The sequence below is a fragment of the Saccopteryx leptura genome, chromosome 4 (genome assembly GCF_036850995.1).
Source record: "Saccopteryx leptura isolate mSacLep1 chromosome 4, mSacLep1_pri_phased_curated, whole genome shotgun sequence".
Taxonomy (NCBI): domain Eukaryota; kingdom Metazoa; phylum Chordata; class Mammalia; order Chiroptera; family Emballonuridae; genus Saccopteryx; species Saccopteryx leptura.
In genome coordinates, this window is record NC_089506.1 from 167,465,401 (window position 1) to 167,537,489 (window position 72,089).

The window sequence follows — 72,089 nt, forward strand, 5'->3', positions numbered from 1 at the left end:
TTTGTTATTTTTTTTCCTTCTAATCAGTCATGCAATCCAAGAGTGTGCTAAAATGAGTTTGGATCCAGGAACTTAGGATATTGAGGAATACAATATGGACACAGACACAATAATTGAGAATAATAGAAAGAAGTCTAAATGACTGAAAAATTGTGTGCAACCATTTGAAAAGGTTGAAGGAGGAGCCTGCAGGGCTATGGTAGGTAGCCAAGAAAAGCATTGAAAGTAACTAAAGCTGGTCTTAGAGAACGTGCCCGATTTGAGTGAGGGTTTTGGGGTGAGAGGATGTCCTAAGAGGTAAGAACAAAGGGGAGGCCACAGGAAGTTTTTGTTCAATGTTAAATAGAGGCAGTACAAATCTAAGCCAGGGAAGGACAGGCTGTCAAGGTCTTTAACTGCAGACTAAGTTCCTGAGGGCACCGTTGTTCAAGGCAAATCACTGTGACTCCCTGACATGTCAAAGATCTGCTAGGTGACCCCTCAAGGTCACTGAGCAGCCATGGTGCAAGACTGCTGTGGTGTATATGTGCAGTCATAAGCTCAAAGCACTTCTCTCTTAACCATATGCATTTGCTCCCACTCACAAGCCTTTTGAAGCTTGCTGAAATACAGGTGCGCTTTTGTTTTGATTACGAATTCGGAGAGCTGCTGGAGGGATTTTTTGAATGGTGAGGTTGCTGTTGCTTCTGCATTTGCTCATATTGTTCAAACTGCTGTGGACTGAGAGGTAGGGGGAGGGAAGCCTTTGACTTCAGAGGTTTAGGTGGGAGGTCACTTTCCCACTGTTGCTTCTCCCCAACCTCCCCCCACACCCTTTGGAACCAGAGGGTGCTGGCCTCTTTCAGAAAAGGTTGTGAGCTTCCTCCTTGTCACCCACCCATGCCCCCACAGTGCCAAGTGCTGATGGGAGGTCCTGGCAGCTTTTAGCTGAGCATTAGCCCTAATGGGTTTGGCAGGACTTTGAAATAATCAAAGCAAAGAAGAGTGTTATATTTTGTGTGTATGTGGAGGGATGTGGTGCTCAGAACACAGGACATGCCTCACAGCCATGGCCCTGCCTGGAACAGCTCCACTGCCTGATGCCAATGGTCTGTCCCAGCTGAATAGAAATCTGGAGTGGCTTTATCAGAGAAGTTATTACGTGATTAGAGCTGAATAGGGCCACAAGTCTTAACTTGTATTTAGCACTCCAAGGGTAACGTGTCCCTTGTGTTACTAAATTACTCCCTCTGGCTCAGTCAATCTACAGAATGAATGGGGGACAGGGCTTAGCGAGGAAGTATGTGGAGGGAAGATGGGCAGGTGAGGAATGGGAGGAGCTGTGGGGGACATGGGTGGGCTTTGTCTGGGGGAAGTGAAATTCTTTGGGCACTGAATTCAGTCCAGAAATTAGATACCTGACATGTGTCAGAACTAAGTGCTCACTTTGTTAAAGATGGCGCTGCCCACATGTAAGCTGTTGCCCAGGTGATATAAATGTGTGTCTCTGTGGGCTGTGGGCAGACAGGATAATTGTAGCCTGGGGCTTTGTTTTGGGATTAAGCCTTTCCCACCCCTTCTGATGTGGGGTGGTACAATCCTATTATGCCTCAGAAAGTGACTTTGTATTAGAGACTTCCCTATTTTGTATATTGGATTAAAGGTTTTGATTTCTACACTATAAAATGGGGGCAGAACAGGAGCTTCCTCGCTCTTGGTTCCTGAGATTAGAGGAGAGAGTAGAGAGGAGAGCAGAGAAAGGCCACGTGGAGGAGGCCAGGAGAAGCAGCCAAGATGGCGGAGTGTTGAGTGAGAAGCCAGTTTGTGTAGAGTTTGTGCAGGGAGAAGGAAGGAGATGGGGAACAGAGGTGAATAAGGCTGGTGAGCTAGAAACCTTTGATTCTAGAAAACTTGGATAAGTCAGTAGCTTTGTGAGCACTGAATGTGAGTGGGTTTTGGAGCCCAGTGTGTGTTTTTGCTTGCCCGCTGGGTGCAAGCTAGGATTAAAGACTATGGCCCATCAGCTTTTGGCTCCGTTGTTTCTTTACCGACTGTCCGAATCCAATGTGAACCTGCATGGGCCGGGCTGCTTTGATGGTAGCCCCGGCTTCTAGCTTTACACTAAGGAAAGACAGAACTTTGACCAGGTTGGCTAGTGAGTTTTTAGTTATATTGGCATACTGTGCAAAATACCTTTGAAAGAAAGGACGGGCTTTCAATGGGGTGGAGAGGAAGGGCATTACCACCTGTCTTTCCTCTGGCTTTGTGGCAGGAAGATTGCGTTCCAGCCATAGCCACTCAAGCCTGGGACTTTCAGGTGTGACTAACTGCCCATTTTAGTGAGCTTGCTCCTTTGTCCCCAATCCTGGGGCACAACTCAGGGAGACTTCAGGAGAACCTCAATAGATAACAGTTTGAGAACAGCCAAGGAGTGAGAATTGTCAAAGGCTATCATTTTATCATTCAACGTCACCTCAATAAATTCAATTAAAGTTAAAAAAAAAAAAGCTATGTTCGGTTTTACCCTCATTTCTGCCGAGGCTCCCTCCTTTATCCTTGATGACATTATCTTCTAGCTCCACATGCTAGTGGTCAGGACAGAACTGTTGGAAAATTCTTTCAGAGCCACCAGGAGGATCCGGGTCTGGACTAGGCGAGGCTTTGTCAGACTGGGCAGCACACATACTCCCAGCCCAGCATGGCTTTGCTGAGGACTGGCCCCAAGGCTGGCCCTCAGGATCTTCCTCAGGGTCCTTTTTGATTACATACAAACCAAGCATAATGGAGAACGGATGTGGCCATGGACAGAAACCCAAGGGAAGAACAGGTGACTAGGCGTGGGCCCAGGGTTGGCAGGGCCCACCTGAAAAATGTTCAGAGAACAACACAATGTCTTTCTCTCTCTGTGTCTTGCTCTGGGACTTGCCAGGCTCTGACTCTCCACTTGGGGTCCCGTGTTTGCTTTATTTTTCTGTCACTCCACCAACTTCAGCTGTTTCGTCAAGCACACAGCAAAAGATGACCATCTCTTTGCTCTCAATTTTACAAAGCCCTCAGTTCAGGCACAATCCAGCTGGTACTCTCAGTGACAATTCCAAAGTCACAGATAGGAATCCGATTAGTTAACATTAAGTCAGAGTAGATCAAAGGACTCAGAGGGAGAAACGCAATGATTTACTGCCCTAGTATATGCCTAGCAGCCTGGGTCCGGAGCAACAAGAAGGCCACGGTCAGAGGGTGGCAAGGAAGGGAAGAAGAATGAGCAGTGGAGAAACATCATCAAGTATTAGCATGACTGCCTAAACTGTGTGTAAATGTGTGTTTATGTGCACATACATGTGTATGCGTATAGGTGTGGGCTTATGGTTGGGTGTAAACCTCCAAAACTGTTTACAGAATCAGATAGATAACCAGAGAGAGGAAAGTTGGAATCACTCTTTATCTTAGAATTTTTTTGGCCCTGGCTGGTTGACTTAGTGGTAGAGTGTCAGCCCAGCATGTGGATGTCCTGGGGTCAATTATCGGGACAAGAGAGGCTCCTGTTTATCCACCACTCCCCCTCTTGCTTCTATCTCTTTTCCTCCTGCAGCCATGGCTTGATTGGAGCGAGTTGGCCCTAGACATTGAGGATGGCTCCATGGCCTCCGCCTCAGTTGCTAAGAAGAGCTCCATTGCTGAGCAATGTAGCAATGCCCCAGACAGGCAGAGCATTGCCCCTTAGTGGGCCTACCAGGTGGATCCCCATCAGGGCACATGCAGGGGAGTCTGTCTCTCTGCCTTTCCTCCTTTCACTGAATAAAAATAAACAAATAAATAAATAAATAAAATGAAAATAAAATATAAAAATAAGAAATTTTTTCTTGAAGTCATCTCCCTATTGTTTACTTCAGCAAAATTCCTCATTAACATGGCCCTCATGAATCTGGAGATTTGGTCCCAGATTATCTAATCATCCTCTGGCTTCCCAGGGTGGATAAACTGATATACGCTGTGGAGTATTTTGTGAATTTACATTTCCTTTAATATGCATTGGGCACAGATGGTTACCAGGTTGTCTCCGATCCATTAGTTTCATCAAAGGCTTATCAAAATTTAGTGCAAGTGGGTTTAAAGGGACAAGCTTTTAGGATTGGAAATGTGCATATAAATAAAAATGTTGCTGTAGCAGTCCCATTGTTAACAAAAGAAAAATGATCCACGTCCTCTTCTGGGATAGCAGAGTCTCTGAATATATTTATTTCAAGATTTAGGTGCTGGGGGAGCAGGTCACAAATCACAGAGCAACCATTAATGAGCCTCTGTCCCTACCTGTTAAACTTATTAACTGCTTGTTACCTACAGTTCTATATCCCACCCGGGGAAACAAAATGGATGCTTCGGCAATGCAAAAGCTGAAATATACAGATGTTAATCAAAAGCGCAAGGGATGCCTGGAAATGCAATCAGAAGACATGTGCCGGCTGAGATTATTGGGGGACTGAGAGGCTGCTGGGAGGAAGGATCTGATGCTGTCTGATCTGAGATTTAGCTAATTAAATTCACCAGTCCTTTAGTCAGTGTCTTCCCTCTCTGTCATGCTGAGGACATGAAAGGCACAGTTCCTGCCTTCAAGGAACCTGCATGCTAATTGGGTGGGCAAACAGCATACCTGAATCAAATGGATTCTGATGGAAAGCAAATTCAGGACAGCTGAGCAGGGGCTGTGTGAGTAAGTTCTACAGTATGAAAAATAGGAGGGTGTGTGATAGTGGAAGGAGCCCTGAGCTAGGAGAGAGGGGACCTTGGGTTTCTCTCCAGTTCCCCCATAGGATGGTGGCTGTCCAATTTGTTCTCTCCCAGTCTGTTTCCTCATTGATAAAATAAGAGTTTAAACTTGGCCATTGCTAAAGAGTATTCATGAAATACACTTTCATATATCTGTGAAACGGGACCAGGGACAGAAAATTATTTAAAGGAAGGGAGTCCTGATTTGAGTGTTTGGCAAAGTATAGAATTTAATTCACAGAGCAGAAGGAGGCAGTCCCTCTTGGCAAGGACACTTGCAATGAATCGGGCCTAGAGGGGTGTGTGTGTGTGTGTGTGTGTGTGTGTGTGTGTGTGCAGAGGAGATGGCCTGCTTGTGGGGCTGGCAGCCGAGGAAGGAGGGGAGTGGGTACAGGTTATGGGCAAAGAGATAGAACCAGGCAAGGGGCTAGGCAACGGAGAGTAAAACACTCGAACCTATAGCTTTGTCCTTTAACCCAAATATTTCAGGAATCCTCCCAGTCACTTCTCTACTTTCAGGCAAGCTTCTTTCTACTAAAAGCAGCAGCAGCAGCAGCAGTCTTTTTAAAGTAATTGGAAGGCAGAGATAAATGCTGAAAACTAAAAAGCCTTGGCTCTATGATTAATTAAAGGAATCATCTCAAATTTAGAAAATTGCTTAAATAAAAGGAGATACAAAATTGCATCAATGTGCCTCCATATGTTAATTACGGCTATTCTTCCTTGTTTTTCTGCTGCTGCTGCAGCTCCGTTCCATCTATCACTTGGTTTCAGGTGTCATGATCAATTGACTGTACCATAAACAACATGTTGTACACGTGGCAAATGATAACATCATTTAACTCGACACAGGGGAAAAAAATTATCTTTTCTTTTTTATCCTTCCAGCTTCTCAGAAGAGAGAAAGGACAGCTTTGAATTAATTTCTTACTGAGTCAAGCAGACATTTTTTTGTGGACTCTATGGAAGCAGAAAAGCAGGATCCAGCATAGATCTAGACCCACTCTGAGGCCAGCTCCACCCACAATATGTACCCTGGTGCCCAGAACAGTGCCTGGCACATAGGAGGGGCTCAACTGCTGTATGTTAACCGAACCACCATTCTTAGTTTTAGTTTCTCAGACAGGTGGTCAATTACATAGAGAATTGATGTTTATCACCCAAAGGGATATTTTTTCGTGGGGAGGATAGCAAATCTTTTCTGCCAGCTGAAAATAGGTCAATAGAGAGGATCTCATAATGACCTCTACTTAACAGACACGTAATTCCTCATGGAATGAACTGGCGCTCTTGTATTGCTTCTTTGATACAAGCAGACTGAACCTCATAGCACACTGGATGCAGATAGCCAGTCGGCCACCCAGCCTCATGCCCGTGTTCTCTCCCTGGGTCACCTGTATGTTTGTCCTTAAGATTATAATTATAGAATTAAATTAAATACCACATAAGCTGATAATACATTTAAGAAAGAAGAGGTATTTCCCCCGCCATAGAAACAATATGTTCATTGCTCTGAAGGAACGTAATATAATCAGGTGCTTAAAAAGTATAGGTTAAATTAGTGGGTGAGACACTCGTAAATGATTGTAAAGAAGTAAACACCTAAAAGCAATGCACTTTCAACTTTAAAGAAACTAAATCTGTGAATAATTGGGATGTATGGGTTATATATGTGCTTAATGCAAGAGAGACACTATGCAACTCCAATGGACAAACACCCACTCAGAGAAAGTACACTTAAAGTTTCAAGGGAAAGAAATATTGAAGCTATATATGTATAATTTTTGAAAGTGGTTTGCTGTTTTCATAAACTTTGTACAATTAATCCGTCAACTATTTTTCCTGATTGGTAGGCAGCATAAGAGGAGTTCTACTAAAAACACATTTAGGAAATTCAAAAAGAACTAAGACCACACAGAATCAGCAGTATATTTTTGTAGTGAAAGCATATAATTGGTGGTCAGAACCCTAGAAACTAAGCATTTAAATGAAATGTGACCCAAGCAGTGTGCCTTGTATGGAAGAAATGGTGCCTTCAATAACACATCCATCTTGCAGTCAACTAGCTGTTTGTCTTCCACATAGCTTTTGCTGTCTCTTTTCAGTAATACGTATTTACAAAAAGGTTTATTTAAAAAATTTTCCAACCTTACAGAAAATTACAAGTATAATGTAATGAACTTCCACTTACTCTACCTGGATTCACCAATGTTAATTTTGCAATTGTTGCTTTGTTTCTCTCTTTCTCCCTCTTTTTATACTACACACACTCTCTCTTTGTCTTTCTCTTCTTCTTCTTCCTTTTCTCCTTTTTCCCTTCTCTTCTTCTTCCTTCTGTTTCTTTTTCTCTCCCTCTTCCTTCTTCTCCTCTTCCTTCTTCTTTGTCTTTCTAAATAATTTGAGAGTAAGTTGCAGATGCCATGACTTTTACCACTAAATACTTCTGTGTGCATCTTTTTTAGTTTTTCTTTTTCTTTTTTATTAATTTTTGTTTTATTTTATTTGTGTGTGTGTGTGTGTGTGTGTGTGCATATCTTAAAAACAAGAACATTCTTTTACATACCTGGGCCAGTTAATATTGGTATAATATTTTCTTTTTTTTTTTTTTTTTTTTTTCATTTTTCTGAAGCTGGAAACGGGGAGAGACAGTCAGACAGACTCCCGCATGCGCCCGACCGGGATCCACCCGGCACGCCCACCAGGGGCGACGCTCTGCCCACCAGGGGGCGATGCTCTGCCCATCCTGGGCGTAGCCATATTGCGACCAGAGCCACTCTAGTGCCTGAGGCAGAGGCCAAGGAGCCATCCCCAGCGCCCGGGCCATCTTTGCTCCAATGGAGCCTTGGCTGCGGGAGGGGAAGAGAGAGACAGAGAGGAAAGTGCGGCGGAGGGGTGGAGAAGCAAATGGGCGCTTCTCCAGTGTGCCCTGGCCGGGAATCGAACCCGGGTTCTCCGCACGCTAGGCCGACGCTCTACCACTGAGCCAACCGGCCAGGGCGGTATAATATTTTCTAATTTACACTTCATACTTAGGTATCATTTCAATAATATCATTTATATCATTTTTTTTTTCTTGATCCAGGATCAAATCTGGGATTATGTATTGTGGAGCCAGCTGTGTTAGGCTTGCTCATGGTATTACCACCTGCAAGCACTTTGCCAAATTTGGTATGTGAGTGTGTGGCTGCGCCACATGTGTATGGCCTATATAAACCTACAGGTGGTTGTGCATGAGAGAGATGGGGTATTCCACAATGTATGGATTGCTTACCCGCCACTGTGAGGGGCTGTTTTCCTGTTTGTTTGCCTGAGGGGCAGTTTCCCAGCTTGTATGCTTGTTCGCCATTGTGAGACTTTATTAAATGGAATGGTCCAACCCTTTCTAGCTCTGCAGTTTTTCTACCTGTTGGTCAAGTAAATTTTTAAATATGATATATGTTTGCTCGCTTATAGTTTGCATTGGGTGTGGGGGACAGGCTGTAAGCAGGCAGGGTGGTTATAGCCTAAGGCTTAGTTTTAAGACTAAGCTTTTCCCCACACCATTGACTGTTGCATGATATGGGGTGGTGTACTCTCATGAGGAATCCCATTATGCCTCAGATAAGTGACTTTGTATCAGAGACTTCCTTGTTTGTATATTGGATTAAAGGTTTTGATTTCTACACTAAAAAGTGGGGCAGACTGGAAGCTTGCTCTCTCACCACATGGAGGAAAGGAGAGGCAGCCAAGATGGGGGAGTGCTGAAGGAGAAGCCAGTTAGTGCAGAGTTTGTGTAGGGAGAAGGAGATGGGGAACAGAGATGAATAAGGCTGGTGAGGTAGAAAACTTTGATTCTAGGAAACTCGGGTAAGTCAGTGGCTTTGGGAACCCTGAATGGAAAAGGAAGTGTTTTTCCACTGTGTGTATTTCTTGCCTGCTGGGTGCAAGCTAGGATAAAGATGATGGCCCACCAGTTCTTGGCTCCATTATTTCATTACCGTCTGTCCGAATCAAATGCCAACCTGCACTGGCTAGGTGGCTGTGATGGTTGCTGTGGCTACTGTCTTTACATTTGGCGTAGTCTGTGGCAGGATTCGATACAGTTCGGTTTGGAGCCACCACCACTTTTGAACGGTGGACTAGAGGACTGGCTGCTGTTATGGTTCCCCATGGCTGTCCTTTTGGGGGCTGTAGGCTGGCTGACTTTTACAGCCATGTGTGAGGAAACCGAGAGCTCTGTGGAAGAGGCTGCCCAGGACCTGCAAACTGAGCAGTGGAAGGAACTGGAGCAAACGTGGGAGAGAGAGATGCTGACCCTGGAGCTGGAGCAAGCACCAGAGGAGGCTGACCAGGCTCGTGAGATTCGCTTGGAAATGGAGCAGCCACTGGAGAGGGAATCACAGGTTTGTGAGTAGCAGATTGCCCTGGACTTTGTGGAGAGCCAGCAGCGGCAGGAGGCAGGGGCTGAGGCCGGGCCTGGAGCTCCAAGGCTGGCAGCAAGAGCTGATGTTTTCAGTTCCTCTTTGGAGGATGAGGAGAATCGGGCTGGAGTTGCAATCTGCAGTCTCCAGAAGGTGAGAGCCCAGCAGCAAGGAATACCTACTACACTCCTAGTAGGTCTGTGATTTTGGGACATAGGGGTGGAATCCGTCATGCTCTCTGGAGCAGAGATGGAAATACTGACTGCCATTGCCACATGCTCCTCCTTGGGACAGTATAAGACCTGCCAGGATGGCAGGAATGAAGGGGGTGGCTGAGGCCTCATGTGTATGGACTGATTTCCTGGACTATGACTGGAGTGGGAACTGGCTCCTTTGTTGGATGGACTTAAGGATTTAAGACAATGTGAAATACCCTGATGAGGGTGGGGGACGGCTTAGCTGGAGGACCTCCCCCTGCCCCAGGAAGCTTTTCCCATGGCTAGTTTTGGTCAAATAAGTTTTTTAAATATGATATACATATTTGCTTGCTTATAGTTTGTATTGGGTGTGGGGGACAGGATGTAAGCAGCCGGGTCATTATAGCCTAAGGCTTAGTTTTAAGACTAAGCTTTTTCCCACACCCTTGACTGATTGCATGATGTGAGGTGGTGGACTCTCATGAGGCATCCCATTATGCCTCAGATAAGTGACTTTGTATCAGAGACTTCCTTGTTTGTATATTGGATTAAAGGTTTTGATTTCTACACTATAAATGGGGCAGACTGGAAGCAGAGAAGCCAGTTAGTGCAGAGTTTGTGCAGAGAGAAGGAGATGGGGAACAGAGGTGAGTAAGGCTGGTGAGGTAGAAACCTTTGATTCTAGGAAACTCAGATAAGTCAGTGGCTTTGGGAGCCCTGAATGGAAAGGGAAGTGTTTTCCCTCTGTGTGTATTTCTTGCCCGCCGGGTGCAAGCTAGGATTAAAGCTAATGGCCCACCAGTTCTTGGCTCCGTTGTTTCATTACCGTCTGTCCGAATCAAATGTGAACCTGCACTGGCCAGGCGGCTGTGATGGTGGCCGTGGCTACTGGCTTTACATTGCCGTCTGCCCAAATCCAATGTGCACCTGCCTGGCTTCAGCCACTGGCATTATACTCATTGTACTCTTTTAATCTACAATAGTTCCTCATCCTTTAATTGTCTTTCACAGTATTGACATTTTCAAAGAACACCTGTTCAGTTGTTTTATAAAATGCCTCTCAGTTTGTGTTTTCTCACTCTTACCTCATGAGATCCTTTCAGGTCAGGTATTTTTGGCAGGAATACCATGTAAGTAATACTGTGTCCATCTCAACGCATTATACCAGGTGGCATGTGATGTCAATTTGTCCCATTCCTGGTGATGTTAGCTTAGATTGTGTGGTCATGGGGCATCCACTGTGAAGTTATCACTTTTTTGTTGTTGTTGGTGTTAATATTTGGAAACTCTTTAAGTACTCTGTATCCCATCAAACTGTCACCCAAAAGTTTTATCATCCTTTGACAATCTTTTCTGAATTAGTTATTACTCTGATTGTCAAATTCTGTACCTGTTTCTCTCTACCTCCCTACTTCCAAATGGTGAAATCTGAGCATGTGCTAGAAACTAGATGTGAGGACGGGAGAAAAGAACATGCATTTCCTCCTGTCCCACTTCTTGGTCTCTGAAGCAGAATGAATTCCTGAATATATTCAACCTATTCACAAGTTATATTCTAAATTCTTGGGGCTCCCATACTGGATCTTCTCCCCTCCTCCTCCTACAGTGTCTAAGTGCTTTTAACCCTTTTGCTCTCCACCCCTTGTATTTCTTCTATTTCCTTTGTCCAGCCTTAAAACATGGGAGATCAGTCAATTTCTATCCATTTTTATTTCTCTGACTAGAGTGTTTTGGGGAACGTAATGCTGGTGGTTGAGGCTGGGCAGGTTCCCATTGGATTTAGGCAGACGGTAGAGGAACTGCGGAGCTGGAAAGCATCGGGCTGTACCTGTTTATTGGAGGCTCGCGAAGACAGGTGAGCGAATAAACAAGGAAAGGAAAAGAGCTAATAAACAAAGGAAAATCTATTTTTCACAGTAAGGGCAAGGAAGCAGGGAAACCGTACCTCACCGTGGCGGGAGAGCGATCTGGGAAAATCCCTGCCCAGGGCAAGCACCCGCAGCCTCACACAGACCACACACACATGCACTGCAGGCGCCCACGCAGCAATAAGGCAAAGTGCTTGAAGCCTGTAAACCTGTGAGCAAGCCTAACACAGCTGTTTTCCCCACAGGGAATATACCAAGTCACGAGACTAGAGGGTGGAGAGGAACACACCATCAGATGGCTTGCTTTACAAAGGTTAATCTCCTGATAGCAGGGGATCTCCTTTTATTACCTAATTATACTAAGTGGGTGTCTTTTTACTTCCCAGCCTTGAGATACATCTTTTGCTTTACTTAGGGTACTTGTGCTTTATTTGGTAGAATGCCAGTGGTTGAGGCCAGGCAGGTTTACATTGGATTAGGGCGGATGATAGAAGAACTGCGGAGCCAGAAAATGTTGGGCCATATCCATTTATTGGAGGCTCGCAAAGACAGGCTAACAAATAAACAACAAAAAGGAAAGAGCTAATAAACAAAGAAAAATCTGCTATTCGCAGTAAGGGCAAGGGAGCAAGGAAAACGCACATCACGGGGGCGATGGTGGGAGAGCGATCTGGGAGAATTGCTGCCCAGGGAAAGCACCCGTAGCCTCACAGAGACCACACACACGTGGCGCTGCCACATGCTCACGCACTAATCAAGTGAAGTGCTTGCAGCCAGTAAACCGCGAGTAAGCCTAACACAGCTGCCCCACAGTCTCCCATTGATTTCCTTTTCCAAAAATTTTACTTTTGGCATCTGCTCTTACTATAATAAGACTAGGGTAGGGTGGTTGGAGTGAAGTCACTTCATCTCAGCTGCAAAAGAAGGAAGCAGGATTCAATGATTGCTTAAAGGTCCCCCCCTAGGTTTGTGAATCTAAATGTGAGTTCTTACTATAATCATTTCATTCTAAGAATATCAATAACGTCTTTGTTTGTGTGGTGCATAAACATGACCTACACCGAAGTTAATTCTGATGTTTAAACCCTGGTAAAACTCTTTTAGACATGGCTCTCCTAATTGGTTCTTGGAGTGAACACTTTTGATGAATAAATTCTCCCAAGACAAGGAAGAACAAACTCTGAGATCATTACCATATTTAGAAGACAAATGCATCACCTCATGAAAATGTTAATGAACAGCATTAATTGGAAGCAGAGGTCAGGCTGGGAGTTCCCTGTAGATCCTGGGAGCCCCAGAGGACCCTGGCGTAGACAGAGCACATCTTTCTAGAACTGGGCAGGAAGTGTTAAGCCCCTTAGGCTTCCTGATCCTCTTCCTTCCCTTTTGCTCTGTGTCTGCTTTGTTTTTATCTTTCACCTCCACACTGCCTGCCCCTCTTTAGCCGTATGCTCCTTGTGTCTGCTATACATTTCTGGCATGAGCCTTAAGGATCAGTGATGCAAAGGGAAGAGAACAAAGCAGGGAAGATGTTGACTTCAAAAAAAGAAATAACGAGACATTGACCTGTAAGTTATTTGAGAATGGACTGTGACATCTATAAGGCGTATTATACCTGAGGATTCGCTTTCTCCATGTGTTTTTCTAGCTATTGTTTCTCCTTTTGAGAGGTCAATTCATAATAAAAAAAATATACAAACAATAAACCCCCTGGCTTAATTTTAGCTCCAATGGTCACTTTTATTTCTTTTGCTTTCATACAAAAATTATGCTATCCTACTGTGTTTTATTTTTTGTTACAACTGTATTTTACTTATTCTGTTACTGCTTCACATTCTTTGCAGAACAAGAGGGATCCAAATGACAAGCATGAGCAATTTGTCCAACTGTGAAAAGCAATCAGTGTGTTTCTATTATCCAAATGATAATCTACACATGTACAGTGTGTGCCATTTGCCAGGTGCTGTTCTATCATGTCACATATATTAACTTAATTCTCTAACAACCCCTGTGAGTTAAACATCATTATTACCCCCTCCTTACCTTTTATAGGAGAGAAAATTGAAGCCTTAAGCAATTAAGTAAGGCCTGCAAGTTCACACATTTAAGGAGTGGTGGAGCTGGGACTTGTAATCATGAACTCTGAGTTCAGACTCTAGCCTTTCAGGCGGGATGTTTGATGTTTTCTCCCTCTGGTGTAGTATTACGGGTGTGAGCAGTGAAAGCACGTGAATAAACACGTCAGTGCTGGGGGATCCGGGATCAGCTATTCTGCAGCTGAGACAGAGACTATACACAGCTACTTTTCAGGAACTAGAACACATGTAGATTCAAATACAGTCTAATCGCCTGACCTGTGGTGGCGCAGTGGATAAAGCGTCGACCTGGAAATGCTGAGGTCGCCGGTTCGAAACCCTGGGTTTCCCTGGTCAAGGCACATATGGGAGTTGATGCTTCCAGCTCCTCCCCCCTTCTCTCTCTCTCTGTCTCTCCCTCTCCTCTCTAAAATGAATAAATAAAAATAAAAAAACAAAAAACAAATACAGTCTAATCGATTTCCTAAGCCCCAGGAGACTGTACTAGAGATTTCAGCTTTAACATGGAATATTGGTGTTGATTCTGCAAAGGAACTTTTTGCAAAAGACTGGTAATTTTAAACTCTGATAAGAAATATGCTTACATGAAACTCTCACTTTCTCTTGGCAGTTTGGATGTGTTGTGTTCTTCATCTCCTATGGCTGTCCCTTGTCACAGCTTCAGCTTGTTCCACCCGATAGGCAGTAGTTGGTTTGCCTCTAGAATAGTGCCATCTGCAACTGTTCAAACCTGTAATTTCATTTGACTCTTTTGCCAGAGAGCAAAGCCCACTTGGTTCAGAGGCCGTGGTTGAGGGCAGTTGATGGAGCCAGAGGCGGATTTAACAACGGGCGCACTGGGTGCGCACTCTGGGTCCCGACTTCTGAAAGGCCCTGCAAAACCCCAACTTTACATTTTCTTCTAATGACACCAAATTTGGTTTCGTATGTGCAATTTTAACATTAATAGTACATAATACTTTTTATTTATTTAAAAATATGGTTAACATGTATTTTTATTTTTCCTGTCTCTTTCTAAGGGGCCCAATATTTTCTTCTGCACCCAGGGCCTCAACCAACATTAATCTGCCTCTGGATGGAGCCTACCTTCCTTGAGGACTATGCGTTGAAGTGTTTCCCTGAGATATCCATTTACTTCAAAGCTGGCCTGGGCTGCTTCTGTGCCCGCCCAGATTTACACCAGACTCAGCCTGGGTTAAGGCAACATGGACGGAAACTTTGACTTTTATATTTGTAGATACTGAAGTGGCTTAACTTAAAGTCTTAGTTGATTCCATGTGCTTTGATATGCCGATGAGACTATCTGGGTAGAAGGAAAGAACTGCAAATTTCCCTCTGAGATATAAACATCAGCTTTGGCCTCTCTTCAGCTCCTGCCAATAGAGGAAATAGCGCCAACAGAACCGGCAATCTTTTCGAATTGTTTTTCACTCTAGCCCACAATGCTTTAGCTAGGAATGATGGGAAAGAGAAGGAAGCAAATATAAATGTAGCATTGGTTACATGCCGTTTGTACAAAAGGATTAGTTTGTTAGCACTTAAATCTGAACTAAGAAATAGCTCTAGAAGGCCTTTATGTTTGCTGGAAGCCTGCTCCTCTGCTTGGAAATCATTAAAAGTCCATTTAAAATTTTTCTGTCTTTAATGATATCTCAACAGTGCAATTTCCTTTCAAGCATGATTATTTTGAATGGCTGCACTGGTTCAATTGTGTCTGTCCGTGTTCTCTTAGGAATGATTTCTTGGGACCCCAAGATGGCTCAGTGACTTCTATTAGGCTGACAACCTTTTATCTGTTTTCCAGGTTATGACACATTGCTCATGCACAGGGCTGTGTGTGTGTGTGGTGGGGGGAATGTAGGAGGCCCCTGGACTATATCTTGTACCTTTGCTCCTTAGTTAGGATAACTATTCCCAGTTTTCTCTGACTAGTCCAAATTTATGCCTGTTGTCCCAACATAATTATAAACAATGCTTCTTTCCCTCTAAAAATTGTTTCGATTTGGATGGTAAATTATCTGGTTATATGATTTCTAGAAAACCCAGAACAGATGGCATCCAGTGGGCATCCTCTGGGTGTGGTAGGAAAGCGGGTTTTAGAACTAGACAGTTTCTTCTATGCCTTGGATTGTTCATGGGTGATGGGACAAATAATTAAAAATCTCCTGCAGCTGCAGTTTGCTCATCCAGAGAATAAAAATAACAAGACCTAAGAGTTTTTTTGTTTTTTTTTTTTGTGAGAATTACCTGGGTCAATAGATTGTAAAAACATCCAGAAGTGTGCATAGAACCCAACAGGGAGTTATGACGTTTGTTTAAATACAAAGTCTTTTCACCTGCAGTGAGAATAGGGCTGGATTGTAACTAGCTGCCATTTAAATGAATTTTTGTGATGGCCATGGGGCAGGGAATTGAGAGAAGAGAATTAGAGGCTAAAGGAGGAAATGTGTTAGCAGCAATTGTAGTGCAAGACACAGGAGTGCTCATGGACATCGTTTCCACTCAGGGCTGTGTAATAATTGCGCATGGGTCCTCTGGGGCATATTGGAGGTTTCTCAGTGTATTTCACATCTTTAGTCTTTTGACACTTTTCTATTCTCCAGGCTTTCTGTCATGTTCCTTTGAAGCTGTTGCAGCTTCCTCTGAAAACATGGCATTTCTGAGGACAGGCTTGTGGGTGCCCTGAGACTTGAGTCTCCAATAACAGAAGAAAAGTAATCTGGAAAAAAAAAAAAAGCCAGATCACTAGGCTGGCAAGACCAAGTGAAAAATTAATCCAGATACAACCATTCTCAGCTGGTTAAACATGAATTACAATAAAGTGACAGGTGTCATGTAGCTATAAAATGGAAAGGTCCAGAAACAACCAGATCCTCCTTTTTACTCTATTTATCTATGACCCATGTACTACTTCACCTGGAATAAAAGTAATAACATGAGAAGGTCAAGTCTTTTTTAACATGTTTTTACTTAATAGTCCTCCTCATCAATGTTCTCCTCATTGATGTATTATAGGAAATATTATCCATGTTGCTACCATTCAAATGTAACCACTGTTTTGGCTTTATCTGATTGTATTTTTATAATTTTGTGTCCCCCCTCCCACATTATGTTTTTATTTTACCATGTTGAAATTCCATTGGATGAATTTTTCAAAACCTATGTAATTATTTTCCAAATGTTCAACTTCATTTGTTTTAAATTCATGAAATATCAATTTTTCTGTATAAATCCTTGTCTGCATTGGGATTACAGTTAGCCTTTGAACAATGCGGGGGGTGGGGGGGGGTTCACGGCTTTAAACCCTGTAATGCCGGTGGCCAAGGCCAGGCAGGTTCACACTGGATTCAGGCAGAGGGTAGAGGAACTGTGGAGTGGGAAAGCGGAGGGTTATTGCCATTTAATAGATTCTCGCAGCCACAGACGAGCAAGTGGAAAACAGCTTCTCACAGCAGCAGGTGAACAAATAACAAAACGACCCCTCCACAATCTGCCCTGAGTGATAGCACCCATAGACTTACATAGGCTATACACACGTGGCTCTGCCACGTGCTCACGCACTAATCATGCAAAGTACAAGTGAGCAAGCTTACAAGTTTGCCCAAACCCTCCCCACCATTGAAAATCCTTGCATAACTTTTGACTCTGCAGGTAGTCATTTGCATTCGCTGTTACAACCAACTGCGGATCAAAAACTATATTTCTGGTTTGTGGGTGGGAATGCAAAAACATGGCTTTTGATCCTTGGTTGGTTGAATCTGTGGATGTGAAATCAGCGGATATGAATGGCCAACTGTACTTACTGTAAAGAATTTGCATCTGAGTGTGCCCATGTAGTTCAAATCGGTGTTGTTTGAGAATCAACTGTGCCCTGGCCGGTTGGTTCAGTTCAGTGGTAGAGCATCCGCTTGCATGTGGATGTACAGGATATAATTCTCAGTCAGAACACACAGGAGAAGTGCCCATCTGTTTCTCCACCCCTCCCCCTCTCACCCTTTTTTCTCTTTCTCTTGCTTTCTCTTCCCCTCCTGCAGCCATGGCTCGTTTGGAGCGAGTTGTCCCTGGCATTGAGGATGGCTCCATAGCCTCACTTCAGGTGCTAAGAAGAGCTCAGTTGCTGAGCAACAGAGCAACACTCCAGATGGGCATAGCATCATCCTCTAGTGCAGTGGTCCCCAACCCCTGGGCCGCGGACCGGTACCGGTCCATGGGCCATTTGGTACCAGTCCGCAGAAAAGAATAAATAACTTACATTATTTCTGTTTTATTTATATTTAAGTCTGAATGATGTTTTATTTTTTAAAAAAGACCAGATTCCCTCTGTTACATCTGTCTAAGACTCACTCTTGATGCTTGTCTCGGTCATGTGATACATTTATCCGTCCACCCTAAAGGCCGGTTCATGAAAATATTTTCTGACATTAAACTGGTCTGTGGCCCAAAAAAGGTTGGGGACCACTGCTCTAGTGGGCTTGCCAAGTAGCTCCCCATCAGGGTGCCTGCGGGAGTCAGCCTCTGCCTCCCCTCCTCTCATGGAATTAAAAAAATAGAAAGAGCCAACTGCATTTTTTTAAATAAAAATTAAGGAAGAGGAATCAAAGTCACAAGTATAAACCTTTTAAAGTTTTTTATGCATATTGAAAAGCTGAGAAGCTATTTTAAAATACTGCTGTAACTTCACAACTAATTTAATGTTATTTCTTTTCATAGCCATTTTAATGATATATAGTAGGCACTGTCTAATAATTACTGCAGTTAATACTTACATTGCTCTGTAACATATTCTGGTCAAATTAGCATACACGTTAATCTGAAATTTTCCATAGAAAAAGTCTGATTTCTCCTGCATTCAATACTGATGGTTTCTACTACATTAAATAGGTTGACTCTATTACTTTTGTGGTTTCTAATGGTCCAATATTCTTGGATTTTTTTTTTAAGTGAGACGAAGGGAGATAGTGAGACAGACTCCTGCATGTACCCTGACTAGGATCCTCCTGGCAACCCTGTTTGGAGCCAATGCTCGAATCAACCAAGCTATTTTAGTGCCTGAGGCTGACAGCGCTCAGACCAATAGTGCTATCCTCAGTGCCCAGGTCCACACTAGAACCAATCAAGCCAATGGTCATGAGAGGAGAAAGAAAGAGAGAAGGGGGAGCGGAAGGGGAAGAGAAGCAGATGATCACTTTTCCTGTGTGCTCTGACTGGGAATCGAACCCAGAACATCCATACGCCAGTCGAATGCTTTATCCACTGAGCCACTGGCAAAAGCTCTTCTGGGATTCTTGATGGCCCGTTTTTTCTTGCTCATTATTGTATTCAAATTATTTAAAAAGTTGGGCCAGCAGCAAGAAGGGAGGAGAGGCAGGGCTTCCTTCTTTAGGAGCAGCTTCAGTAGTCTCAGGTGAGCATACGTCTCATAGTTGCAGTGTATTTTGACACAAATTGTGGAGAAGATGTTTTTGCTTTAAAAAGAAGACTTTTTACATTCTGTTAGCTTTAAAATACTTGGATGAGCCCTGGCCGGTTGGCTCAGCGGTAGAGCGTCGGCCTGGCGTGCGGAGGACCCGGGTTCGATTCCCGGCCAAGGCACACAGGAGAAGCGCCCATTTGCTTCTCCACCCCTCCGCCGCGCTTTCCTCTCTGTCTCTCTCTTCCCCTCCCGCAGCCAAGGCTCCATTGGAGCAAAGATGGCCCGGGCGCTGGGGATGGCTCTGTGGCCTCTGCCCCAGGCGCTAGAGTGGCTCTGGTCGCAACATGGCGACGCCCAGGATGGGCAGAGCATCGCCCCCTGGTGGGCAGAGCGTCACCCCCTGGTGGGCGTGCCGGGTGGATCCCGGTCGGGCGCATGTGGGAGTCTGTCTGACTGTCTCTCCCTGTTTCCAGCTTCAGAAAAATGAAAAAAAAAAAAATACTTGGATGAGTATTTTAAAAATTGGGCAGAAATCTTGGAATGGATTTCCATACATAGGGGCTCAGGATCTGTGGTCACTTTGTGTCTCTTTGAGGTAAAAGTTCAGGTCCAAAATAACAGCACCCACCTTTCTGCGGCTCTCTCAGAATTTGCCGTTGGCAGAGAGAACCCTCCTTCCTGCAGAAGAGACTAGCCCTCTGAATTGTCTTTCTCCTTCTCTGGTGAAAAATAAAGCACCTGGCCAAAAGAGAAGGCTCCCCCAGAGGCAGGACCAGGCCTCCACCTCTGATGGTCATGCCAGCCCGGAGAGCAAGGGTCCCTCTGGCCCCGGCCCTGTGCTCTGGTGGTCGTGCCAGCCCGGAGAGCAAGGATCTCTCTGGCCCCGGCCCTGTGCTCTGATGGTCGTGCCAGCCCGGAGAGCAAGGGTCCCTCTGGCCCCGGCCCTGTGCTCTGGTGGTCGTGCCAGCCCGGAGAGCAAGGATCCCTCTGGCCCCGGCCTGTGCTCTGGTGGTCGTGCCAGCCCGGAGAGCAAGGGTCCCTCTGGCCCCGGCCCTGTGCTCTGATGGTCGTGCCAGCCCGGAGAGCAAGGATCCCTCTGGCCCCGGCCTGTGCTCTGGTGGTCGTGCCAGCCCGGAGAGCAAGGGTCCCTCTGGCCCCGGCCCTGTGCTCTGATGGTCGTGCCAGCCCGGAGAGCAAGGGTCCCTCTGGCTCTGGCCTGTGCTCTGATGGTCGTGCCAGCCCGGAGAGCAAGGGTCCCTCTGGCTCTGGCCTGTGCTCTGATGGTTCTGCCAGCCCGGAGAGCAAGGATCCCTCTGGCCCCGGCCTGTGCTCTGGTGGTCGTGCCAGCCCGGAGAGCAAGGGTCCCTCTGGCTCTGGCCTGTGCTCTGATGGTCGTGCCAGCCCGGAGAGCAAGGATCCCTCTGGCCCCGGCCTGTGCTCTGGTGGTCGTGCCAGCCCGGAGAGCAAGGGTCCCTCTGGCCCCGGCCTGTGCTCTGATGGTTGTGCCAGCCCGGAGAGCAAGGGTCCCTCTGGCTCCCGCCCTGCTCTGGCGGAGCAGTGCCTCACTGGTGGGGTGACTGCCAACAGATTTCCTTCGGAAAATACATTCAAATTTCTACTCTGTTGCGCACTAAGAAAACAGTGCTAATTATGAGCTCAGATAAGTTTGGGTCAAGATGGATATATTTATGATTTTAGTGTTTTCTGCAACTTCGATAACATTTTCACCAACATTATAAACTTCCCTCCTTTTGGCTTAAACATCTTTAGTTTCTTCAGTAGTTATTCTGGTAGAGTGGTTTCTAGAACATTTCCTCTGGTCAGCCCCCCACATCTCCACCAAGCCTGTTGATCTCATCTGGAATGTATGTAGTTCACTGACATTTTTCTTGAAATATTTTGTCTGCATTAACATAATACTATATGTGCTGTCTAGTCTGGCTAGCGCACATTCTAATAGTACAATATGTTCATCAGGATGATACTGTTGAGACAGTCCAAATTAAATTGTCTTCCCCTACCCTGCACACCTTACTATTACCTTGTAATAAATCTGTTGTCTGCTATGACCTTGAGAGTTACTGCCAAGACTGTCTCAAAACTCTGTATTCTAAACTTGTAAAAGTACCTTTTATCTTTTCTATTTATTTGGATACAAGATTCTACATCTATTTCATTTTTAAAAAATCTATTTTAAGTCTAAGGTTTTACTATTGTGCTATGTACCTAGAAGGTGCTTAATAAATGCTTGTTAACAAAATTCTTAATATATGTTTTTAAAAAATAATTGGGTGACTATGGAGTCTTTCTGCTATTTATTGTTGGAAGTAGCTATAATTCCTTTCATCCTTTCCTTATCCTTTTCACTGTATTTTAAATGCTTCCTGAAGTTGTCAGTGTAGAAATCTACTTTTCTTTATCTCCCTATTTGCATTAATGGAATACCAGCATTTGACTCTAATGGTCTGAGTGCCACATTGTAAAAGAAAGGAAAAAGAGAGTTAAGCATGCATTGCCCTCCTTAATAATACATGTCTTCTGTTCTCTGGATAGTTTATTATTTGGAAACTGTGGGCTCTGGTATCTGTCCTATAGCAAACAAGAAACAGCATAGGGTAAATCAGAATGATTAGCATGCAAAGGGCTGATTCTGGGATATTCACTATAGCCTGTCCTTTCAATGTGTCTTCTTTTGACATCTTCACCCTGGGTATCCTGGCAACAGAGTACTTCATGAAAACAAAAGTCCCATAGACATTGTTTGCTGAATTCCATCAGAATAATAAAATGACTATTTTATTCAAGCATTTGCTGAAGACAGTAATTTAGAAAAATAGCAAGAAGGCAGCTAAATGTACTTGATTTCAAAATGACTGACACCGAAGGAAACCCCAGGCCAAGGATGGTGTCTTCGGGTCATATAATTTCTCAACTTATTTATTTATTTATTTATTTATTTATTTATTTATTTATTTATTGTGGCAAAGACAGAGAGAGTCAGATAGGGACAGACAGACAGGAAGGGAGAGAGATGAGAAGCATCAATTCTTCGTTGCCGCTCCTTAGTTGTTCATTGATTGATTTCTCATATGTGCCTTGACCCGGGGGGTTACAGCAGATGGAGTGCCCCCTTGCTCGAGCCAGCAACCTTGTACTCAAGCCGGTGAGCCTTGCTCAAACCATATGAGCTCGCGCTCAACCTGGTGACCTCAGGGTCTCGAACCTAGGTCCTCCACATCCCAGTCCGACGCTCTATCCACTGCGCTACCGCTTGGTCAGGCTAATTTCTCAACTTTTATAGGAGGATAGGAGAGTGAAAATGAGATGATTTATGGGCTAAAGTGGGAAGGAGACCAACATGCAAGAGTAAGCAGTCCCGAAAAGGGCCTGTTTATATCTTGTGGGGCAGATGTCTCCATAGAAGCCAGAGATGGGTCTTTGCTGCCTGTGTGTGAATGCCGTTGGAAGAGACCAGCTTCAGCTGCACGCGGAGCCTCCTTCTCCCTAGGGCTCCATTTGCTCTTGAGGAACGCAGCCAGCTGGGTGCTAGGGACGGCACACTGACCCTTTCTAGGCTTTTGAGGGTCCGACAACCTTAGTAAGACATTTGAAACTTCTGATCCACTTAGTGCAGTAATGTCAATGTACCCTCAGGGCCTTACCAGGTTAACTAAGCACCTCCCTTATTCTGTGTTCACCCCGCCCCCACCCCCCCAAAGTCAAGTCTTTACCTGAAGTCGGTATAAATAATTATATTAACCTGTACCATCTCAACAAAATTCAATTTAAAAAAGCACCTCTCTCAGATTCTAGCTATCTACTTGCTTAAGCACTGGGGAGAGGAAGGCACGGTGGATAAAACAGTGGTTAACATGATCTGTTTCCCATTTTTTCAGACTTGTCCTATGATTCCATATCTCCTTTGTCATCAAAGGGCTGACTACATTGGTGCAGGGACTCTCTGCTATCTGCTCTTCCCATTTTCCTACTGCAAGGAATTTCTTTATTTTAGTTTTAGCAAGAGGAGGGGAGATAGAGACAGACTCCCACATACACCTTGACTGGGATCCACCCGGCGACCCTTAAAAATGCCAAGCATTTTTAGCACCCGAGGTGGAGGCTCCATGGAGCCATCCTTAGTGTGTGGGGCCAATGTGCTCAAACCAGTTGAGCCATGGCTGCAAGAGGGGAAGAGAAATAGAGAAAGAGGAGGAGAGGAGAAGCAGATGGTCACTTCTCCTGTGTGCTCTGATGGAAAATAGAACCCAGGACTTACACATGCTGGATCAACACTCTACCACTGAGCTAACCGGCTAGGGCTTGCAAGGATTTATTGAACAGAACTCAAGATTAACAGAGGAGGACTTTAAAGATTAGAAGTTCAAAGCTCCTCAAAGAATTGGAATTCAGGCAGGCTACGTAGTAGAGAAGGTACATTTTGACAGTGTGCCTAGCCCCAAGGTCCCTCCTGATAACCACACTCTCCCTACACTCCTTCCCCAGTTCTCAGAGGCTGCTGCTGACGGCTCCCTTTGTGCTGTGTCCCGACTCCCACCCCAACCCCCTTTCAAGGCTGTAGCTGATTGGAGCAGGCCTCAGGCCCATAGGATTAGTTATAGTCTCACACCTGGGAATTTGGAAATCAAATTCAGTAATACTTGTCAGTTCAGAGGGTTTTTTGAACACAGGACATTTACACTTGGAGGGCCAACTTCTGTGGGCAGACCAAAGCCCAGGCAGAAATGACCTAACCAGATAGCAAACTAGATGAGAGAGAGAGGAGCTGCCCTGATTGTTGGTGGCTTTCTAGTTTCTAGTTCCAGTTTTTTTGGGGGGACCCTATTTGATCTAAGCTAACTTGAGTGGGTTTTTTTTTTTACTTATAATTAAAAAAAATAATAATAAAGCCTTGACCAAGACAAACTGGTTAAAGATAGCTTCAGGACTGTAATGCAAGCCTCCTGTCTCTGCCCAATGTTTTGTCCACATTACTGGGCCTTCTGCCTGTCAGCTCAACTCCAGACTCGGGGGAAGGATCTGTTTCCCGTGGCAGCTCTGCAGTGTTCTGATGGGGCCAGAGGAGCTCGGGTCAGAAGCTATTCCCTGCGGGGTCCTATCCTCCAGTTTTTGGATAATCTGAGGCCCAGTGCTAATCCTCACTTTGGCTAGTACAGAAATCGGTGGTGTGTCTCCCTCCACGTGCCCATCTGAATGCTGGAAAACCCTTGGGTGCTTGCATACTTGACTCCTGCATGACCTCTAATGGCCTCAGGGTCAGTTTCAGCAAGTCCCTACGGGGGAGGCCTCAGGGGATGAAGGTGATGCCTCTGTCCTTTTGCAAGGGTTACTTGAAAATCACTGGAGGAGAAAAACTTTAGCCAGGCTTTCACTTCTGCTCTAAGATGCCAGCTCTGGTTGTTTTGTGATTGTCTGCCATTAGGTAAGGGCGAACTGATGTTCTGAGTGAGGCTATTTGTTGGAGGCAGGTGGGAAAATAGGGCAAAATGGGGATTATAATCATCATGTCAACAGTGTTTCTGTAGCTCCTGCTGTGGGAGGCCCCTCTCACCAGGGCAAGACAGACTGCATGCCTTTGTCATAAATGAAAGCCATGTAATGATCCAGGTTTGATCTCTGAACAGAACTCTCTGTGTAATTTATGGGTTGTTTTTTTTTTTTTTTTTTTTTTAGACAACATATTTATTTCTTTACTTTGTTTAAATTTTCTTTTATTATTATTAATTTTAATGGTGTGACATTGATAAATCAGGGTACATCTGTTCAGAGAAAATATCTCCAGGTTATTTTGACATTTGATTAAATTGCATACCCATCACCCAAAGTCAAATTGTCTTCCGTCACCTTCTATCTGGTTTTTATGTGCCCATCCCCTCCTCCACACCCTCCCTGTTCTACCCCCCACCCCGTAACCCCCACACTCTTGTCCATGTCTCTGAGTCTCATTTTTATGTCCAATCTATGTATGGAATCATAAAGTTCTTAGTTTTTTCTGATTTACTTATTTCGCTCAGTATAATGTTGTCAAGGTCCATCCATGCTGTTTGTTGTAAATGATCCGATGTCATCATTTCTTATGGCTGAGTAGTATTCTATAGTATATATGTACCAAAGCTTTTTAGTTCACTCATCCACTGACGGACACTTGGGCTGTTTCCAGATCTTCGCTACTGTGAACAATGCTGGGATAAACATGGGGGTGCATTTCTCCTTTTGAGTCAGTGCTATGGTGTTCTTGGAGTATATTCCTAAAAGTGGGATAGCTGGGTCAAAAAGCAGTTTGATTTTTAATTTTTTGAGGAATCTCCATACTGTTTTCCATAGTGGCTGCACCAGTCTGCATTTCCACCAGCAGTGCAGGAGGGTTCCCTTTTCTCCACATCCTCGCCAGCACTTAGTCTGTGTTGTTTTGTTGATGAGCTCCATTCTGACTGGTGTGAGGTGGTATCTCACTGGGGTTTTAATTTGCATTTCTCTAATGATTAGTGATGTTGAGCATTTTTTCATATGCCTATTGGCCATCTGTATGTCCTCTTTGGAGAAGTGTCTATACATTTCTTTTGCCTATTTTTTGATTGGATTGTTTGTCTTCCTGGTGTTGAGTTTTACAAGTTATTTATAAATTTTGGTTATTAACCCCTTATCAGACATATTGTCAAATATGTTCTCCCATTGTGTAGTTTGTCTTTTTATTCTGTTCTTACTGTCTTTAGCTGTGCAAACACTTTTTAGTTTGATATAGTTCCATTTGTTTATCCTATCTTTTACTTCCCTTGCCTGTTGAGATAAATCAGCAAATCTATTGCTGTGAGAGATGTGGGAGAGCTTACTGCCTATGTTTTCTTCTAAGATGCTTATGGTTTCATGCCTTACATTTAAGTCTTTTATCCATTTTGAGTTTATTTTTGTGAATGGTGTAAGTTGGTGGTCTAGTTTCATTTTTTTGTAGGTAGATGTCTGACACTATTTGTTGAAGAGGCTATCTTTACTCCATTCTATGCTCTTACCTCCTTTGTCAAATATCAGTTGTCCATAAAGCTGTGGGTTTATTTCTGGGTTCTCTGTTCTGTTCCATTGATCTATATGCCTGATCTTATGCCAGTACCAGGCTGATTTGAATACAATGGCCTTGTAATATAAAATGATATCAGGAAGTGTGATACCTCCCGCTTTATTCTTCCCTTTCAAGATTGCTGAGGCTATTCGTGTTCTTTTTTGGTTCCATATAAATTTTTGAAATATGTGTTCTATATTTTTGAAGTATGTCATTGGTATTTTAATTGATATTGCATTGAATTAATATATTGCTTGTGTAATATAGACATTTTAATGATGTTTATTTTTCTAACCATGAGCACGGTATATGCTTCCACTTATTTGTATCTTCCTTGATTTTTTTTAATCAATGTATTATAATTTTCTGAGTATAAGTCTTTAATCTCCTTGGTTGAATTTACTCCTAGGTACTTTAATTTTTTGGTTGCAATAGTGAAGGGGACTGTTTCCTTAATTTCTCTTTCTGACAGTTCATTGTTGATGTATAAAAATACCTCTGAATTCTGAGTATTAATTTTATATCCTGCCACCTTGCTGAATTCATTTATCAAGTCCAGTAGTTTTTTGACTGAGACTTTCTATATACAATATCATATCATCTGCAAATAATGATAGTTTTACTTCTTTTCCAATTTGAATGCCTTTTATTTCTTCTTCTTGTCTGATTACTGTTGCTAGGACTTCCAGGACTATGTTGAATAAGAGTGGTGAAAGGGGGTACCCCTGCCTTCTTCCTGATCTTAAGGGGATTGCTTTTAATTTTTCCCCATTGAGTATGATGGTGGCTGTGGGTTTGTCATAGATGGCCTTTATCATGTTGAGCTATGTTCCCTGTATTCCCACTTTGCTGAGAGTTTTGATCATGAACGGGTGCTGGATTTTATCAAATGCCTTTTCTGCATCCATCAAAAGTATCATGTGGTTTTTCTCCTTCCTTTTGTTTATGTGATGATTCACATTAATTGATTTGCAAATATTGTACCAGCCTTGCCTCCCCAGAATAAATCCCACCTGATCATGCTATATAATTTTCTTCATATATTGCTGGATCAGGTTGGCTAATATTTTGTTGAGGATTTTAGCATCTAAATTCATCAGGAATATTGGCCTATAATTTTCTGTCTTTGTGTTGTCTTTGCCCGGTTTTGGAATCAGAATTATGCTTGCTTTATAAAAGGAGCTTGGAAGTCTTCCTTCCTCTTGAATTTTTTGAAATAGCTTGAGAAGGATAGGAGTTAGTTCTTCTTTGAATACTATCAGGCCCAGGACTTTTCTTTGTTGGGAGTTTTTTGATAACTGTTTTGATTTCATTTGTTGTAATTGGTCTGTTTAGGTTTTCTGATTCTTCCAGATTGATTTTTGGAAGATTGTACGTTTCAAGGAATTTGTCCATTTCATCTAGGTTGTCTAGTTTTTTGGTTTGCAGTTCTTTATAGTATTTTCTTATAATATTTTGTATTTCTGTTGTGTCAGTTGTTATTTCTCCACTCTCATTACTAATTTTATTTATTTGAGTCCTCTCTCTTTTTTTCTTGGTAGAGTCTAGTTAAAGGTTCATCAATCCTGTTTACCTTTTCAAAGAACCAGCTCCTGGTTTCACTGATTTTCTGTATTGTTTCTTTAGCTTCTATGTCATTTATTTCCACTCTGATTTTTATTATTTTCTTCCTTCTACTACCCCTGGGCTTTACTTGCTGTTCTTCTTCTAGTTCAGTGGTTCTCAACCTATGGGTCGCGACCCCGGTAGGGGTCGAACAACCAAAACACAGGGGTCGCCTAAAACCATCAGAAAATACATATTTATTATACAATACATTTTTGAATAAAATATGTATTTTCCGATGGCTTTATGGCTTTAGGCGACCCCTGTGTTTTGGTCGTTCGACCCCTGCCGGGGTCGCGAACCACAGGTTGAGAACCACTGTTCTAGTTCTTTTAGATGCAGGGTCAAGTTGTTTATTTGAGTTTTTTCTAGCTTCTTGAGGTATGCCTGTAATGCTATGAACTTCCCTCTCAGTACAGCTTTTGCTGTGTCACATTAATTTTGAGTTGATGTATGCTCATTATCATTTGTTTCTAGGAATTTTTTTATTTCTTTTTTATCTCATTGTTAACCCATTCATTATTTAATAACATGCTATTTGAGAATTTTTGAGTTTTTCTGTTGTGTTTGATTTCTAGTTTCATGCCATTGTGATTAGAGAAAATGCTTTATATAATTTCAATCTCCTTAAATTTGTTGAGACTTTTGTGCCCTAACATGTGGTCTATCCTAGAGAATGTACCATGAGCACTTGAAAAGAATGTATATTCTGCTGCTTTAGGGTGAAAGGTTCTGAAGATATCTATTAAATCGAGTTGATCTAGTATGTCCTTTAAGGCTGCTGTTTCTTTGTTAATTTTCTTTCTTGAGGATCTATCTAGTGATGTTAGTGGAGTATTGAAATCCCCTACTATTATAGTACTGTTGTTGATCTCGCCCTTTATGTCCATCAAAGTCTGCTTTTCATATTTAGGTGCTCCTATAATAGGTGCATAGATATTATAATGATTATATCTTCCTGTTGGATTGCTCCCTTTATCATTATGTAGTGTTCTTCTTTATCTCTTACTATATTCTTTGTTTTAAAGTCCATTTTGTCTGATATAAGAATTGCTACTTCAGCTTTTTTTAATTTCTATTTGCATGAAATATTTTTTTTCATCCTTTTACCTTCAGTCTATGTTCATCTTTATTTTTAAAGGTGTGTCTCTTGTAGGCAGCATATGGATCCTGTGTTCATATCCATGCAGCTACCCTATGTCTTTTGATTGAATTATTTAATCCATATACATTTAAGGTTATTATTGATATGTAGTTGTTTATTGCCATTTTATTCTTTAAAGCTGTATTCCTCTTTTGCTATATTCTTTTTCCCCTTTGATCTGTTTACAACAGGCCCCTTAGCATTTCTCACAGCATTGGTTTAGTTGTAGTGAATTACTTGAGTTTTTTTTGTCTGGGAAGCTTTTTATTTCTCCTTCAATTTTTTTTTTTTTTTGTATTTTTCTGAAGTTGGGAATGGGGAGGCAGTCAGACAGACTCCCGCATGCACTCGACCGGGATCCACCCGGGATGCCCACCAGGGGGCGATGCTCTGCCCATCTGGGGCGCTGCTCTGTTGCATCCAGAGCCATTCTAGCACCTGAGGCAGAGGCCATAGAGCCATCCTCAGCATCCAGGCCAACTTTGCTCCAATGGAGCCTTGGCTGTTGGAGGGGAAGAGAGAGACAGAGAGGAAGGAGAGGGGGAGGGGTAGAGAAGCAGATGGGCGCTTCTCCTGTGTGCCCTTGCTGGAAATCGAACCTGAGACTTCTGCACGCCAGGCTGATGCTCTACCACTGAGCCAACCGGCCAGTGCCTCTCCTTCAATTTTAAAAGACAGCCTTGCTGGATAAAGTAGTCTTGGTTGTTGGTTCTTGTTCTGCATTACTTTGAATATTTCTTGCCATTCCCTTCTGGCCTCAAGTTTTTCTGTTGAGAGGTCGGATGTCATCCTTATGGGGGTTCCTTTGTAGGTGATAGCCTTTTTTTCTCTAACAGCTTTTAATATTTTCTCTTTACCACTTAGTTTTGGTATTTTAATTATGATATGTCTTGGTGTAGATTTCTTTGGGTTTCTCTTTAATGGAGTTCTCTGTGATTCTTGAACATGAGACTTTTTCCTGCCTCAATTTAGGGAAGTTTTCAGCTATGATTTGATTGAACAACATTTCTATCCTTTGTTTTTTCTCTTCTCCTTCAGGAACCCCTATGATGTGGATGTCATTTCTCTTTATGTTGTCACAGAGCTCTCTTAGAGTTTCCTCAGACTTTTTGAGTCTCTTTTCTTTTTTCTGCTCTGTTTCCATACCTTCGTTTATCTTGTCCTCTAACTTGATGATTTGATCCTCAGCTTTATCCATCCTGCTTTTAATTCTTTCCATTGTAGTCTTCAATTCTGATATTGTATTTGTCATTTCTGACTAATTCTTTTTTATTATTTCAATGTCCTTTTTTATATTTGCTATCTCTTTATTTAGGTGTTCGTAATGACCATCTATTGTTGTTCTAAGCTCTTTGAACATCCTAACAATCATTATTTTAAGCTCTGCATCCAGTAATTTGGTTATATCTGACTCATTGAGGTACTTCTCTAGGAATTTCTCTTGATTCATTTGGGTTGCATTTCTCTGCCTGCCCATTTTGTCTGTGTATAGAAGGGTTTGGCCACTGGAGTCCAATGGGTGCTGCTTCTGTGTTCCCTAGGTGTGGTCTGTCTGCAGGCCCGCCCCCCTCTCTGCTGCTGCCCAGGGTGTTCTGGTATGGGTGTTGCCTGCACCGGCCTGCTGCTGCTGTTGCTGTGGTTCCTGCCTCTCCTCCACAGGAGGGGCTGTGTTCACATGCCCGGTTCTTAAACCTCAGCTGGTCTCTGCCTTCACCCCATCCCCACAGGTGTGGTTGCATCCAGTGTACAAGCCACAATCTTTGGCACCAACGGCATGGGTGAGCACCTTTGCTCAGCTGCGGGTCTCCACCTGTTCCCGGGCTTTCTCCCTGCCCCCACAGTCAGAGCTGGCTTGCACAGTCTGGCTGCAAGCCTTGGGTCTGCAGGCCAGCGGGGCTGCGGGCAAATGCTCAGCTGCGGATATCTGCCTGTTCTGGGCTTTTGCCTTGCCCCCATGGGCAGAGCTGACTTGCCCTTAGGGTTACAAGCCTTGGCTCCGCAGGTCAGGTGAGGCTGGGCACTCGCCTATGGGCCCTTGCTCAGTGGTGGATCTCTGCCTGTTCTGGGTTTCTGCCCTTTCCCCACAGGCAGGATTGCAGATAGCTGGAAGGACCACTTTTGCGTGTCCCCTCCCCCTGCCAGGCTAGACTGAGCTCATGCTGGGCCTCAGGCATGGCCAATGGAACTGTGCTTCAGCATCCCGCTGCTTCCCACCCTCCAGCAAGCCCTCAGCAGTGTGGGTGGGGGTGTTGTAGGTCAGACCCTAACAGTCCAAACCGTAGTCCCAAAGGCTCCCTCCTTCTAAGCGGCTCTGCTCTGAGTGCCTCGGGAGAGCTTGTTTGGTTGGTGTCCTGCTTCCCTTTGCTGGTATTGCTGGTTCCAGGGGAAATATTCACTTCATATTTGGGGAGTAACTCAGCCCAGCGGTTAGGGTGGCTGTCCCTCAAAGTGTTTCTCCCTGTGCCTCCTAGATTACACTCTCTTCCTGCTACTCCGGTCCTCTCCTGTCTTCCTCATCCCCTGGAGCCCCAGGTGAGTGGTTGTGAGAGAGGTGTTCTGCGCGGTTCCTTTAAGAAGAATCCTGGGTCTGAGAAAACTGTCTCTCTCTCTCATAAACAGTATCCCAACTTGTTTTGCAGCTAAATACTGTCCATACACCTCTTCTAGGCTCTGGGGCTGCAGGCTGGAGCTTTGTTCCTGGGACTCAGGACCCCCCCCTCTCTGCTAAACTCACTTCCCGCCACGTGAGTCTCTCCGGGCTGCCTTTTGCCTGGGGAGCTGGGCAGCCCTCTCCGCATTTCCACTTTTCCTACAAGTTTCATCATGGCTTCTCCAGTGTTCCTTGGTTGAAGAGTTCTCTTAGTTTGGTTCAAAGTTGGTTTTTCCAGGTGATGATTCTTAAAATTAAGTTGTAATCCACTTTCGTTCTGGGAGTTGGAAGTTGGTACGTCTGCCTACTCCATCACCATCTTGCCACTCCCTAATTTATGATCTTGTAATGAGAAGTCATACATTTTTGGGCAGAAAAGGAAACTAACATAATCTTGTGAAGGAAAGATAGAATTAATACAATAATACAGAGGGGGGCAAAAGTAGGTTTACAGTTGTTCCTATGGAAAATAATACAATACTTAATAAACAATAACAGGAAAAATAAAACGTGTTTCGTGTACTCGCAACTGTAAACCTACTTTTGCCAACTCCTTTAGAATTTGGGAAACTCCTCACAATTACTATACTAATCAGAAAAAAAGAAGTCTAAGTGATGCTGACTATGCTTTTAACAATTTCCTTGGGGCCTAATATGGCCTGTCTAAATTCAGGGGCTGGCTGTAGTCTCTCAGAGGGCATGAAACCTGGTTAAAGGGACAGGTCTAGCTCCTTTGTGACCATTGTCATAGCAACATCTTTCTTCTTCTGAAAAATGAGGCAGGTCCTGTTTACAGGAACCAATATGTTGCTAGGAAGATCCAGGACACATCAACATTTTAATGGGCTGGAGTCTTTGAGATTACTTGTTTATTCCTTGTCGATGCATAACTTTCTGTTCTCCCCTGCAAAGCACATGCAGGCACATGCAAACAGACACTCATGCTCACACACATAGGCACATTACATATTCATACCACAATAGTAGTTCCTCTGATAAAATAAATTCTCAAACTCATGCCATATTAGGATGAGATGGGGCTTTAAAGGCAGTGCTAATTGTCTGTTGCTGTGTTACAAATTACCCCAAAACTTGGTGCTCAAAAGACAAACATTTATTATCTCACAGTCTGTGGGTCAAGCTAACTGATAGGGCTTGGGTGTTGCTAGTTCAGGGTGCCTCACAAGTTTTTAATCAAGGTGTCATCTGAGGCCGTCATTATCTCAAAGCTCCACTCAGAGGATCTGCTCCTAATCTCACTAATAAAGCTGTTGGCAGGTCCCAGGTGCTCAAGAGCTGCTGGTCAAAGTCAATTTCTCCCACAAGGATGCCATAGAGACAGTCACGATATGGCATCTGGCTTCCTTCTGAGTAAATGAGCAAGTGAACAAGAAGACAAGAGAGAGAATGGGGGCACCTAAAATGGAAGCCAGGTAATCGTAATGACTTTCCAACATCTCTAATATATCCTGATCTCTGGAAATGAGTTAGTAAATCCAGCCCATGGTCAAGGGGAGGGGATTTATCAGGGCATGAATATTAAGTAGGAGGAGGGAGTCACTGGGGAGTCTTCTAACTCTCTGGCTGATGGCCAGAGAGGCCGTCCAGTTCAACCCTCTAGGCAACGACATCTCTGCTCTGCTTGCATACTTCCAGTACAGGAAGCTTAGTCACTTTTGAAGCAGCTCTTTCCATTTCATTGTTAGAACTTCCTGAGATTGAACCAGGACCTGTGTTTTTGTAGCGGCCATGTTTGGTTGCACTGCCCAGCTTCCCTTTCCTTTCTGGTGTGACATTCCACTTTTCCATGGAAGGCTCACTCCTCCCCTCTCCTTCACCTGGTTTTGAGGTGAGTATAGAACCCAGTCCTGAATAATATGCCAGAATTTTGTCAATCTTCTTGATCACAGTGATTGTTTAAGAAATGTGACATACATCAAGCTGATCCAGTTTGCTACCCTGATATCTCTTTCCACCATTTCTGTGTGCCTCCTCCCTCTCTGTGCCTGCACCTTCAGTGTGACTTCAAGGGCCAGCTGTGGTAATTCTCCTTCTAAGGACCCACTGTGGGACTATCCCAGCCGCTGCCCCAATCACTGGAAATGGAGGTAGCCAGAAATTTATATTCCTCTCCTGCTTTTTTTTTTTTTTAATCTTTAAATTAAAAAAAAAATTGTTTTTTCTTTTTCTAAGTGAGAGGAGGGGAGATAGAGAGACAGATTTCCACATGACCCTGACCAGGATCCACCTGGCAGCCACCATCTGGGGCTGATGTTCTTCCCATCTGGGGCCATGCTTACAACCAAGCTATTTTTAGTGCTGAGGAAGATGCTCCACAGAGCCATCCTCAGCTCCTGGGGCCAATGCACTAGAAACAATTGAGCCATGACTTTAGGAAGAAAACAGAGAGAGAGAGAAAGAGAAGGGGAGGGAGAAGGATGGAGAAGCAGATTGTTACTTCTTCTGTATGACCTGACGGGGAATCAAACCTGGGACACCCACATGCCTGGCCAAAGCTCTACCACTGAGCCAACCGGTCAGGGCCCTCCTGCTTTTTAATAAAACAATTTTGACCAGTATTTTTCTAAAAATAATTTTATTCAGTTGTAATTCACATACCATACACTTTACCCATTTAGATATACAACTCAATGGTTTTTAGTATATTTACACATATGTGCAACCATCATTACAGTCAATTTTAGGATACTTTTATCACCTCAAAAAGAAACCCTATACCCTTTAGTTATCACCCTTCTGTCCCCCACAATCTTTATCTCATCCTAAGAAGTTGCCAGTCAACTTTCTGTCCTATAAATTTGTCTGTTCTAGACATTTTCTATAAATTTGATCACATGTAGTATCTTCTGACTAGATTCTTTCACTTAGCATGTTTTCAGGGTTCATTCAAGTGTGGCATGTACCACTGCTTTATTCCTTTTTGTTGCAAAATAACATTCCATTGTATGGAAATAGTACATTTTGTTTTCTTCATCAGTTGATGGACATATTTGGGTTGTTTCTACCTTTGGCTACTATGAATAATGCTTTTATAAACATCCATGTATGTTTTTTGAGTGGATGTCTGTTTTCACTTCTCTTTAGTATATACATAGGGGTAGGATTGTTTGGGGTATAAGGAAACTCTATTTTCATGGTTTGAGAAACTGCCAGACCATTTTCCAAAGTGGCTGCATCATTTATTTTCCCACCAGTGTTGTATGAGGGTTCTGATTTCTCAACATCCTCACCAACACTTATTACCTGACTTTTTGATTCTAACCATCCTTGTGAGTCTGACATGATATCTCAGTGGAGTTTTAATTTACATTTTCTTCCTTCCTTCCTTCCTTCCTTCCTTCCTTCCTTCCTTCCTTCCTTCCTTCCTTCCTTCCTTCCTCTCTAAAAATAATCTGTATGTTCTTTTATTTTTTTTAAGGATTTTATTTATTAATTTTACAAAAAGAGGAGGAGGGGAAAGAGAAGTTTCAACTCATAGTTGCTTTACTTTAGTTGTTCATTGATTGCTTGTTGTATGTGCCTTGACCAGGCAAGCCCGGGGTTTAGAACCTGTGATCTGAGTGTTCAAGGTCAATGCTCTATCCACTGTGCTACCACAGGTCAGGCTTAATTTACATTTTCTTGATGACTAATAATGTGAAACAATTTTTTTTGGTGCGTGCTTATTGTCCATTTGCATATCATCATTAGAGAAATTTTGGTATTTTGCCTATTTTAAAATGGGGTTTAACTTATCTTGTTGGCTAATAACTATTTAATGTGAAAACATAAAAGTCCAGTTGTTGGGACAACCCCAAGGCATGATTTTCCAGAGTCCCTCTGAAGAATCAGAGAGAAGCCAACATTGTGAAACTTTTGCCTTCTTCCTTTTCTTATCAGACTCCTCTGGGAGTATATGGTAGCTTGTCTTGACAGCTGGCTGCCTTCAGTTTCTTCCCTATGCACATGTATTTCTCTGCTGCACTGACAGGCAGACTCTCTGCCTCCATCTACTTGACTCTGGGCTGACTTGTGACTGCTTTGTCCAGTACAGTACAGCAGAAACTAGATTGCCCGTTTTGGGAGCTAGACCTAAGAGCTTGTTCCCACTTTCTCTTTTGAGTAACTATCCAGGGGATATAATCCAGCTTCTTGGTTTTTAAAGGTTTTTAGACCAACTCAGCTTTATTTAGCATAGACATTTTTTTCTCATTGAAAATTATCATCTCTCTGTAGAAAATCTAGAAAACACACAAAAAATATAAGGGCAGGATGAATAGATGGAGCACAAGGGTTTTTAGGGCAGTGAAATACTGTGTATACCATAATTATGGAAACATGTTATTGTACATTTGTCCAACCCATAGAATTACAGCACCAAGAGTAAACCCTATAGTCGACTATGGACTTTGAATGATTACAACATGTCAGTGCAGGTTCATCAATTATAACAAATAATCACAGATGGGGATGTTGATAATGAGGGAAGGTATGTGCATGTGCACAGAGGATGTATGGGGCATCGTTGTACCTTCCTTTCTACTTTGCTGGAACCTAAAACTGCTCTAAAAAATAAAGTCTTTTAAAAATCACTGGTAATATACTCCTCAGTGATAAGTGCTGCTAACATTTTGTTATACATCCTTGCAGTTTTGCATGTGTTAATAAATTTGTATCTAGCCGTCATTTGTCTACCAATCAGTTTGTCTTTATGTATTTTATAAAAAATGTTTGGCCTGATTTATATGTAATTTTTAAAAACTCTGTCAAGTTTTAGGCCCTGGCTGTTTGGCTCAGTGGTAGAGCGTCGGCCTGGCATGCAGAAGTCCTGGGTTTGATTCCCGGCCAGGGCACACAGGAGAAGCGCCCATCTGCTTCTCCACTCCTCCCCCTCTCCTTCCTCTCTGTCTGTCTCTTCCCCTCCCACAGCCAAGGCTCCATTGGAGCAAAGTTGGCCCGGGTGCTAAGGATGGCTCTGTAGCCTCTGCCTCAGGCACTAGAATGGCTCTGGTTGCAACAGAGCAACGCCCCAGATGGGCAGAGCATCGACCCCTGGTGGACATGCTGGGTGGATCCCAGTTGGGCACATGCAGGAGTCTGTCTGACTGCCTCCCCGTTTCCAACTTCAGAAAAATACAACCCTCCCCCCCAAAAAAACAAACAAACCTCTGTCAAGTTTTGACCAGGGCCATTATTCGCCTGGTCTAACAAGCCTGTGGCACTCTAAAAAGGTATTAGAAGATATTTAACTTCAAGAGTTATAAATTAAGAAAGTATGGAAGAGGGAATTGTGAAAGAAGGAGAGGGAAGAGCCATGATTTCCTTCTTAAGTAATACTAAGCTCTTTGATCCTTAGCATACTCAGTATTGCCATCTTTTTATTCTCAAAACTATTCTTTGTTTTTTCATCTTCAAAGGATTCATTTTTGTTAAGGAAATGGGATGCATGAGCTGCAGAACTTCTCTACGTGAAAGTACTTACTCAGCAGATGCCCCATTGCCTAAAACACTGAGTCTAAATAAACAAACAGACAACCAACATATATCTGCAAGTTTTAGATGATGAAACTTTAAGGTAATGAGTTCTGCTTCAGGTAGCACAGGGTGAAATAAAATCAAAGAAGCCTCTTCTCAAACATTGAATGCAAGGCCTGGGGATTAATTGCATGGATGGAAATGAAGGTACTGGGATACAGTAGGTTAGAATGCACTGGCTGGCATAGCTGCTGGGTGCCCAGCTATGGGCCCCCTGGAGGAGAACAACTAGTCCATCAGCGGCACGCCCTATGGGAAGCCCATGAATGTATAGCTCTAGAATTACACAAAATGGAACATTAGGTAAAACATCTGTTAGGACAGGTGTAAGCACAAACCCGGGGAAGAGAATATACTGACAAGTGCCAACTATTGCAGCCATGGAGAATCAACAGAAAGTTGATCCAGATGTATCTGTAGTGGGAATCTATGTAAAATTCAAGAAAATCTGTCTGCCACCTTTTTGCAACAGCAGAAACATAGCAAATGAGTTAAAGGTAAAAACTCATTTAGGGAATGCAGTGGTTAACTTCTTAACCTTATGGATATTGAAAATGTCACTTGTTACATCGAAGCTTGGAAGAGAGACATGGGGGCTCTCAGTGAAACATCTGCTTTCCTCTCTTCTGGCATGAGAAGGCTGGTGTCTTTTTCCTTGTTGGAGGGTGCTGGCTTTGAGGCTTGCCAGCATTCCTTACGCTCCCATGTCTGCTGGATGGCATTGTCATATTTTATAGGTTCTCACAATGTATACCATGTTTCCTGTCATTAATCATCAAAGCCTACCCTCTTCACATTTCTGAAATACAAAATAATAAATTTACATCCACTGAAGCACACTCCTCTTACTGGCTGCTGGAGTATTGTAAAAGAAATGTGTGTCTCTGGCAAATTGTCTGCTCAAAATGCAATTCCACCAATAAAGAATTACCATCTCAATTCTAGCATCTTTTTTTGGGGGGGAAAGCATGTTTGCAAATCTGTGCTGGTTGTAGCATTAGTTAAAAGGATCTTTGACTTTGCCAGATAGCAACTATTGACCTTGGCTGACTTCCCAAGCTGAATGGCAGCGAATGACTGCTTGACAGGCTGGGTATTGTGACAAATTCCCTGACCATGCTGGTTCACCTCAACTAATGTTCATGTTTGGACAAAACAATGTCCAAACCCCATTACATGCAAAGATAACAACTGCAATAAAATGGAGATGCATACCAAATTTAAGGCTGTTCCTAGAGAACTCATTCCAATTACAAATATTAGAATGTATTGATTCTATGTTGAGGAAATAAAATACATGCTATAAGGTTCTTTACTACATTATTATTGTATATTCATTTACACGCTCCCTAAATGCCTGCCATCAAGTCTTTTTTCTTTTCTTTTTTTAGTGTTCAGTTAGAGGAGGGAAGGTAGAGACAGACTCCTGCATGCATCCTGACTGGGATCACCTGGCAAGCTGCCTAGGGGGTGATGCTCTGCCTATCTGGGGCATTGTTCCATTGCTCTGTAACTGAGCTCTACCTAGTGCCTGAGGCAGAGGCAATAGAGCCATCCTCAGTGCCTAGGGCCAACTCGCTCCAATTGAGCCTTGGCTGCAAGAGGGGAAGAGAGAGATAGAGAGACAGAGACAGAAACAGAAACAGAGAGATGTGGGAGGGGGAAGGGTAGAGAAGGAGATGGTTGTTTCTCTTATGTGTCGTGACTGAGAATTGAACCTGGGACATTCACACATGGGGCAAATGCTCTACCACAGAGCCAACCAGCCAGGGCCATAGTGTCTTAAGATTGTTTTAGCAAAAATTAGCAAAGTCCTAAGTAAGGCTGTGGAGATGAAGATGGAGAGGAGAGATCTGAAAGCTATTTCTAATATAGAATTCCCAGGAAGGTACTTCCACATGGAGGAGAAAGAAGGATTTGGATAACTATGAGCTTTTCCTCTAGGGAGACATGATTAACTGAGTTCTGTGAAGGTTTGATGCAAGGTATCTGTGACACAAATAAAATGAAAAACTATTTAACACCATAAGCTTTAGTGAATTAAGATGTCTGTCAGAAGACGTCCCCTCTTCTAATAGGTAAGCAGGAGTAAACTCTCCAGCTAGGTTGGGAATGGAAGCACAGTGCCAGTTGCTAACATGTGTCTCAGGTGGACTTAAGAGATGGCACTGGGGAAAATATATTGAAAAGCCAGGAGGATCGGGACCTGAAGATGGCAGTGGAGTAGGCAGATGCACAGACTCCCAGCTCACACCACCAAACTGGATTACAAATAATTTAGCAACAATCAGCATGAAAAACTAACTCTGGATGACAAGAACGGCTCTCAAAAACCAAGAAGCAAAGATGAAGCCACACCAAGCCTGATAGGGAGTGCTAAGAAGCAGTGAGTCTCCCCTGCTAAAAGGAATGGGGGGAGGGAGGAGGCTGAGAGCCCAGAAGAGCTCTCACTCCAAGAAAAAGAGCAGAAAATATCGCTCACAGCCACTTGCCTGGGAATGAGGTGTATTGAAAGGGCTGGTTTGCCTTCCAAAAGGAAAGGGGGAGAGAGAGAGACAGATGGTGAGGGGCAGAGGAATGCATGGGATGATCTGAGAAGCTGACTCATCCAGTGCTGGAGGCAGCCATAGCTGGGAGAGGAGTTGATCCTTGCACACAATACAAGATTAAAGTAGTTCTGGGTGACTCATTTCCAGACATTTCTCCAGCTCCAATCAAGTGCAACAAGACACAGCTGAAAACAAGAAGTGGGGAGGAGGGGCAGTAACTCAGGTCTCCATAGAGATCTGAGATACACTTCCCCCTACTGAAGCTGAGAAAACACCCCGCCCCCAGAGAGAGTAACCGGCAGATCAGGCCTTCAGTCTCAGGTTACACCCACCACATTCCTGGATACAGTTTAAAAAAAAAAACCCTGCTGAGATCAGTAAACAAGACTACCACGTGTTAAGAAAATTGAGAAGAAAACAAACAAATCAAGACTTCAAAATGGCTCTACTAGAAAAGCCAAATTCGAAAGTGGATTACAAATAACAGCTGATGCCAACACAAGAAGACCTAGAAATAACACAACTGAAAATGGGAGGTAGACAACACCAAGCCTAGACTCAACCAGCTCTACAAACAATACACCCAAACACACAGACATAATAAGAAGACAGAGAAGTGCAACCCAAATGAAACTACAAGAGAAACCTCCAGGAAATGAACTGAATAATATGGAAATAATCAAACATCTGGATGCAGAGATTAAAATAATAATTGTAAGGATGCTTAGGGATCTTAGAAAAACAATGGATGGTCATTACGAACACCTAAATAAAGAAATAGCAAGTATAAAAAAGGACATTGAAATATTAAAAAAGAATCAGTTGGAGATGACAAATACAATATTAGAAATGAAGACCAAAATGGAAGGAATTAAAAACAGAATAGATAAAGCTGAGGATCCAATCAGCAAGGTGGAGGAAAAGTTGAACGAAGGCATGGAAGCAGAGCAGAAAAAAAAAAAGAGAGACTCAAAAAGTCTGAGGAAACTCTAAGAGAGCTCTGTGACAACATGAAGAGAAATGACATCTGCATCATAGGGGTTCCTGAAGAAGAAGAGAAAAAACAAGGGATAAAGACTTTAATCAATCATGTTATAGCTGAAAACTTCCCTAAATTGGGGCAGGAAAAAGTCTCACAAGTTAAAGAAGCACAGAGAACTCCATTGAAGAGAAACCCAAAGAAATCTACACCAAGACACATCATAATTAAAATACCAAAGCTAAGTAATAAAGAGAAAATATTAAAAGCTGCTAGAGAAAAAAAGCTATCACCTACAAAGGAACCCCCATAAGGATGTCATCCAATCTCTCAACAGAAAAACTTGAGGCCAAAAGGGAATGGCAAGAAATATTCAAAGTAACGCAGAACAAGAACCTACAACCAAGACTACTTTATCCAGTATGGCTATCATATAAATTTGAAGGGGAAATAAAAAGCTTCCCAGACATAAAGAAAAAAAACTCAAGGAATTCATTACAACCAAACCAATGCTGCAGAAAATGTTAGGGGCCTGTTGTAAACAGATCAATGTGGAAAAAGAATATAGCAAAAGAGGAATACAGCTTTAAAGAATAAAATGGCAATAAACAACTACATATCAATAATAACCTTAAATGTAAATGGATTAAATGATCCAATCAAAAGACATAGGGTAGCTGCATGGATATGAACACAGGACCTGTACATAAGCTGTTTGCAAGAGACACACCTTAAAACAAAAGCTGCATATGCACTGTAGGTAAAAGGATGGAAAAAAATATTTCATGCAAATGGAAATGAAAAAAAGCTGAAGTAGCAATTTTTATATCAGACAAAATGGACTTTAAAACAAAGAATATAGTAAGAGATAAAGAAGAACACTACATAATGATAAAGGGAGCAATCCAACAGGAAGATATAACCATTATAATATCTATGCACCTATTATAGGAGCACCTAAAAATATAAAGCAGACTTTAATGGATTTAAAGGGCAAGATCAACAGCAATACTATAATAGTAGGGGATTTCAATACCCCACTAACATCACTAGATAGATCCTCAAGAAAGAAAATTAACAAAGAAACAGCAGCCTTAAAAGACACACTAGATCAACTAGATTTAGTAGATATCTTCAGAACCTTTCACCCTAAAGCAGCAGAATATACATTCTTTTCAAGTGCTCATGGTACATTCTCTAGGATAGACCACATGTTAGAGCACAAAAGCAGTCTCAACAAATTTGAGAAGATTGAAATCATACCAAGCACTTTCTCTGATCACAATGGCATAAAACTGGAAATCAACCACAACAGAAAAACTCAAAAATTCTCAAACACATGGAAACTAAATAGCAGGTTGTTAAATAATGAATGGATTAACAATGAGATCAAAGAAGAAATAAAAAATTTCCTAGAAACAAATTATAATGAGCATACATCCTCTCAAAATTAAATGGACACAGCAAAAGCAGTCCTGATAGGGAAGTTTACAGCACTACAGGCACACTTTAAGAAGCTAGATAAAGCTCAAATAAACAACTTAATTCGGCATCTAAAAGAACAGCAAGTAAAGTTCAGATGTAGTAGAAGGAAGGAAATAATAAAGATCAGAGCAGAAATAAGTGACATAGAGGCTAAAGAAACAATACAGAGGACCAATGAAACCAGGAGCTGGTTCTTTTGAGTGAGGAGTATGCAACATAATCAAATGTCAAAATAATCTGGAGATGTTTTCTCTGAACATAAGTACCCTGCTTTATCAATGTCACCCCATTAAAATTAATTAAAAAAAGTAAACTAGATCAATGAACCTTTAACTAGACTCACCAAGAAAAAAAAGAGAGGACTCAAATAAATAAAATTAGAAATGAGAGAGGAGAAATAACAACTGACACAACATAAATACAAAATATTGTAAGAAAATACTATAAAGAACTGTATGCCAAAAAGCTAGACAACCTAGATGAAATGGACAAATTCCTTAAACATACAATATTCCAAAAGTCAATCAGGAAGAGTCAGAAAACCTAAACAGACCGATTACAACAAATGAGATGAAAACAGTTATCAAAAAACTCCCAACAAAGGCCCTGGACAGTTGGCTCAGCGGTAGAGCGTCGGCCTGGCGTGCGGGGGACCTGGGTTTGATTCCTGGCCAGGGCACATAGGAGAAGCGCCCATTTGCTTCTCCACCCCCCCCCCTCCTCTCTGTCTCTCTCTTCCCCTCCTGCAGCCAAGGCTCCATTGGAGCAAAGATGGCCCGGGTGCTGGGGATGGCTCCTTGGCCTCTGCCCCAGGCGCTAGAGTGGCTCTGGTCGCGGCAGAGCGACGCCCGGAGGGGCAGAGCATCGCCCCCTGGTGGGCAGAGCGTCGCCCCTGGTGGGCGTGCCGGGTGGATCCCGGTTGGGCACATGCGGGAGTCTGTCTGACTGTCTCTCCCCGTTTCCAGCTTCGGAAAAATACAAAAAACAAACAAACAAACAAACAAAAAAACTCCCAACAAAGAAAAGTCTTGATCCTGATGGCTTCACAAGTGAATTCAACCAAATATTCAAAGAAGAACTAACTCCTATCCTTCTCAAGCTATTTCAAAAAATTCAAGAGGAAGGAAGACTTCCAAGCTTCTTATATGAGGCGAGCATAATTCTGATTCCAAAACCAGGCAAAGACAACAGAGAGACAGAAAATTATAGGCCAATATCCCTGATGAATTTAGATGCTAAAATCCTCAACAAAATATTAGCAACCCGATCCAGCCATATATGAAAAAAATCATACACCATGATCAAGTAGGACACAAATGAGTCAATGTGAATCATCACATAAACAAAGGGAAGGAGAAAAACTACATGATAATTTCAATAGATGCAGAAAAAGCATTTGATAAAATCCAGCACCCATTCATGATCAAAACTCTCAGCAAAGTGGGAATACAGGGAACATACCTCAACACGATAAAGGCCATCTATGAGAAACCCACAGCCAACATCATACTCAATGGGCAAAAATTAAAAGCAATACCCTTAAGATCAGGAACAAGGCAGGGGTGCCCCCTTTCACCACTCTTATTCAACATAGTCCTGGAAGTCCTAGCCACAGTAATCAGACAAGAAGAAGAAATAAAAGGCATTTAAGTTGGAAAAGAAGAAGGAAAGCTATCATTATTTGCAGATGATATGATATTGTATATAGAAAACCCTAAAGTCTCAGTCAAAAAACTACTGGACTTGATAAATGAATTCAGCAAGGTGGCAGGATATAAAATTAATACTCAGAATTCAGAGGTATTTTTATACACCAACTATGAACTGTTAGAAAGAGAAATTAAGGAAACAATTCCTTCACTATTGCAACCAAAAAACTAAAGTACCTAGGAGTAAGTTTAACAATGGAGATTAAAGACTTGTACTTGAAAAATTATAATACATTGATAAAAGAAATCAAGGAAGATACAAACAAGTGGAAGCATGTACTGTGCTCATGGTTTGGAAGAATAAAACATCATTAAAATGTCTATATTATCCAAAGCAATTTATAAATTCAATGCAATACCAACTAAAATACCAAAGACTTACTTCAAAGATATAGAACACATATTCCAAAAATTTATATGGAACCAAAAAAGAACACAAATAGCCTCAGCAATCTTGAAAGGGAAGAATAAAGCGAGAGGTATCACATTTCCCAATATCAAGTTATACTACAAGGTCATTGTACTCAAAACAGCCTAGTACTGGCATAAGATCAGGCATATAGATCAATGGAACAGAACAGAGAACCCAGAAATAAACCCACAGCTTTATGGACAACTGATATTTGACAAAGGAAGTAAGAGCATACAATGGAGTAAAGACAGACTCTTTAATAAATGGTGTTGAGAAAATTGGGCATCTACCTACAAAAAAATGAAACTAGACCACCAACTTACACCATTTACAAAAATAAACTCAAAATGGATAAAAGACTTAAATGTAAGCCATGAAACCAAAAGCATCTTAGAAGAAAACATAGGCAGTAAGCTTTCCGATTATCTCTCGCAGCAATATATTTGACGATTTATCTCCACGGGCAAGTGAAAAAAAGACAGGATAAACAAATGGGACTATATCAAACTAAAAAGCTTTTTGCACAGCTAAAGACAATAAGAACAAAATAAAAAGACAAACTGCACAATGGGTGAACATATTCGACAATACGTCTGATAAGGGGTTAATAACCAAAATTTATAAAGAACTTGTAAAACTCAACACCAGAAAGACAAACAATCCAATCAAAAAATGGGCAAAAGAAATGTATAGACACTTCTCCAAAGAGGACATACAGATGGCCAATAAGCATATGAAAAAATGCTCAACATCACTAATCATTAGAGAAATGCAAATTAAAACCACAATGAGATATCACCTCACACCAGTCAGAATGTTGCTCATCAACAAAACAACACAGACTAAGTGCTGGCGAGGATGTGGAGAAAAGGGAACCCTCCTGCACTGCTGGTGGGAATGCAGACTGGTGCAGCCACTGTGGAAAACAGTATGGAGATTCCTCAAAAAATTAAAAATTGAACTGCCTTTTGACCCAGCTATCTCACTTTTAGGAATATACCCCAAGAACACCATAGCACTGTTCAAAAGGAGAAATGCACCCCCATGTTTATGGCAGCATTGTTCACAATAGCGAAGATCTGGAAACAGCCCAAGTGTCAGTCAGTGGATGAGTGGATTAAAAAGCTTTGGTACATATACACTATGGAGTACTACTCAGCATAAGAAATGATGACATCGGATCATTTACAACAACATGGATGGACCTTGATAATATTATACTGAGTGAAATAAGTAAATCAGAAAAAACTAAGAACTATATGAACCTATGCATAGATTGGACATAAAAATGAGACTCGGAGACATGGACAAGAGTGTGATGGTAACCGGGGGGGGGGGGGAGAAGAGGGGGAGATGGGCAGGAAGGAGAGGTTTTAAAGTGAAGGAAACACAAACCAGAAAATCCAGCAGGCTTCATGTTTTGCACTCTGCCAAGTAGCTGCCCTACAGCAATAAATCAAAGAGCTGGTACCTGCTTTGATGCAGGCAGAAAAGAGGAGAGAGAGCACAGGGAAGGAATCTATCTACTTAAATCAGTCCCTCCAAATATTTAGTGGTTTCTTTAGTTATGAACCTGAAAGGCAGAGAGGGAAAATCCAGGTTCTGAAACCAGCGAGATGAGAAGTTGTGGTGAGCCCACAGACTACAGCCCTGGAATAGAGTGGGAGAGAGAGCCTGAAACAGTTTCTTCCGCTGGGTGGCAAGTGTCCAGCTGTCACATCTCTTCACAGGATATTCTGGGTGGCATGGAAATGGTGGCGAGGAAGCAGCGTGACTTTTTCTTCCTGTCTTTCTGTTTAAAAGAGCTAAGAGAGTAGAGATTTACTCTCTTTCTGCAGATTGCTTGATCTGCTCTTGCATTTCTGCTTCCTGGTACGCACTGTCCCTCCCAGGCCTTGGAACTCAATGTGCTCACAACCCAGGGCAAGGCAGAGGTAGAGGACTGGGCGAGTGGAAGCGGAATATTATTTGATCCACTGTTGGGCTGGACAGAGATATTGATTAACTTATGGAGCAGAGAAGACACAGTTAATGGTGCTTTTTCAAAATAAATCAGTATTCCAGGCACTGAAAGGAAAACTAGGCTTGAGGGAATTGCAAAGACAGGCTAAGAAAAGATCAAACCACAGAAGGTCAGGTACCACTAAGAGGTTTCTGGCAGAATGAGGTAGGCTTTTTATTGAAGAATGTAGGCAGCTGGGGAAAGGCATCACAGGAGATCATCTATTCACTAGTCCCTTGTGCTGATGTGGCCTGCATCTCTGAGTTCACCCAGGAAACAACGAGAGGAATGAGCCTGTGAGTAGCGAGAAAGTGGTGGCTCAGGAGCACTGATGTGACAGAGGGGTGGCCTTCTGACATGGACATCAGTCTGGGATGAGTGCAAGTTGGCAGAGGTACCAGGGAACTGCTCTCGTTTTATCTGCCAGAAGGTGCCAAGTGCTGGGCTGGGCACATTTGTCCGGGGGTGGGGGGAGTGGTGGGTATGGAGCCAAGCACAGAGTGGGATACTGCTGGGATTAAGACCACAGGAGGATCACAGCCAATTTTGGCAGATTGCTTCCCATCTTTTCCTTGTTAGGCCTTTGTTTTCTCACCTGTGTAACGAGAATATACTTATGGAGTTCTGAGTGTTAAATGAGACCAAGCACTGTCTGTTCATTTGTTCATTCAACTATTTTTTTCCTGGGTAGTGAGGATATCAGAGCAAAAATAAAGTGTCTGCCTCAATGGGGGATATAGATAATAAACAACACATAGAAAGAATATCCGGGATCAGCTGTGATAGAACTTAGGTGGAGCGGGGTGAGTGGATGATTATGGAGGATGCAGCTGTAGAAAGGGCCCTGGCAAGGCCTCTCTGATGAGGAAGCATTTGAGGAGACACAAATGAGCAATGGGAATGAACCATGGCATGACAAAGGAAACATTGAGACTAGAACAGGCTTGGTGTTTTGGGAGAGTGGCTGGGAGGCCAGTAATTAAGGGAAGAGTCATAGGAAATGAGGTTGGAGAAGTCAGAGCCCATAGGGCTTCGTAAGTAAGGGGAAGACTTAGGATTTAAGTGTGTTGGAAAACTCTGACATATACAAAAAAAATCAATTAAAGCACACATGGAGCACTTGCTGGATTTCAGTCTCCGTTCTCATCTCTTTACTAATTCAGTCCTCACACAACCCTATGATGGACCTGGAAGGTTAAGTGACTCACCCAAGGTCACGTGGCAGCAAGCAGCAAAGCCAGGATTTGAACCCAGGTAGTCTGCCTTCAAATCAGTGCTCTTAACTTCCTCCTTTTGCACAATGTCTGGCACGTAGGAAGTGCTCAACATATGATCATGCTGTTGATGTTTAAACCCTTCACTTGCATCTCATTTTCCTAGAAAATCTTCTTGACTCCTCAATATGGTCTTCCAGCTTGGCCTGCACTGGCCCTGCCCACCTCTGTGATTTCTTGCCACGCACTCCCTTCCGCAGTCACATCTTCCAGTTACACTTGATCATGTGCTTTCCCGAGCATTCTTACCCTTTACCCACCTTGGGGCATTTGCAGAGGGCAATTCCTCTCCAGGAATGCTCTCCCCCAGGCCCTGCGCAGTGCTGCACGTCCTCCCGCCAGATGGCACTACTGACCACACACCCAATGGTCAATCTGCCCACTCTGGAATCGGTTGTTGGTTTCTTGTTTCTTCATGCTGTGGCTACACTCAGATGACTTCATTTGTTTATTTACTTGTTTTGGGTGTGTGTGTGTTTATTTACTGTCTATTTGACTTTTATAGAAAATTTCAAATGCTTTATTTTCCTTTTGCGCTATATTTTTTTGGAAATGGCACGATTGATGGCATGCTCAGATTTTTTTCTTTTCCACAGATAAAAAGGCTTTGAGTTTTGTGACAGAACAAACAGAACTTTGACCTACCTTTCATAATTGATATCACTAATTTCATACATTATTGACAGTTCTTTTATGTTGCTTTTTCTCATGGGAAGTATTCTAAAAGCCAAGAGGCATCAAAATAATGATGTTTTTTAGCCTAAGTGGGTAATACATACAAATATTTAAAAAATATATAAATATTCATAGTTCTTTGATTAATAATTAATTAAACTATTAATACAGTCAAACATTAATTGAGTGCATCTATGAAACAGGCATTGTGTTATACTTAGAAGCAAAAAAGATAAATACGTCAAAGTCCTTCTGATGAGTTTCTAATTTAATGGGAAAGACAACAAAACATAATTACAACCCAGTTTGACAAATTCTGTGCCAGAAAGAAGCCCAAGGTGTGTAGGAGTATGCGAGAAAGGGCACCTGCTGCTGGCTGGGAGATGTGTCACGGAAGGCTTCGTGGGTGTGCTGCCCAAGACAAAAGCTGAAGATGAAGAAAGTGGGATCAGAAAGAAATATAGTAGCATCCTGGCTGAGGGAATAGTGTGCTTGAAGGTGCAGGGGTATTATAAGGTCTGGGACATTCTGGGAGCTGCAGATAATCTTCTCAGAACAAATCCTACATGCATACCCTTAAAATGCTCCATATTGGTGACTATTAAATGCATAAGCTCTGTACAGACTTGAATTTCTCTACATGATGACCCTATCCTTCCTCTAAAAACTTTTCTCCCTGGTATTTAGGGCTATGCACTCTATACTTACTCCAACCTATCGACCTATGTTCATGATGTTCCTAATCCATAATACCTTCCTAGTCTCTGATAATTTGAATTTTTCCCAACCCTTCATTGCCTGTCTCAACTACTACCTCTTCTAGGAAAACGACTTTGACAACTAACTGTCCATGGTGATCCCTCCCAGTTGTGAACCAATTTTGTCCTTAAAGATAATACCCTTAAGAATCTACTTCATGTCTTTTAGTTATTTGAATGTTAAATTTGCATTCCCAACTCATTTGTGAATTTAGTAATGGTTGATACCCCCTTGGGACTTTAATTTGTGTAGCTCAGTGGAGGGCCTGATAAACACTCTTGGTTAGTACCACAATTTGATAAATATACTGATCACAAAATTTAGGGGATATTTCAAAATGAATATGAAGCTATAAATATCCCCTAATTTTAGTGAGCAGTATAATAAGTAGATCCTATTTTTCAATAGCATTGCTAGATGCGTGCCCCTAGCCTCCTGTACAATTGGGTGGTAAGATGGGCAGGTTTTATTACTCCTATACAAATTTATGTTATAACTATCAGGAATTAAAAAAAGAATCTCTTAGATAAGTACATTTCAACATGTATATATTACCAAATATGTCACAGGGAAATGGCAATTTGCAGAATGATATAACACAATACCATTTATGCAAATTTAAAAAAGATGCATATTATACTATATTTTTATGGGCATATATATGTATGTTAAAGTATAAAATGGACTAGAAGTATACACATGTGATTTATGCTAATGGGTGTCTTTGGATTGAGAGAGGATAAACAAAGAAAATTATAGCATGATCTATTTTAATTTTACAAAATAACACATCCAAAGCAAATAAGGCAAAATATTTTCAATGGTAAATACTATTTTTCTAATAGGTAATATGTTTTGGGAATTTTTGTTACAATATTTCTTATAATTCTTTCTATTTAAAGATTTTTCTCAAATATGTAAGCATACATGCACACAGAAATTGCTTTTGTGTTCCAGAGCTGGACATTAGGGGAAACAGAGACAAGGAGGGTGAACAGAGGGCTTGAACAGATAAGTTGCTGTGAGTAGTTGCTTCTTGTTTTCTTGCCATGGCTGGTTGCTCAGCGGATAGAGCATCAGCCTGGTGTACGGATGTCCCAGGTTTGATTCCTGGTCAGAGCACACCAAAGAAGTGATCTTCAGTTTCTTTCCCATTTCCTCTCCCCTTCTCTCCCTTCTCTCTCAGCCAGTGGCTCCATTGGTTTGAGCCTTGGCCACGGATGCTGAGGATAGCTGGTTGGTCCGAGTGTATCAGCTTCAGGTACTAAAAATAGCTCAGTTGAGCATTGGGCCCCAGACAGAGTTGCCGTGTAGATCTCAGTCAGGGTATAAGTAGGAGTCTGTCTCACTATCTCCCTTCCTCTCATTTAAAAAACTTTTCCTGTAAAATATTCAAGGCCTCGCTATTTCCCCATTATAGCGCACAATAGCTCAGGAGACAATTCTAGTAAAAATAAATTCTGTGGTTTTACTGTAGGCTTTATGCTTGGTCTTTGGTTTTACTGTAGAGTTCATGAGAGAATGGAGCTGCCCTGGAGAACCTCAGCTAACTCTGAATGAACTAAGTTTCCTCTCTGACTTTTCTGAACTGTATGATTTCAGGTGAGGTTAATGGGCAGCAGTTGGACTATATGGGGCCTGAATTTTAATGCCTGAGCCCCTGCCATTCTAAGATCGATATTGGCTCAGGAGAATTACAAGTGGACAGATAACATCAAGAGTCTGATCATTAACATTCCTGTAAAAGCTGAGAGAGTGGAATAGGTTGAGGGGTTCAGCAGTGATCTGGGGCCCAGAGGACCTGAGGACGTCACCAGCTTACAAGGTCTGAATTGCTTTCACTTAAATTCACATCAATGGAAAAGATGGAAAGACTTTAAATGAGCAAATTGAGCTGATTCAACAAGATTGTGTGACCTTACAACCAAGTGCAGCCTGAGGAGATAATAAAGAGAATTGAATCCAAAAAGGAGGGCCCCGTTATTTTAATACTGACTCACAGAGAGGGCTGTTTCCTTGAAATGCAAGTCTGTCTAGGTTGCAAAGAATAGGTAATAAGCAGACATTTGAAAATCTTTCAAAATTAACCATGTGTGCATGCATGTATGTGTATATATGTGTGTATATATGCACACATGAGCATATATAATCACAAATATATAAATGGTGTATATACATGTATTATAACATAAATGTACATATATATATAAAATGATAAATTATATATATATATATATATAGTGTGTCCATAAAGTCATGGTGCACTTTTGACTGGTCACAGGAAAGCAACAAAAGACCATAGAGATGTGAAATCTGCACCAAATAAAAGGAAAACCGTTCTAGTTTCTGTAGGATGATGTGGCAGCATGTGCGCATGCGAAGATGATGATGTAACACCGTGTATACAGTGGAGCAGCCCACGGCTATGCCAGTCGAGATGTGGACGGTACAGAGGAAAGTTCAGTGTGTTCTGTGGCTCACTAAATTTGAATCTGTGACCAAAGTGCAACGTGAACATCGGCGCGTTTATAATGATGTGCCACCACATAGGAATAACATTACTCGGTGGGATAAGCAGTTGAAGGAAATCGGCAGTTTGGTGGAGAAACCCCATTCTGATGGGCCATCAGTCAGTGATGAGTCTGTAGAGGCTATATGGGATAGCTACCAAAGGAGCCCTAAAAATCTGTGTGTGAGCCCACATCGAACTGCACTGAATAGGTATAAAACTGGGAGAGTTTTTCTTTTATTTGGTACAGATTTTACATTTCTATCATCTTTTGTTGCTTTCCTGTGACCGGTCAAAAGTGCACCATGACTTTACGGACACACTGTGTGTGTGTGTGTGTGTGTGTGTATCCCAACAAAGAGTACTCTTATCAATAAATGTAAAGTGAGCCTGACCAGGCAGTGGTGGAGTGGATAGAGCGTCGGACTGGGATGTGGAGGACCCAGGTTCGAGACCTCAAGGTTGCCAGCATGAGCGCGGGTTCATCTGGTTTGAGCAAAGCTCGTCAGCTTGGACCCAAGGTCGCTGGCTCGAGCAAGGGTTATTTGGTCTGCTGTAGCTCCATGGTCAAGGCACATATGAGAAAGCAATCAATGAACAACTAAGGTGTTGCAACAAAAAGCTAATGATTGATGCTTCTCATCACTCTCTGTTTCTGTCTCTCTGTTCCTATCTATCCCTCTCTCTGACTCTCTCTGTCTCTGTAAAAATAAATAAATAAATAAATAAAGTAAAGTGAATCGGTGAGCATCAAGAATAGAAAAAGACTTAATAAAAGTAATGTTTTCCCTCTTAAATTTCATAGTTTAAAGTGGAAACTAAACAACATACTTTTAAAAAATGAATGGGTCAAAGAAGAAATAAGTGCAGAGATCAAAAGATATATACAGACAAATGAAACTGAGAATATGACATATCAGAATCTATGGGATGCAGCAAAAGCAGTGATAAGAGGGAAGTTCATATCACTTCAGGCATATATGAACAAACAAGAGAGAGCCCAAGTGAACCACTTAACTTCACACCTTAAGGAACTGAAAAAATAAGAACAAAGACAACCCAAAAACAGCCAAAGAAAGGAGATAATAAAAATCAGAGCAGAAATAAATGAAATAGAGAACAGAAAAACTACAGAAAAAATTAATAGAACAAGGAGCTGGTTCTTTGAAAAGATCAACAAAATTAACAAACCCTTGGCAAGACTCACCAGGGAAAAAAGAGAAAGGACTCTGTAAAGCCAGAAGCCAGAGTCACTATCACAGCAGCCCGGCACATGCAGGTTCGCATTGGATTCGGACAGTCGGTAAAGAAACAGCGGAGCCAAAAACTGGTGGGCCATAGTCTTTAATTCTAGCTTGCACCTGGTGGGCAAGTAAAAATACACACTGGGCTCCAAAACCCAGTCACATTCAGTGCTCACAAAGCTATTGACTTATCCGAGTTTCCTAGAATCAAAGGTTTCTAGCTTACCAGACTTATTCACCTCTGTTCCCCATCTCCTTCCTTATCCCAGATACAAACTCTACACAAACTGGCATCTCACTCAGCACTCTGCCATCTTGGCTGCTTCTCCTGGCCTCCTCCACGTGGCCTTTCTCTGCTCTCCTCTGCTCTCTCTTCTAATGATAATCTCAGGAACCAAGAGCCAGCTCCTGCTCCTTCCCTATTTTATAGTGTAGAAATCCAAACTCTTAATCCAATATACAAAATAGGGAAGTCTCTAATACAAAGTCACTTCTCTGAGGCATGATTGGATTGTACCGCCCCACATCAAAAAGGGTGGGAAAGGCTTAATCCCAAAACCAAGCCCCAGGCTACAAGGATTCTCAACACACATTAATATCACCTGGGCAACGGCCTCTTTAACAAAGTGAGCATAATACATTTTATCTGCCCAACAGACTCATATAAACAAAATCCAAAATGAAAGAGGAGAAATCACTACAGATATCATAGATATACAAAGAATTATTGTAGAATACTACAAAAAACTTTATGCCACTAAATTCAACTATCTAGAAGAAATGGATAAATTCCTAGAACAATACAACCTTCCTAGACTGGGTCAAGAAGAAGCAGAAAGCCTAAACAGACCAATTAGTAGGGAAGAAATAGAAAAAACTATTAAAAACCTCCCCAAAAATAAAAGTCCATGCCCAGATGGTTATACTAGTGAATTCCATCAAACATTCAAAGAAGACCTGGTTTCTATTGAACAAATGCTTCTCCCAGGAAGAAATACAAATGGCCAACAGATATATGAAAAGATGCTCATCTTCATTAGTTATTAAAGAAATGCAAATGAAAACTGCAATGAGATACTGCCTCATACCTGTTAGATTAGCTATTATTAACAAGACAGGTAATAGCAAATGTTGGAGAGGTTGTGGAGAAAAAGGAACCCTCATTCACTGTTGGTGGGAATGTAAAGTAGTATAACCATTATGGAAGAAAGTATGGTGGTTCCTCAACAAACTGAAAATAGAACTACCTTATGACCCAGCAATCCCTCTACTGGGTATATACCCCCAAAACTCAGAAACATTGATATGTAAAGACACATGTAGCCCCATGTTCATTGCAGCATTGTTCACAGTGGCCAAGACATGGAAACAACAAAAAAGCCTTTCAATAGAAGACTGGATAAAGAAGATGTGGTACATATACACTATGGAATACTACTCAGCCATAAGAAATGATGACTTTGGATCATTTACAACAAAATGGTGGGATCTTGATAACATTATATGGAGTGAAATAAGTAAATCATAAAAAACCAAGAACTACATTATCCCATATGTAGGTGGGACATATATATATTTTAATTTTTTAATTCATTTTAGAGAGGAGAGGGAGAGACAGAGAGAGAGAGAGAGGAGAGACAAAGAGAGAGAGAAGGGGGAGAGGAGCAGGAAGCATCAACTCCCATACGTGCCTTGACCAGGCAAGCCCAGGGTTTCGAACCGGTGATCTCAGCATTCCCTGGTCGACGCTTTTATCCACTGCGCCACCACAGGTCAGGCCTTTTTATATATATTTTAATTTTTTTTTAGGTGGGACATATAGACAAGACTAAGAGACATTGACAAGAGTGTGGTGGTTACAAGGGTCGGGGGAGGGAGATGGGGAAGGGGAGAGGCACAAAGAAAACTAGATAGAAGGTGACGGAGGACAATCTGACTTTGGGTGATGGGTATGCAACATAATTGAATGACAAGATAACCTGGACATGTTTTTTTTGAACATATGTACCCTGATTTATTGATGTCACCCTAGTAAAATTAATAAAAAAAAATTTTTTTTTCTTCTCTTTCTTTTTTCTCCAAATGAGAACAGGGACGATAGTTAGACTCCCACATACTCACCAACTGGGATCCACCCGGTAACCTTGTCTGGGGCCAAAGGTCTGTCCATCTGGAGTCATGCTCACAACTTGGCTATTTTTAGCAGCTGAGGTGGAGGCTCCAGAGAGCCATACTCAGTGCCCAGCGCCTATGTGCTCCAACCAATAGAGCCATGGCTGTGGGAGGTGAAGAGAGAGAGAGAGAGAGAGAGAGAGAGAGAGAGAGAGAGAAAGGGGAGGGGAAATGGTGGAGACGTAGATGGGCACTTCTTTTGTGTGCCATGATTGGGAATTAAACCCGAGACATCTACATGCTTGGCTGATGCTCTACCACTGAGCCAACTGGCCATGGCCAAGTTTTGTAATCTAGGTGGAAATTCATTAACCCTTCTGAACAGGGCTGAAGTTTCAGAACAAATGGTAACAACTAGAATAGCCAGGCAGTTGGTGAGTACAGGGAAAAGGAAATGACAAACCTCCTTCCACATCTGGGAGGATCCCATGTCACCAATATGTTCACTTCTCTCCTACTGGCTGTGAATGTGTTTACTATTCTCGGTTTCTGGCACAATCACCCTGTGTGAGGCTCTGTGCTAGGCACTTGACATAGATCTCATGTAATCCACACCACTATACCCACTAGGCACCAGTATCATCATTTGCAGAACTGAAAGCTTAGGTCAAATAGGTTTGATTAGAGAGCTAGCTAGCTTTGATCAGAGACAGTTACTGATAGGGGGAGCTGGGATTTGATCCTGGGTCTGGCTGACTCCCAATGCCTGCTTAGTAATTACTGGTAAAGATGCTTCTGATCATACTTGATAGCAGATAGAAGGAATTTTCCTTCTAATACAAGCCTGAGGGACAGTTTGGGCTGCAATTAGAGTTATGTACAATAAAGACGCTTACCCCACAGTTGTGAGAACCCTAGAATACTCTTCAACCATGCAAAGATGCTCCCAAACCACATACCTGAGGTCAATGGTGAGACCTTTAGAATATCAGCTCTGTATCAGGGAGAAAGCAGCATAATTTGGAAGAAGAGTATGAGCCTTGGAGCCAGTTGAACTTGTGATCAAATCCCAAACCTTCCACCTAATAGTTTGCAGCCTTGGGAAAGTTACTTAATTTCGTTGAGAGTTTTCGAAGCTCTAAAATGGTGACAGTAGAGCCTACCTTGCAGGGTTAGTGTTAGTATTGAAGAAAGCGGCAAGAACTACCTGGTAGGTACTAAATTAAACTGCAGGTAGCTATTATTATTAATAACACTAATTATAAACATTTGTTGGCCATTGAACCTAACCAGAAAAAAGCATGCAGTGGTCTATGTAGAGGGATAAAATAGACCTAATTAAATACATGACTCACAGGTTAGCAGCACTGAGGTCCCAGTGGAAACAGCCCCTCTCCTTTGTGGTTGAACAAAGTGGTGAGGCTCCAGGGGAGAGTACAGTCTACCCCACCCATATTTTGTAACATGGTTGACCTATACAATTCTGAATGGTGCTTAAGAAGACTTCAGCAGAATAGTGGCAGGATCCTACTCTGGCTCTGGGGTGTTGTTTGTCTTTGGACATTTTCCCATTTTGGTCCATTCTCTCATGTGTCCTGAAGGTTCCCATCCCTTTAAGTGATAGTATTTTTTAAGGAGAGAGTTTCTCTTTGAACAAGGATTTTCATTCCTGAGGGGAACCCATACACACATTTATTAACACGGATAGACTTGTACAAGACAGAGAGCAGAAGATAAACTTTAATAGCTAACATTTAGTTAGCACTTACTCTGTGCCAGGCATTGTTCTAAGTGCTTTACACACATTAGTCTTTTAATCACTTAATCCTCACAATAGAACTGTTAGGTAAATAGCATTGTTATTTCATTTTATAGTTGAGGAAACAGGCATGGAGTAATTAGGTATATTGCCCAAAGTCCGTCCTTAAGGGACAGGGCTGGAGTTTAAACCCCGGCCAGGCCATCTCCAATGGCCTTGCACAATTGGAGACAATAATTGGTATTTACAGCCCGTGGGCTTCATATCATTGTGATATAATTGCCTACAGAGCAAAGTGGCAGCTAACAGAAAGAGTCCCTCTTCCTTAGCAACCCAAGGGCTTTGCAACCCAAAGTTAAAGACATGCAGCTCCTCAGGATTATGTCACTGGCATCTAATTTTAGAGCAGTTAAATAGCAGCAGGGATTCTAACCCATATTTACTGAAATCACATAAATGTCTGCTATTTTGTTATCTTGGAAATAGACCTTGCTTAGATGATCTGGTATGTGAGTACAATGTCACAGCAAGGTTATGGACTCTACAGTCCTTGTGACCCATACATGGGTGGGCATTTGTGATGGTATTTTTATAGAAACTCATGGTTTTTGTTGTTTGATTTATGCATATTCCAACCACTTTGATGCTCTACATTTTTCTTGTTTTCCTTTCAGAAATTTTCCTTGTTTGTAACTTAGAGTGTATTTTGGGTTCAAATGGGTACAGTAGCTTAAGACCTTCCAGGCCCTAGAAGGTCTGAAATATCCTAATGCTTTCTAGTTAGAGAGAAAGAAACCAATAGCAAGGTAAGAAGAAGCAGTTGGGAGAACACAAGTACTAAATTTCATTCTGCCTGTTTTCATTTACAGCATAGACACAGAGATCTGCGATCCTGAACCCCTTTCTGTGTACAGGGAATGGTTGGATCCTAGATTTTTGGCCTTCATTACAGAGGCCATTGGCCTAGTCATTTCTACTAAATGGTAGGTGACTCATCATCTAGCTGACATAATACCACACTCTGTCATATAGTTGTCATCAGTAACACACCTAAGGAATTACATGAATTTGGGGAAAACCATCCTTTATTAGCACATCTGAATCCATGGAGCTTTATTCACTTGGATTCCAATTTTTGTACCTGGCTTTGCCCACTGGGGAGAAGGCCTTGCCAAATGTACAGATGAATTCAGGCCTAGGCAAAATGGTGATGCTGATGAACTTCCCAACCAGCATCTCCTTCTCCTGCCAAGATGATGCCATATCTTTACCTGATTCACATGTATGCCTCCATCTTTATTCTCCTATCAGGTTTGGAGCTTATGAAATAATCTGATAAAATCATGTGCAATAATAAGTAATTGACTGATAAGGTTTAATTTTTTTCCACTATATTCTGGGACATTGGCATTTTAATAGAACTTGAATTTTCATCCAAAGAAATAAATGCATTCTAGAAGAAACTGGTCAAGCAAGATTTCAAAATCTCACATTTATTTTCTAGTGTCCATACACATAAATAGCCACTTTTACTGCATACTTGACAGGTTGACCTTGCATATTAAATGTTCACTTGCTGAGAAAAATAAACTGTGTGCCACCACTTTTTATTAACTTTGTTAAAGGCAAATAATGAGAGTAATGATAAATTATTCTTAGCCACAGAGCATCAGTACAGTCTGATAATGCACACACTTATAAAAACTAGTAAAAGTTACCTTACATATGAACTTAATATTAATATAAACACTTCCACAATTTGAATCTTTCACTACTGTTGAGTACAATAATGAAGCTACAAGAGGCCATATAAATTAATGTTTCCAAATTTTGGTCCCTGTCCACACAGCATCAGCATTGCCTGTGAACTTATTACAGATATGCATTCCTGGGCTCCATGGGAGAACCATGACATCAGACACCCTGGGGGTGAGCCCAGCAGGCTGTGTTTTAACCAGCTCTCTGGCTAACTTCCATGCACTCTAATGTTTAAGAGTCAGGTTTGGAGATGATTATGCTCCAACTGACCCTAGTTCACAGATGACTAAATTAAGGCTCAGAAAGATTAAGAGAAAAACAGATAAGAGAGTGATGGCAGTGTAAGAGATACTCCTGATCTCCCCCCTTGAAATTTCAACAAATTGAATGACTATAATGCAGTGAAGGCAACCCAGCTGGGCTTGCAGGTACACCTGAAAGATCCACACACCAAATGGACTAAAGGTGGTCTGGGGTGGAAAGGGAATGAAAGATAAAACACATTTGTGGTGGGCTTTGGAGAGGAGAGAAGACAAACCTGAAATGACTTTTTTTCTTTTCTGCTGGACGATGGGGAGGAAGGAAGCTTGGGCTATCTTAATTTTGTCTGAGAGGTATGGAGAAGGAGACTTGGAGTGACTGGGTCTCCTTCTTCCAGGAAGAGTGGTGAGACAGAAAAGCAGAGGGAGAGATAAACCATAGTGGCCAGAACACGAGGTCATGGCCAGTGTCCCTATCATTTTCCTGCAGCCCACATTCGGCAGAGACTGAGAAAGCTAAAGTGCAGCCCCTCAACCTCCTATATCCTGCCTCCCTTACCTCGAGGTACTGAAAGTGGCAGAGACAAACCCCACAGCTAGCTCTCCAGAGCCACTCTCTCCCCTGGAGAACAGAGGTGCTTTATGTCTGGTCCCCAGGTCTATTGAGACATGGGGAGGAACACCTGGAATGAAATTATCATTGCTAGAACCATAGAGCTGTAAATCTGAAGCTGTAAAGTAGAAGCCATAGGCCGAAGCTAGAAAGCCCTCACAACATGCCCCACTCACCAATGCGACTGTGGCCCCACCTACATTATTGCGCAAGCAACATGTCACTGGAGAACAGTCCAGGAACTTCACAGAGCTAAAAGCTGTAATACAGCAACAACACCTACTAGAAAAAAACTCTCAAAACTGAAATTTATTTTTTATTTTTTCCACCATTTTTTCCTTTTCCTCCTTTTTTTTCTTGTTCTTTTCTCTTTTTTATTTTTGAATTTTATTTTCTTTAATTTTTATATTTGTATTCTTATTTTTTGTGGTTGTTTTGTTTTTGATTTTTTGTGTGCTTTCAATCTTTTATTTTCAGTGATTTTTCTTCTTTGTCATAATTTAAAAAATATTTATATTTTAAAACTTTGTTCTATGCTACACAAGCAGAGACGTATTTCTGAAAGAAAATGAAAAATCTCCAGAAAATATCTCAATCACACGAAAACCTTGGAGTTAAGGGATAGAGAATTCAAAATAAAAATTCTGAAAATGCTCAATGAGATGTGAGAAGACACCAATAGACATGTTAATGAGCCCAGAAAACAAATTAATGAAAAAAACAAATACCTCACCAAGGAGATTAAAACTTTAAAAACAGAGATGAAGAACTCAATACATGAATCGAAGACTTAGGTAGCAAGTTTAGCTAATAGAACAAGTCATAGAGAGGAAAGAATAAGTGATATGTAAGACAGGCAACTAGAGATGCTACAAAGAGAAGAGGAGAGAGACTCATGAATTTAAAAAAAACAAACAAACTGAGAGAGCTTTACAAGAATTGTCTGACTCCACCAGAAAGAGCAATATAACAATAATGGGTATATCATAAGAAGAGAGGGAGAAGGAAATGGAGAATCTATTCAACCAAATAATTTATGAGAATTTCCCAAGCCTACAGAAATAGTTAAGCCTCGAATCCAAGAAGCAAACAGAATGCTGAGTTACCACAACCCAAACAAAAGTACTCCAAGGCACATCATAATAAAATTGTCAAAAATCAATGACAATGAAAGAATCCTCAAGGTAGCTAGGGAAAAGAAGACCATAACATATAAAGGAAAGCCCATTAGGTTATCATCAGACTTCTCAGCTGAAACTCTACAAGCCAGAAGATAGTGCAATCAAACATTCAAAGAACTGAAAGAGAGGAATTACCAGCCAAGAATACTATCTCCATCAAAGTTATTCTTCAAATATGAAGGAGAAATTAAAACTTCAACAGATATACAAAAGCTGAGGGAATTTATCACCAGAAAACCCCTATAGCAGGATATAATCAAGGAGGTTGTTTGACTAATCACAAAGAACAAAACAAATCAAAACTACAAGTAAAAGCTCCAACAAGGTCACAATAAGAACAAGGATAATCTATGACAATAATAACTTAAAAAGGGAGAGGATAAAGATCTCCAGTAGCAAAGAAGTATGGAGTGCAGAAGCACTCATGTGACAAAAGACTCTTGTACATATTTTCTTGTACATTTTTTCATAACCTAATGTCACCCACAAAAAAGTCACTACTGAAACACACAGCTTTAAAAGGAAGAAGCAGGAGAAAAAAGTATGAAATACCACCAAACAGAAACAAAAAAGAGAAGAACCAAACAAGACACATAGCTGCCAGAAAAAAACCCACAAAATGGTTATAGGAAATCCTCAAGTATCAATAATTACCAGAAAATAAATGGACTGAACTCACCAATAAGGAGGCACAGAGTAGCAGACTGGATCAAAAAGCAAAACCCAACCATATGCTTCCTTCAATAGACACATCTAAGCTGCAAGGACAAAAGTAAATTCAAAGTGAAACATTGTAAAATGATTCTCCAAGCAAATAATATCCAAAGAAAAGCAGGAATAGCCATACTCATATCTGACAATGCTGACTTCAAGACCACAAAGGTAACCAGAAACAAAGATAGACATTTCATGATGATGAAGGGGACACTGTATCAAGAAGACACAACAGCTTCTTAATATATATACCTGAGCCAGGGAGCACCAAAATATATAAGACATCTACTAAGAGATCTAAAAATAGAAGCAGATAAAAACACAATCATACTAGGAAATTTCAATACACCATTAACAGCTTTAGATAGATCATCTAAGCAGAAAATCAATAAAGAAAAACCAGCCTTAAATGACACTCTGGATCAAATGGACATAATAGACATTTATAGGACATTTCATCCCAAAATGTCAGATTATACATTCTTCTCCAGCATGCATGGAACATTCCCAAGGATAGACCATATATTGGACCACAAAACTAACGTCAACAAATTCAGGAAGACTGAAATTATACCAAGCATATTTTCTGATCATAAGGCTTTGAAATAAGAATTTAAATGCAAAAAGGAAGTAAAAAACCCCACAAAAATGTAAAAATTAAACAACATATGTCTAAAAAATGACTGGGTCAAAGAAGAGATTAAAGCAGAGATCAAAGGATAAATACAGACAAATGAAAATAACAACATGACATATCAAAATTTCTGGAATGGAGCAAAAGCAGTAGTAAGAGAGAAGTTTATATCATTACAGGCTTATATCAAGAAACAGAGAGATCCCAAGTGAACAACCTAACATCACACCGTAAGGAGTTGAAAAAGAACAAAGCCAACCCAAAGTCAGCAGAAGAAAGGAAATAGTAAAAATTAGAGCAGAACTAAAACTACAAAACACTATTGAAAGAAATGGAAAAAGACATAATGAAATGGAAAAATATTCCCTGTTCATGGATTGGAAGAATCAATATAGTTAAAATGGCCATATTACCCAAAGCAATATACAAATTTAATGCAATACCCATCAAAATCCCAATGCCATTTTTTAAAGAAATGGGACAAAAAATTACCAGGTTCATATGGAACCGTAAAGATCCTCGAATAGCCAAAGCAATACCAAGGAAAAAGAATGAAGCTTGAAGTATCACACTACCTGACTTCAAATTATACTATAGAGCCATGATAATCAAAACAGCATGGTGATGGCAGAAAAACAGACACACAGACCAATGGAACAGAATAGAGGCCAGAAATAAAACCATATATATGATATATGGACAAACTATCTTTGACAAGGGAGCCATAAACACACAATGGAGAAAAGAAAGCCTCTTCAAAAACGGCACTGGGAAAATTGAAAAACCACATACAAAAGAATGAAACTTGACTACACTTTGCCCCCCTGCACAAAAATTAATTCACAGTGGATCAAAGACCTAAATATAAGACCTGAAACTATAAATTACATAGAAGAAAACATAGGTACGAAGCTCATGGATCTTGGTTGTAGAGAACAATTTATGAATTTGACCCTAAAGGCAAGGGAAGTAAAGGCATAAATAAATGAATGAGTCTATATCAACCTAAAAAGCTTCTTTACAGCAAAAGATACTGAAAACAACAAATAGGCAGCCAACTAAATGGGAGATGATATTTGCAGACAACAGCTCCAATAAGGGGTTAATATCTAAAATACAAAGAAACTCACAAAGCTCAGCAGCAAACAATCCAATTAAAAAATGGGGAAAGGACCTGAACAGACACATCTCCCAAGAGAACATACAAATGGCCAACAGGTATATGAATAGATACTCAGTGGTGCAATAGATAGAGAGTTGGACTGGCATGCAAAGGACCCAGGTTCGAAGCCCTGAGGTTGCCAACTTGAGCGCGGGCTCACCAGTTTGAGCATGGGCTTGCTGGCTTGAGTATGAGATCATAGACATGACCTCATGGTCGCTGGCTTGAGCCCAAAGGTCACTGGCTTGAAGCCCAAGGTTGCTGGCTTGAGCAAGGGGTCACTCACTCTGCTGTACCTTCTTAGTCAAGGTATATATGAGAAAGCAATCAATGAATAACAAAGGAGACTAAAGAGCCGCAACAAAGAATTGATGCTTCTCATCTGCTTCTCATCTCTCTTCCTTCCTTCCTGTCTGTCTGTCCCTATCTGTCCCTCTCTCTGTCTCTGTCACAGAAAAAGAAAAAAAGAAAGATGCTCATCTTTACTGCTATCTGAGTAATACAAATCAAAACTACAATGAGATACCACCTCACACCTATTAGATTGGCTATTATCAACAACACCAGTAATAACAAGTGTTTGAGAGGCTGTTGAAAAAAAGGATCCCTCATTCACTGCTGGTGGGAATGCAAGTTGGTACAACCATTATGGAAGAAAGTATGGTAGTTCTAAAAAAATTAACAATAGAATTACCATATGACCCAGAAATCCCTCTATTGGGCACCTACCCCCCAAAACTTGAAAACATTGGTTACATAAAGACACATGCATCCCCCATGTTCATTGTAGCATTATTCACAGTGGCCAAGACATGGAAACAACTAAAGTGTTCCTCAATAGAGGATTGGATAAAGAAGATGTGGTGCATATATATTATACAATGGAATACTACTCAGCCATAAGAAATGAGGACATAGTGTCATTTACGACAACATGGATGGGCTTTGAGAACATTATACTGAGTGAGATAAGTAAATCAGAAAAAACTAAGAACTATATGATTTCACACATAGGTGGGATATAAAACTGAGACTTATGGGCATAGATAAACATGAAGTGGGTACCAGGCGGAAGGGAATGTGGGGGAGGGAGAGGGCAGAGAAGGTGGGGCAAAGGTTGTAAACAGAGACAAATATAAGGTGACTGAAAAGGATTTGACTTTGGTTGATGGATATACAATATAATCAACAGTTTAAATGTTATAGAAATATTCACCTGAAACCTATGTACTCATTGATCAATGTCACCCTGTTAAAGTTAATTTTCTAAATAAAATTTAAAAATTTAAAAAAAGGAAAGAAAGATGAAGAGACTGAGCAGAGCTGCTGCTCTTTTAGTGCTGTTCTTTTTACTGTTCTACACCAGGTCCCTCTGGCTAATCAGTCTGAATGAAGGAGGCTTGCTGCAGTATCCTTGATTGACAGGATGGTCAAATTGCTCCCTGATTGTGTGGCTTTTCCCTAGGAAGGCCCCGGGGGTAAGACTTGAACAACTTCAGTCTCTTGAAGCCTCTGAGGGATCAGGCTGCTCCATATTCACTCTCTTTAGAAAGATCAACGTTCACTTTCCTTGAAAGTTGGGGTTATTCTGACTGAGTTGCATACAAATAAGATGAATGAATTTATTACCAAAAGCTAGATTAAGTTTTGCAGCTGCTCTGCCTGGGGATCTAGTAGAGAGAGAGGCCAGCACAGCCAAAAATCTTTTACTGATAAAGACAGCCAGAAAATGGTAAGTAGCGTTCAGAAATACTGAAATGAATTAAAAAATTTAAAATGATTTTTGTCTAAACATGTGGGGATTGGAGAAATCCTGGGGTGCCACTGAACATGTATCAGAGCTGTGGAATGCAGATGCTGTCTTTTTAGCTGGCTCACCTCAAGGGGAATGCAACTTGTGGGTACTGAAATGAGATTCACATTTCAGATTTCAAAGGGGCTGGGTAAATTTAGGACAAATACTGATACTTGCCACTTTAGCAACTTCATTTATCAATTTACTTCTAAACCACAACTTCTAAACTAGGCAGTATCCAGGAACTGATTTCTTCTTATCTGGTATCCTCAGTATAGGAATGTCAACATGTGCATTCATCCATGTTTTGCCATCATGAATACAGCCATTTTTCCAGTGAATATTTTAAAACTATCTACTGTGAGCCAGGACTACCCTGGGTTTATTTTGACTCTTGTTTCTTGCCTGTTATTCTCAAGTGAATGAGTGATTTGTAGCTTCTGTTTTTTCCTCTACTCATCACATGTGCTGTTTCTTTTAGTGGTTATCCTATAATTTTATCAATATTCTTAAATTATTGAAGTCTAAAATTAATCAAAACCTTGACCCTCTTCTTAGTAATATAAGTTCTTTTCAGAGTTAAATTTCATTTATCCTCCTACTGACTTTTGTTACAGCGTTGTATTTTTAAGTGTACTTAAAAACAATTATTGACATTATTATTGCCAATTTATACAATCAATGTTTGTTAATAATAGCTCATTTTACTCTGCTGGCATCTCATATCTTACATTTAAAATTACTTTCCTTCTGCCTGAAGTACCTCCTTTAGGTAATCCTTTATCAGGGTTATGCCAGTGATAGACCATCTTAGGTCTATAAATGTCTTTATTTTTGCTCCACTCTTGAAAAATATTTCACATGATATAGAGTTTTAGATTGGCAGTTATTTTCTTTGTACTTTGAAGTTTCATTCCACAACTATCAAGACTTCATTGATATATTGAGAAGTCAGCTAATTTATTCCTTTTCATATAATCTGGCTTTTTTTTCTGGCTTCTTTTAAATATTTTCTCCTTGTGAATTTTCAACAATTTTACTATAATGTATTTTTGAAATTAAAAAAATTATTTGAGAAGCACTAGGTTTCATAAATCTCTGGATTGTTATCACTAATTAGTCCTTAATTTTTTTCAAATACTATCTTTTCAAATATTGTCTTGACCAACTTTGTCTCTTTTCTAATTTTAATTCTCTAGTATTTATAACTTCTTGTTGTAGTTTCCCCATTCCCTTTCCTTTCTTTTTTATTTTCTGCCTTTTTTTAATCTTCATGCTTCATGTGGGATTATTTATCTTGTCTTATTTCCCTAGTATATAGTAGACATTCAGTAAATATTTGTTGAATAAAATATTGAGCTTAAAAATTTTTTTTATTATATGAAACTAGTTTTATGTAAGACAAACAACTTTAAAAAACTGATATTATACAATCCTTTCAATTTTCTGTTGCAAAAACTGAAGCCTGTAGGTCCTGGCTGGTTGCACAGTGGATAGAGTATCATCCTGGAGTACTGAGGTTACCAGTGTGATCCCAAGGTTGTTACCTCAGTCTCGACGGTGTCAGTTTGAGCCCTGGTCAGGGCACATATAAGATACAATCAGTGGGTGCACAGCCAGGTAGAACAATGAGTTGATTCTTCTCCCTCTTTCTCTATCTCTCCCTTTCCCAACCTCTCCCTTCCTCTTTCTCTCAAAATAACAAAAACAAACAAACAAACAAACCCTATAGGTTCAGTGTTTGGCTAAAGCTAGAGAGCTAGATAGTGGCATATCTGTCCTTAAAACTCACTAAATAATTTCTTGTTCCAATCCAAAATATTACATTATAGGTATTGACAATATGGGTAGAAGTCTCTACAATTTTCCCTCAGGAGAGGTTATGTTATTATTTTAATAGTAATCTCTTTTATTTATTAATGATCAGTAAGAAATAAGGAAATTGGAAGTGAGGTAGGGAAGGACAGTGGGTGGTTTAAGACCTAATCAAAAAAGTCATTGATAGTTTTGGTAAGATAATAACTTACTTATGGAAGGAAGCCCCTCTCACTCATTCATTCGTTTGGCAAAAGCCACCCATAAGCATAATGGGTAAAAGCACTTGGTTTACAACAAAGCCTTGTCTATAGTAAAGTGATGAAGAATGTTTAGGGAATGAGGACTTTACTAATGCCTGAATCATTAGCGCCAAGGTATGACCCCCTTACCACAACTCTATGAACAGTTTCCTGCTGAAAATAGGTTTTTCTACATGAGTGAGAACAAAACTGAAATTAATTAGACAAGATCTGTGAATGCAATCTGTGGGGAAACATAAGTGAGGGTGTGTGGGGGGAGGGAGAAATGCAGCGAAAATACAAGAAAACCCCAAACACCAGCAACAAAAAGCATATGTGTGTGGGAGAGGAAGAGGAATGAAAATTAACTCTTATCAGAATTAATAAGAAAAAGATGACAAATAGTGCTATTTATATATGGATGAATCAATGTAATAGCCTATAAGCCTTTTATAAAAATTTGGACTAAATTGATCAAGTGTTCTAGAGTATAATTTTGCGAGATGCCATATTTTGGATCTTTTTGCTTTTGGCTATTTGAATACATTTTTGAAAATAATATTTATTCATACACTTGCTCAGTTCTCCCTAATTGTATTAGTTCCCAAAACAAAATTATGGGATAATAAGAAGGACAAAAAAAGCTAACTCCATGTCTTCAGTGTTTCTCACTCACCCCATCCCTGGCTTTGCGGAAGTAATCACTACCACATATCTGTATCGTTTCTCCCAATCGCTCTGTACACCACAGTGCTTCACAGACACAATACACAGCTATGTGATGATAAATAAAGAGGGGATGGAGAATACTTACATGTTCACCTCTCCTCTTAGCTTTGAAACAGTAATTACTTGCATATTTTTTATCCTTTCTCCCTGTCAAGCTCCCCTATTCCAAGCTTCAGTGTAACAGAACTCTGAGAGCAGCCCTCCCCACTTGTAGAGCAAAGAATGACTAATAGCAGGTGGGGAGGAGGGGGCAGCATCCAAGCCCAAACCACAAACCACAGATACGCTGGCCATGTGCTTCTCGCCTTTATCCTCCAAGGGGCAGAGAAATGTATTCAGACAGATATATTCCCTTCTTCCTTTCACCCCAATAAAGAACATCATCTGATCTCAAAATGATAGGATCTGACATGTTCTCTGAAGACCATCTCTTTTCAGGCAGCCATCTGCATTAAAGCCATCTGTTAGCTTCTCTTTCTTATTAGTCATGTCCCCAAGAAACTAATTTTGTAATAACTGCTAATCCTTAAAGGCCATGAAATATTATTGATCAGGAATGGGAAAGGATGACCATCCTTGCAGTGTAACATAAAGCATTGAAAATTTGTTTAAATTGTATTAGTATGAAAAGCCAAACAAGGACATTCATTTTCAATGTGCACTGTTTTTCTGTCTCCTTCCTGTTGTTTTGGTTAGTTGACTGAAATGGAATCTTTCCTGTGTGCCCTGAAACCGATCAGGGTAAATTCTTTTTGCCCTAATATTTGTCTTTTTGCTTGCTTGTCATAATCAATGGGTGTAAAGAGGTGATTATTTACCCAACCAATTTAAATCTTAATTTTCTTCAAAGTTTAATATAAGGAGAGTTTTGCAATTAGAATCATAGAAAGAACACTGACTCATTTGTCAGACATCCTAACATCTAGCCCTGTTCCTACAGTTACCAGCCCTGAAATTTGGGTAGGTTATCCGACATGATTTACTGTTTAAATGTATAATACAAAACTAATAATATCTTTCCAAAACACTTAATAAAGTTGCTTTTAAAAGACAAAATGAGCTAATATGTTTATTAATTCAGTCTTTCAATTATTCACCCACCCATCTCTCTATCCAACCAATGACCCATCTCTCAAAAGATATTAATTACTAACACATGCCAGGAAGTGGAGATAAAACAGCAACTAAAACAGAAAACAAGTCTGCCCTCATGAAACTTAACTTCTAGTAGGAAAAAATAAGTAAGTTATAAATAATTAAGCTATATCATTTGTCAGATGATCGTGTTATGGAAAAAAATTAAGTAGAGAGGGGCGTGGGGAGTTGTGATTTTAAATTGAGCAGGCAGGAGAGGCTTTGCAGAAAAGGAAGCATCTGAGCAGTCCCACAGGTGAGGGTGTGAGCCCTGCAGATATCTGGGAGGGCGGGCAAAGTGTTTACCACAGAAACAGTAGGTGTGAGTTCCTGAAGCAGGAATGTTCCCTATGGCAGGAATGTGCTGTTGCAGGAAACAAAGGAGGACAAAGATACTCAGACAGGTGCTGGAGGAAGAGGGGTTTACTAGCCCGCAGAGCAGCCTGACCCAAGAAAGGCAACAAAATACGAGCTCCCCGAAGTTAATTTTTCTGAGTCTTATATACCTTACAGCTTTAGCTTTCATGTGACAAGTGCCTGATTTCTTTGACTCTTTGTCTGCAGACCTACGTGACTTTTGCGTGTCCAGGAGGGGCGGGGGTATGAGAGAAGGTTGAAACCCTTTGTTCTTGACTGTTCGCATATCCCATTTTTCTTGCCTGTGTTGCAAGTTATTTCAGGGAGCTGATCAAGGGCTGCACAGCTGGGATTTGTTACTTTTTCAAACTAACTCAAACAGCCCTTCCAGTCCTTTCCTCCATTCAAGGGAACTCCAGGAAACCAGTGTGGCTGGAGTGCCTTGAGAAAGTGCAGAGTAGTAGAAGAGAAGGTCAGAGAGAAAGTGGGGGACAGATAACGAATGTGGAATCTTGTAGACCACTGTGAGGACTGGCTTTTATTCTGAAGAAGATTTGGGGCAGAGGAGTGACATGACCTGACTTAGGCTTTGGATTCTGTGACCACAAGGAGCTGCATTAGGTTGGGAAGGGAGTGGAGGTAAGTAAAGGCAGAGACTTGTTAGGAGGCCATTGTCATCATCCTGGGCCAGGTGGTGAGAAGTGGGAAATTCTCATGTTTTAAAGGCAAAGTCAGGTAGATTTGCTATTTAGAAAGGAAAGGAAAAGAGAAAATAAGGATTATTATTGCATTTGGCCTAAAGACTTTTTTTTTTTTTTAGTGAGAGGAGGGGAGGCAGAGACAGACTCCCACATGAGCCCCAGCTGGAATCAACTGGGCAAGCCCCCTGTAGGGTGATGCTCTGCCCATCTGGGGTGTTGTTCCATTTCAACCAGAGCCATTTTTTAGTGCCTGAGGTGAGGCAACAGAGCTGTCCAGCCTGAGGAATTTAAATAACAGAGATGTCATATACTGAGATGGTGGGATGGGGACAGCTGTGAGAGGAGCTGGTTGATGGGGAAGATAAGGTGGGTGTTGGACTGATGGCTTTAAGATGCATATATATCTACCTCTTTCACTGAAGAACACACACTAGAAGCCAGACCACACTGAGTTCTTTGGAGTGGGAAGGAAGTGATGTGCAGTGTTGACTGAATGGCCATTTCAGCTTTCAAGGCTTTTACTCCTTACAGAGGGAGACAGGCATGAAGACAGACCACCACAACAGGAGGCAGAGTAGCCTAGACTGTAGGAACACAGTGTCATTTTTAATTGGAACTTTCCCTTGGTCTAGAAATGCATAGCCTTCTAAATGGTTCAAACTTTTAATCTTGTATTTGGCAATCAGACTAGGCATAATATCACTCCTCATCTGATTACAGTCTCCTTCTCAACACTATTAGAAATAGAACTAAGAGACTTCCATGCTCCTGCACATACTTGCAAGGCACATGCTGATGAGTATGTGATTATACACCTCTTTTAAAAAAAAGTCTCTGAGTGACATCAGAGAAATGGCGCCGTGAGGAGCGATACCGATAAATCTCCCCAAAATTTCAACAAGTTCTTCAACCAGAGACAGAAAAATCTATCCTTGGAGCATCTAGAAGTCCCACACACTGAACACAAAGGTATGATTGAGCGGAAAATTGACTAAATATATAATCAACCCCGAAGGAAATAAGATGGAGAAAGGAACACTCCGCCTTCCTCACTAACCTGAGCAAGGGCTACTTTCACTTGGAACTGAGATAGGGGGCTAAGGGTGTGGAGGGAGCCAGGCAGCAGCACAGACTTCTAAGCCCAAGAAAGAGTGTGCCTGCATCGACTCAGCCAATGCGAGCTAACGCCTGCGCCGAACCCTGACAAAGACGGGCGAGTGGCAGCCGCCATTAACCCTGATATCCTGGTTGGCGAGCGTGGATAGTGGGCGAGAGGTTTCTCCTAGTGCCCGGGAGTGGGCACTCGTGTTCCTGGACAGAGGGGCAGAGTCAGAGGCCTTTGCGTGGGCTGTGACCAGAGTGCACCCTGAACAGCGGCGCATGGGGAATGCATGCAAGCAAACTTCCCTACGCCCAAACTTATTCAGGTGGGCAGGCCGCCTCACCCAGCCATTCAAGCTAACAGCCCTGGGAAGGAAAAAAAACAACAACAAAAAATGAAAGCGTTGGGAGGAGGGGCATGCAAGCAGCTTGCAGTCTGACTCTGGAGCAGATCTGCGGATCCAATCGCTGAAATTAGCTTAACCCACAGTTAACCTCCCAACTGATCTATGTGGCTCTAACTGACAATATCTCTCTCAGTTCAGTTATCTAAGATAAGAGGCGTGATATATTTTAGTGCCTCTTGCTATGCAAGTAGGGGTGGGGGCAACTTTTGATTGGCAGAGCTTTCATACTCAGAGCTATATGTTAAAAAAAGGGATTTGGCAGCTTGTAAGACCTCCTGTTTGGCAAACAGTGACTAGGGCATCTTCTACCCAGCCAAAAGAGGTTACAAAGTGCAAAAAGCCTGGGGAGAGTGGTCCCACAGAGTGCTGAAGCATACTAGACATGCCTGGAGGCTCATCAAAAGGCACCTTGAGAGAAATTGGCTCCCAGCCCCGCCTGATTATGCTGGCGGCTCTGACTGACAGAGCCTTACCCAGAACCCTGTGCTGAGTGAGGATAGAGTGGGGATTTTCCAGCTCTTTGAGCCTCTTACTCTCCAGGTAGAGGCAGCAGCAACCCCATAGCTGGATCATCAGGCTGCTAATTCAGGAAGGAGAAACTAGGAGAGAGGCTCCAGGAAAATGGACTCTCTCATTGTTGGAGCCTGCAAATGCTAACAAGCCCCAACTGCCAATGACACTGAAGCCTAATATATGACATCGCCATAGAGACTTATCAACTACAAATCTCTACCTAAGTGTGCCACAGGGGCAGAGCCTGGGGTACAGAGTCACCGACCAGGAAGAAGGAGAGGAAAGAAAAAGAAAGAAGATAGCCTCTCAAAATCAAGAAAAATCCACAGACTTTACAACCTTTTCCATTTTTTTTGTTTCTTTCATCTTCTTGTCTTGATTATTTTCTTCTTCTTCCACTTTCGTCATTTTATTCTCTGCTCGTCTTATTCTTTCCTCTTCTTGAACGACACTACCCATAAGTGTTACATTTCCCATTTTCTTTCTTTTATTCTTTCTTTCTCTCCATGAGGGTTACACTCCAAAACCCTTAACTCTCTCTCTCTCTTTTTGTTCTTTTTTCTTCTTGTCATTTTTTCCTCTTTTATTTTTCTCCCTCTATGTTAGTTTCTTATTTTCTCCTTTACTTTTCCTCTCAATCAATCCTCAATCACAAACAAATTATTTTATTTGGGACTCAAATTTTTGCTTTGTGGCACTTTGGGTGCTTTTTACTTCACTTTTTAACTCATTAGCATCCCTCCCAACCCTGGCTCTCCATTCTATCTAGTTCTTCCTCCACT